A 71,457-nucleotide genomic window follows, 5' to 3' on the forward strand; every position below is an offset into this window, starting at 1 on the left:
ATATGAATTTTATTTTCTCGTGTTAAAAGATATTTTCCGAACGAGCGCAGCGCGTGAGTAAAATATTCACCGTGTTTTACCACTCGAAAATAAAATTCATATCTTCGCGCCGCCATGTAATATCCTGACCTCTATACATTTCTCACGGTTGCTGGTATTCTAAAGAGTAGTAAGCGAAACTGTCTTCTACGCCTGAACGAGTTCTGATAGAAAACTTATGTTTGACTATCGAATGCTTATTTTTTTCTATGCTAAAAAAAGAAATAACAGTTGAATGAACATTCGCATCAACATGCATAAAGTGTTTTATTTCAGTGTATTTTTTTTACTAACCCGTTAAATGGCACTCGGTAATTGGAAGTTTCATTATCATTCGTTTGAATTTTTTGTGTAAAACTTCTTTCGCTTATATTTATCATTAGATGTAATCTTATTCGAATAGCAAGACGAAAGAAATAGATCGGCTCACATCAACATACCCTAATAGAACGGAGTGTAAAGTATTAATGAGTCAAATGAGTCAATGAGTCATGAGTCATTAGTCATGAGTCAATGAGTCAGGTCTAAAAAAAATTCTGTAGAAACAATAAAATTATGCGTTACGTTTACTTATTTGGCTAGTTGTTTTATCAGCTGCCTGCACAAGGCTGCTAGTTTCCTTTTAAATCTCGACCCGGGCTGTTTGTTTGCAGTTCCCAGGCCCAGTCGCGTAGCACCCGATCAGAAGCGAAAAATATGGCGGCCAAATTATAAATGTTGTGGCTGCTACGGAAGAAAGTCTTTAATTCCCTTTGAACACAGCACTTAAAGTAAATTAAGTTATAATAATAATAATAATAATAATAATAATAATAATAATAATAATAATAATAATAATAATAATAATAATAATAATAATAATAATAATGTGCCAAGGAAAGTTCTTTTACATATCTATCGGTAAGTTACTGGCTAGTTTGTCACGCTGGTGTAAATTGGAAAGGGGAAACCCTAACCGTAAATCACTCTTTTTCACCCTTCCCACTTGTCCCCTACGCCACTGTTTTGTCGTATCCAGTCTTAGCAGTTTTATCTACTTTTGACCTCCATTGACCGAGATTTCACATTATCTGGAAGAAAAATGACTTAGTATTCATTATCCATTTGTTTTTTTATGAAAAACCGCTGATCCGACCCTCATGACTCATTGACTCATTTGACTCATAAAACATCCGTTCTCAATAGAACGGGGATGTTCTTATATAATGACGAATTTCAGCCTGGAGGTTCTTAATCCACTTTATTTATGCGGGTGTTTACTGTATTGAAGAAAATCTTTAATTAAAGACCAGAAAATGTTTGTATCCGCATTCTTCAAGTAGTACGAGTCGGAGTGACGCGTAAGAGGCCGTTGCAAATGGGTGTTTCCCGTGTGTTACAGCAAAAGAACCCAGAGGGGTCGAATTCGGAAACCAATACTTCTGCGGATTCTGTTACATGGGGTCATCTCCTTTTTTATTTTCTATGCCATGGCAGAAAAAAGAGGAAATCCAACGCTCCGTCATGGTAGATGGGAGAGTGAAAATAATTGACGTCTTCAGTAAATTCCCAACGAAAGCAATAACGGTAAATGGAAAAATTTAATTAACCTCTCTCTTGAGAAACTGTGGTCCAAATCAGAACAAACAAGACAGATGGAAATTAGCAATACTTTTCTGGGAGAACTTCAGATCCAAATAAAGGACTCAGAGTCTTCCTTACCAGATTTCAGGTTATGGCTCGCTGGAACAACTCCTTTGGTACGTGCACATAATGTACCTATGCATTATAAGCACTGGAGCTGGGCCGGTTTTGATGCAAACTGTCAGAGCTCGGGTCCGGGCCCGGGACTACAATTTTTTTTCCGCCCACTTGACTTTTGTACAGCAACTCGTATGACTCTTATGAATGTTGAAACAAAAAAAAAACGATTTTAAAACATACTTTCAAACTCGTGAATAAGAAAGAAGCAGCAAGAATAAATCTCGTTAAAGCACCCGCACTGTTGTGATGAAATTTTGGTAGCGCTCTGGCGAGCGATCGTCGCCTAGCCGGGCCCTCGCAGAGGCTCTTTTGGCTTGTCACGCAATCTTTCCTCCCTGGGGAAAGATTGCGTGATGAGCCAAAAGAGGGGGAGGTTCAGTATCGAATATGGCATCTGAAAGGTACAAAAGGCGAAGGATTGAAAGTTTCTTCCAGAAAAAAAAGGTATGTGTTAGGTTCTTTAGAAAGATAAATGAGAGCTGTAAGTGCTCAAACTAAGTGTTGCGGTTTTCGTTAATTAATTTCTCCGTTTCTCTTTCTTTGCTATTTAAAATTGTATCCAGTTGGGGACGCACTTTAGTGGCCGTTGCCGTTGAGGAGGGGTGGCCGTTGAAGAGAGGTTTAAACAAGAGCTTATGTATGGACTGTCCGCCGGGACAAAAAAATGTGGCCGTTGTAGAGAGGTGGCCGTTGTGGAGAGGTGGCCGTTAGTGGAGGTTCAACTGTATTGTTGACCTCAAGGGGCGCGACCCCTGTGGTCAACAATGAAAGAAGATCGCCTGAGTGGACTTGCACTTATGCATATCCATAAACATGGTGTGTCACTGAATGCCAAAGACATCATTGATGACTTTGCAGTTTCTGGAAACAGGAGGGTTGAGCTCCTTTTTTAGCTGTTAGCTAGCTTACTTAGAGTGATACGTGAACACGTAATAGGTTGACATGTAACGTGTTTTGTTGAGTTCAATAATAGCTCAAGATAAACTGTACAGTCTATTAATTCGACGAACTATGCATACAATCAACAGACCAAAAAAATATTTTTGGAGGGTCTGTGTAAAAGAAAAATGCCAACACAGCATATAACCAGGTCTCCGCAGACGTGGGCTGGCCTTTAGGGACCAGGCCTACAACAAGTAGAAAAGCTGGGTATGTTGTACGTTAAAATGAATCCAGGTTAAAATGATTTCAACCTAGGTTGATTTGTATTTTCCTTTGTTAAGGTTGGGTAATTTACATCTGAAACAAAGGAAAATACAAATCAACCTACAGGGTCGAAATCATTTTAACCTGGGATTTATTTTAACCTACAGCAGCTAACCCCAGAATGATATGGTTCTAAGTGATTGTATGTGTGCGGGACATTTTGGACGGGTGTTTCTAAGGCTGCATTCACACTTGGTGCCCAAGTACTAGTGCCTAGGCAACGGCACAAAATGGTGCTGTGTCCAGACACTGGGTACCCGATATGTAGATATGTTCACATTTAATAAACCGAGCATGTACTCACTACATTTAAACTGCACAAATCACATCATGCATTTGTTGCGTGTTCAATATATCTGCTTGATTGCTAGTTTCTATGGCATTTTTACTTTCTTAATGCTGTGTCTCTATACAAGACACTTAAGAGGCGCTGTGGACTACGACGACAGGCGACAATTAGTGCAGATTGACATGGAAACCTGTGCGTCGCTGTAGGCATTGCCCATTTCAGTGCAGTGCACTGAAATAAGACACTTAAGACACTTAATAAGACACTTAATAATATAAGACATTTAAGAGGCGCCTTGGACTACGACAACAGGTGACGATTAGTGCAGATTGACATGGAAACCTGTGCATCGCTGTAGGCAGTGCCCATTTCAGTGCCCGAGTACAAAGTCGAGCCTGTGCCCAAATTAATTTCATCCTTAATACTCCATATTGCTCTGCCGGCTGCCATTTTGAAACCTCGGCCAATCTTGAGTGTAGCAAGGAATTGTTGGTACACAAAGCAGTGGTTTGTGGGTAAATTGCCAGGGAACTAACGAAAAACGTGTGCACACAGGGAATCAGTGCCCATTTCAGTGCCCGGGTACAAGGTCGAGCCCGTGCCCGAATTCTGGCGTGGATACTTGAAAAAAAGGTGCGTTCACATTAGTGCCCAGCAAGGATTGTACTCGGAACCCACTTTGAACCCAAAAGGGAAGACCATCCCTTAAACATGTATTTTGAAGCATACTGGTGTATTAGCATCACTTACAATCATTACATTGATTGGATCATTGGAACAAAAAATATCAACAAAAATAAAATAAAAAACATTTCACTTTTTTCACCTTATAAGTTTTGATTTCTTTTCCTGGGTGATGAACCATAACTAATTTGTCCTGTTTCCTGTTTTCATGTACAGTAAAATGCACAGATCAAAGTTTGTCCGAATCATCAAGAAAATACGAGGCCAATCTTTTGGTTTGTGTTCTGCGAGTTTCTACTGTCGTCATTTTGTATGGCTGTACTGTACGTCACACGGTGACTTGCCCACACAAACAGCAAATATCTCTTATTTCACAAGGCTTCCAACAGAGGATCTTGCCCTTGGTTACAAACCACAAATCGCAGGGCGAAAGTACCTCCCTGGGTCCACTTCAGAAGGATTTCCTGAATTCCTTCATGGTCCAGAAGATGGTCATACATTCCCTATGGCTTACAAGGTAACCAAACCTCAAGAGTTTGACGTCAAGGCCTGGTCACACAAATGCCGGGAACTGATTGATGCAAAGCTTGCAGTCTTTGGTGCGATACTTATCAGGTAGTTCTCTTCTTTCACAAGCCTCCTGGTAAACCCTGGGGAACAAATTGCTGGGGTCCACTTTGTTAATATATATCACATAAGTGGACAATCATGAGCATGTATAGAGCAGACTTAACTATGGCGAGTCTCATGTAACAAAATGAAACATTTTTGTTAAAATTTTACGCATTTAAAAGGGTTTTAACTCCACTGACCTTCCAACAACTCTAGTTCTTTTAGATAAAATCTATCCTAGGAAATGTACTGAAGTAAATATTTTAGTTACTGTTATGAGAAAACAATGGAACTAGTGTCTAATTACATAATTTATTCAGGGAACTTTAGATTTGAGTGAAAGTATGAGATTGAGTATGACTATGACTTTTGAATCCAGTTTGCATGCTTTTAGAATCACTTTCCAGACCATTTTTGCTTATTAGCAGGTAAGCAACAGAAAAGAGGGGTAGTTCTGGCCTACTACTGAAATTTGAAAGTCATTACTTTACTCAATCGTGTACTCCTACTCAAAAAATTTTTTATAGTTCTCTGTTGATAATTATAATTGTCCGACATATTCTATTTTACAGGCACCAGTTGTTCAAAGGGCGGATAACTTTATCCAGTGGATAAGTCACTATCCAGCGGTGCAAATGTACTCCAAACAACGCTTCTGGCAAGTTTTCCACACAATCCCATACCTAAATTAGACATACGCTTCTACTCTATACACAAATTATAGAACTATAAGGAAATTCTTGCACACATTTATTTGCCGCATAGCGACCTATCCAGTGGATAAAATTATCCGCTCTTTGAACAACCGTCGCCAGAACTGTAATTCTGTAAAGCTACCATTTGATAACAACTTACAAACTGTTTTACTTTTAGTGATATTATATTTTACAGGAATCTACCACTCCAGAACATGGAGGATTTCAGAAGTTTTATTCAAGGACTTGAGTATAAGTTTTTTGAGCATGGAGTTACAGGTTATAGGACCCCCCTGGGGGCAAATGTTTATACAGCCTCAGATGACCCCCCTGAGGTTACTATGGAACCACATAATGAGGTGTCATACTCCCCAGTGTTTCCCAAAAAGGTACTAAAAGGTTTACACTCCATATAATGTACTCAAACTGTCCTCACTTTGAAAAAGACTGGCTATGTAAAGGCAATTAATTATTTGAAAATTTATGTTCATTTCGTGGAGAACTGCTGACAAAAAAAAAGCCATGTAAGAAATAAAATTCAGGGACTGAGTCTGCAATAGTTAAATATACAGTATACAGTCATCTCTCTCTTAATGGAAACCTCTATAAGATGGACACCTGGTGCTGGTCCCGGCCATTTCTCGGTCATTTTACTTTTACCAAACTCTCTATAAGATGGACACCTCCATAAGACAGACAATGGACACTTTGAAATCATAAACGGACAATTGTGAGGTGCTGAATGTGACAGCAAATTACGATTTAGGGAAGAAAAATTCTTGTACACGACTCTTTTTAACACCAGACATTTAATTGACAGCTCTTATCTTGTCGGCGGAATACATACAGTACAAGTTAAAATTAAATCAGTCATTGGCCCATTCAAAAACTAACTTGGAGGTGACAACCGAATTGTATTGTAATCTAAAACAGTTATTTTCTTGGTTTCTTAGCTGAACTGCAGCTTTCCCCACTGTTATTCCCTTGCTGCTTCCTCTTACTGCCAGTTTTTCTTTCTTGATTCCTTGCCAAAGCGTCCTCAACTATCTTTCTTTCTTTGCGCAATGCATTATTACCTTAAAATTCCTGGGGTCATGTTACGTCGACTCTCTATAAGCCGAACACCTCTCTAAGACAGACAGCTGAGGCCGGTCCCGATGGTGTCCATCTTAGAGAGAGTTGACTGTATCAATCTTGATCAACTGGGGACCCATTTTGTGAAAATCCTGATAACCTACTGTGCCAAATACCAGTAACTGTTTTTCAAATCAGTTTTTTGGGTTGCATTGCTGCACACTTTTTAGTAAACTTTCCCAAGGTTCATCAAATATTTACAAAGACTTCAAAATTAACTTTCAAAGGGAACGATAATAATGTTATCACATGGTTTCTGTTGTGCATAAAATACTTTTTTGGTCAATTAAGTTACAGGGACCTTTGGGAAACAGTTCCCTGTCTAGGTAAGACTAGATAAGACTATAAATATACACACAGATAATGGATTCTGATTGTGCCCTGTCTGCTGTAGACAACTGGAACTACAATAGAAGACAAAAATATTCCTTCTATAGGAGATGAGAGTGTTATTCAGGTTTAATGAATACAGTATTGAGTAATGAAAAGAAACTACAATTTGTGACTACGATGAAGAAAACAACAACAACAAAATACCCAACTGAAACCTTGATGCGGTCTGTTCCAGGGCCCACGTAATTAAAATTTATTAAAAGAAGTTACAATTTGTGACTATGATGAAGAAAAAAAGATATGCAACCGAAACATCAAATGCAGTCTGCCTGTAGCAAGAACAATGCATATACTGGTAGGGAAAATGCAGTTCATTGCTGATTGTTCTATATTTTTTCAGGTTATCATGTTCTGTGTGAAAGAACCAGATCCATTCTGTGGAGGAGAAACTGTTCTACTCAAAAACAGAGATCTGACTACCCTCCTGAATCCAGAGCTAACACGAAAATTGGAGGAAAAGAAAATTCGCTATCAGGCCTTTCTCCCAAACAAAGATGAAAAAAGTGAACTGCAGAAAAGCTGGCAAGATAGATTTTGGGTGGATGATCCTCAGGTCTGCGTGGCAAAACTTAATTTACTTAATTTGTTCATGTGATCAGCATTAGCCACACACACATGCATCCCAAACTCGCTCAGTTTTGCATACACTGTCTGTAGATTTTTTTTAATTATGCTTTAAAGCTGAGAAATGAATGAGCAAATCAAACTCTCACATCAATAACATTGATGCTGTAATTTACATTCATTTGGAAGCACACCACAATCACATACTTCTGTTTTACATTCATACACTTAGGTTGAATTACTGCAAATGTTTCTAGATAGTAGTCAATTTTTTAACACAGTTTCCAACCCATTGTGGTTTGTACATGGTTAAAGCTAGAAAATGCTGATACATCGTAAACACATGAAAATAAGTTAGTTCTTTTTTTTGCACTATAATAAACAAACATTTCAAGAACAAACAGCACTTAATTTCATATCCAAGTAGCAAAAGCTAACACTATAACTGATCGGGAGGCAGATAAATAATGCAAAAGAAAGGTATTATGGCTTACCAAGCAAAACCAATGGCCACTCCCATAGATATATTTTTAAGAAGAGAATGCAAACAGTCAGCAATTAGACTATTTTTTTTGGCCAAGAAAGAAATAATTTTGTTTCTAAGAGGCCTTCTTGCACAGGGGAAATGCACTGAAGGTATTCATTTATGTTATCCAATCAATTAGAGCAATCAGATGTTCTTTAGAGAAATAATTCTCATCTATGATGTAACACTTTCTACAGGTGGGAAACCTTCACATGATAACAGAAGGAATTAAGTGATGAATTTAAACAAAATCAATGTATCTGAATTTCAATAATTGTGTTCCTTTGAGTTCCTTTAAATCATTTGATATTACAGGAAGTGGAGAAGATTCTAAAAACGAATGGATGGAGCTTCTCTTGGGATAAAGACAAAAACCTGCGATACTGGTACATTCACTCACCTGTCATGCTTCACCCAGTGACTGGGGAGAAGATATGGTTTAATCAAGTCACCAGCTATCATGCAAGCTACTTCAGAGCTCTCCCTCAATATGAGAATGTCAACATTCCAGACGACCATTTCCCGTTTCATTCCTACTATGGTGATGGGTCAGATATTGAGCCTGAAGTCCTGCAGCACATTCGAGCAGCTATGTGGTCATGTGCTATGGGGTTTCGCTGGAGGACGCATGATGTGGCAGTGATAGACAATTCACAGGTTTTACATGGACGGATGGGGTGGACTGGTGAGAGAACACTTGTGACTACATTGACTGATGAGTGATGTAGCTTCCCTATGAAACAGTACTTGATGTTGTAACCCAAAGGATGCATTCACTAAACTCCTAAAGTGTTCAGTCAAGTTTAGAGGCGAGATCATTTTTCAAACATTTTTAAAGGAGTTTGCTGGCACCGAGGGAAAGTTAAGGGATGCTTCAATCAAAACATACTAATAGTTGAAAAGTAACATGATGGTCATTATCACATTGATCAGATTTTCTTGTAAATATATATCAAAAACGAGGGCGACTGCTTCATTTGGGTATCCCGACACCGAGAAATAGATGAAAGCACAGGTCCATGGGCTGAGTGCTTTTATTGTTTTGAGGTGTCTGGATACCCCGATGAAGCACAAAGCAATAGTTTTTAATATGTCTTCTCACTGAAACAATACTAAATTATGCATTGTTACATTTTTGTTTAAAGTCACGCATGTATGATTTGTCGTATTCACCCCACATTCAGTATTACCATGTGCAAATCAGAAGTGTCTAGGTTTAGAGAACCAAAAACAGTAGAAGAAGTAATTCTACTCCATAAAATTGTTCCCCCATCAACGAAATATAAAAACAAATGGGCAACTTCTTTTTTCTACAAATGGCAAACTGGTCGGACAGTTCAAGTTCCCGTTCTAGATTCGGGAGAAGTGTTTCTGTTGTTCAACGAGTCAGGTATTGCCCAGAATGTAGATGTAGTGGGGGTATCGAGTAGTTGTTCTTTTGCAAATTGTTCTTTAAAAGTTAAGGTGAATTATCTAAAATAGAATTATGTACTATCGGCAGAATGTTAGTCTGCTAATGTGTTAAAATAGTACTACAGAATAAAATGTATATTGTGCAAAACTCATTAAAATGCAGGTGTTTGATTTGTTTTGTTCTTATGCATGAATCTTGAGGCCCACATTTGTTTTCTGAAAAAACCCAAGAGAATAAGCTAGTACTGGAAATGAGCCCTACTATAAACCTTGTCATGATTAATATTGTTTTATTTAATATATTTACTGCCACACTAAAATAAATCATCTTTGTATATACATGTTACAATAAATTATTGTTACTATTGGAAATAAAGTACTCTTTAATAATAATTTTAATATGGTTTGTTCCTAGTGACAATAATCAGAACCATTATAACAATTGCAATTATTAAAAAGTTATGATCTGCCTAATAAATCTGACATGTTAAAGTTCAACTGCACAAGTTTCCATCACTTGCAGTAGCATTGTATGACAAGCTAATAATTTCAGCTAACTTGACACTGGACTTATGACTGCACAAAGATTTCACTGAGGCAAAGTACAGGAAAGCATACCCAAGGACATCACTTTTCTAGTAGGTGTGTTTTTTGAAAGCAGGTTGCCACAGCCACTGCTGTCTTTTCTAGATTTACGTCTTGTAGGTTAGCCAGTATTGCTACTACCACTCCTTTTGGAGGCTGTCTTCCAACTGTAGGTCTTATCAGAATAATGCTGCTAGCTCCAATTGCTCCCCCTGCAGGAGAACAACAATTGACCTCTTGTAAGATTAGCCCATTCTGTCAGACAAATTTGGTAATTAATTTTGGTTTGTTGGGTCTAGTGCACATGCGCTCTAGACTATCTGGTAATGCGTGTTCACTGTCCATACTTCGGAAGATGTGCGTTTGAATACAAATCAACTTTTACCGATCGATTAGAAAATGAAGATATGCAATAGAAAATATAATGTGCTTATTTGCGAGTAAGGGTAACGAAGAAAGTTTTATCCCTTGCTTGATTAAACGTGAATGCATCATATCCAATGAAAATTATTCCTTCTGGGACACCCAGAAGCTAGTATCTGCAAAAAATCACATGGGGGTTTGCATGCACACAATAAAATCACAAGTTTTTTTTACTTCTTAAAGCATATATGAATTGTTTATTTGAATAAAATTTTTGGCTGGAGAAGGTTTTATTGATTACTGTTTTTGGTACTTCATATTTGCAAATTTTGAGAAAGCAGCATGTACATAGGCATACCTACATAATTTTTATTTAAACACGTTGGTTTTCAAAGCTGTAAGCTTGTGGTACATGTGTATAAGCCTAATCTACATTAGAATATTTCAGGTATAGCAAATGCAATGGTTAATGGTAGACAAAATTCCGTTGACTGTAACATGTGGTAGATGCAGACGTACAGCCATACTTAAAATCTTTCAAATAACCTTCAGCACTAATCCGCTTTCTGGGATTGTTAAAGTTCGGGGACGCTGCTGCCTCCTTGTCATTGTAATTTACAATTCCACGATAATGAGCCTCAATATGAGAGAGAATCTTTCATATATCTTGACTCACACCTTGGTACAAGGAGACAGTTCTGCTCTCAAGTAAAATAGGTATTAACACAGTTTTGACATAAAGTCTCCGACCGCGTATCAGGTAAAGACCGTAAGAAAGTCTGAGAACGTCTTTAGAACTTGTAGTAAAGAAAAAGCATATTAGACAATTCTCATATTAAAGCTACTTGAAATTTGATATAAGCTTGTGTGGCTAATTTTAGCAATAATTGGTAAAATTATTGATGTTATGTCCTGAAATAGAGAGAGGAAAAAAACTATTTCTACGTGGTGATCTGAGCCATGTGAAGGTCTAACCACTTCCAAGCAAAGGCAACACCTTGTTAATTACTTTAAGACTTTGCATGTTAATCAAACCAAGGGTAAGAAACTGAGCCAATCTGGTGGCTAAGATTCACTCAATGAAAAACAAAAGGTTATTTTGTCATAAACAAGCATAATTATACTTGACGTTGTTAGACTGACAGTCATCCTATTTGTTTTGGAAAGGTTAAAAAAAATTATTTGTCAGAGAACAATAAGTTTTTGCTAGGATGGCAAACTTGCCCATTATTCATGGAGATAAAATCATGACCTCAAACATGCGACATGAGAAATGCTTTGAGTCCATCCAGCATGATGCTGTGCAACTACGCCAAAAACTTTGACTGATTTTTAGCTTGTCCTCAGTGCATGTATTTAAGTTTTTTGAAATGCTGCTCCCAACAAACATTAATTTTATAACAAAAAGACACACCTTTGAAGATTGATCAATTTTATTTTCATTGCAAGCATGGCATAAACCTGAGTTAATTATCAATATCTTTTTTGTGGGCATGGTAATCTGTTCTTTTTACTTCACATTTTAAAATAATGCATCTTAATGAACAATCTGTAAAAGTGTGAAAATAATTACACATCAACTTTAATTTTGAGGGAATCATCTTGACCAAACATGCATCCCATCAAAGCATGGTTAACTCAGGCTGACATATGATGCCTTGACTTTGCACGGAGGGCTTTCTAGCACTGTTTATTAAGGGATGGGTTTATCCTTACCTGAATGAAGAACAGTTTCTGACTGATGATGACAGGCCCCAAATTCCTGTTTTTCTGGAATGACTGCCCAGCCCAATCCATAGCCACCATCCTTGCGACCTTGGCCTTCTGTGTTTGCTACAATTTTCCACTGCTCAGTTACAGTTTCAGGCCGAAGAAATCCAGGAAGACTACCTACAGCAAAAGACACTACAAATTCAGTTGGTATTAATAAACATTGATATACAAAATTAATGTGAGCTAGTAGTCAAGAGTGAACTTGAAATGGTTGGGGTATGGTTAAACATCTTTGGATCTAACTCTGAAATCTTTGTTTAAGTCATTAGCAATCTTCAGGAAAGAATGTTCAGACCATTAGTCTTTGGAAGATTTTTTGAAAATCTTCATAGATAGCAAGTATTTGGGAGATTTTTGGAATCGTTAGAAAATTGAAAAACTTATAATTCCAAACATTCAAAGTACCCAGAGACATACATGGAAATTTTCAACGCTTTCTCAGCAAGTGCAACACATAGAAAAAATTTAATAGAAGAAAGATCCTTGCAGTTATTTACACAACCCAAAAAGTTGCAAAAAGAAAGCCTGGTCAGTATTCAAACCCATGACCTCTGCAATGCCAGTGCAGTGCTCTAGCAACTGAGCTATCAAGCCAACTGGGAGATGGTCATATTGTGAGTTCATAATAAATATACCCGTGAAGGATGAATAAATGAATTTGAAAACATGAAACATATATTTGATCTGCCGGTGAAAGATTAAATAGAAGAAAGATCCTTAGAATAGAAACTTACTGGGTTATGTGGTTTACGCTTCCTCAACACAATTATTATAATAAATAAATTGAAAATAACAATGGAAGTGGCACAAGAGGATCAATTATGTCAAATTAAGGTGGCTTACTTCAGTTTTTTCGAGGAACAATAAATTTCTTTGCGTGTGGGTGTCGCAAGCAATTACGCTTAAGCAAATATCCTGTGAGTGATCAAGAAAACAAGCAAGTAGTTCATAATGCACGCGCACACAAGTGTACGTGAAGGGTTCAATAATATGCTCAAAATGTCCGCGAGGTTGTATGAAAGGTTTTCCGATTATAAATTTCTCCAAATCCAGCCACATAACCTATATTTTGTATGCTCATTTTTTCATTTTGTTTTTAAAAATGCCAACATCAATCTTCCAACAATTTTTTTTTTCAAAATTCCCATTTTTGACATTTTTATTGATATGCAAAAGTCTCTCTTACAGATTTTTGCTTTAACTTGTAAGAACGTTTATTTTGAACCAAAGTTTAATTTAAATGGTAAGATTTTGAGGCAAGGTCATAATGAAGGCTTTTGAGTAAAACGTTTTCGAAGAATTAGAGCCCAGTCCTCTGATGGCCTGTCAGCCACTTGTTTTGAGCCACTTCCAGCAATAACATGGTAAAATAACAGACCCATTGCTTTGTATGATGGTTTTTGACTTAACATTTGCTGTTTGTTCCCTCACAATGAGCATATTATTAAAAGCATCTGGCGAACCCCATAAACTGTAGTAAGCCACCTCAAATTAGTAAAAGGCAAATTTTGATGGCCTCAATGATGAGAGAGTATTTTAACTATCAGAAAAGAAGAAGCAGGTCTAGAAGCATTGAAAATGTCTGACCTCAATAATTATTTACATGTACCATGCATTACTGAGGCATATTTTATCATGAATATCGCACCTGTGACTAATGCCTTAAGATCTATGTGTTAGTTAAAAAAAACATTAATCCACCTGTGGGAAATTTCACAGTACAGCCCTGGAAAGCATGATTGCATAATAATTATTAGTATACAACTACCAGAATCAATCATTAGAATTTGACACACAAAATTATTTGTACGGACTGTACGCTGTCAACCAAACAGACCTGTTGAGTTGTTTGTATCACGCTGTATCTGCTTGGCATATAGCAGGCAATTTCCAAACTGCACCAAATCTTCCACTGTTGATAGGAATCCCCCTCCACCCCACTTCCAGGAGTTGTCCACATATGGTGCATTTATCAGTTGACCCTTCTTGTTTCGCTGATAAAATCTACAGAACAAGAAAAGTTAGCTTTTGGTCAGTGTATGAAACAGAAAGGGCTAGGGAGGGAGCGGATATGATGCCAACCCACTCTTTGGGGCATTTTATTTTGGGAGGTCCAAGCTTTCAGCAGCTGTGCACTTTTTCTGACCTTGGATACATTTTTACTTAAAAATTCTTTTGTATCATGACATTGCAATGGCAAGTTTTGATGAGTAAATCAACCAAAATAAGATTAAATTTAGAGATACAGTTGACTATAAAAATAAGCAAAAAAACAGAACAACGTTTTGGTGTCATCCTGGCACCATTATCAAGTGAAGAATGCAACAGAAAAAATAATAATTTATACATAAAGTAAAGGAGTAGCCCTAAATAGAGAGAACTGGCTCATTTTTAAAAATCCTAACTCTTACACTCAATTCAGCATAAAACCAAAAAAACCACCTGAAAAATTAAAAAATAAAAAAAAAATACCTAAGAGTAGTAGTACTTTTTTCAAAAAATTCCAAAAAATGGACCACTTTTTCAAAAAAAAGTGTCTAAAAAAGTGGAACTACTCATTCTTAAAAATTTATCCACATTTTCGAATAAAAAATCCTAAGGTTATGAAAAATTTCAAAAGACTTCAAAAAAAATTTTTTTTATAAATTATTTTTCAAAAAAAAATTTTTTTTTTTATAAATTATATAAAATGGACAAACTGAAAGTTCCAGAATTAAAAGCTGAAGCAAAAAGGCTTGGACTGAGAAGATTCAGTCGCTTGAGAAAAGCAGAATTAATTGATGTTATCAATCAAGGTCATGAAAGAGAACGAGAAAGATCTCGAAACCTCACACCCATTTTCGATGAACCAGTTCCAGAAATAAATTCACAAATTCTCCAACCAACAAGAGCAGTGAAAAAAAATCAAGAACAAAGTCAAAGAAGAAAAGTTGAAGAAGAAAAAAATCGCCAAGAAATCAGAGAACTCGAGGAAATGCTTGGATTGAGAAGGTCAACGAGAAGTAATCCTCCAAAAATCAAAATATCATCACCCGAAGAAATCGAGAAAGACAAAAAAATCTCAAAAATAAAAGAAATAAATAGGAAAAGAACAAGAGTCATAGAAACAGCAACCGCATTGAGTGGTTTTGCAAGGCAATTTCGAATTAAAACAGAAGGTAATTTTGACGAAAGTGAATTTTTGCAATTTGTCAAACCAGATGTTTTGCGATTGATGAGAGAAAATCGACAAACAAGGGTGAGACTCATTCTCAATTGCGAGATGACAAGAATTGATTTGACCAACGGAAATGTTTTAACTGCGTATCCATATTTTCATTCCCAAACAATTGAAAATCTTGAAGGGACGAATGAATCAGAAATCTTTGACTCCATGATTGAAACAATCGAAGAAAGATTTCAAAATTTCACTAATCAAGGCTCAAACTGGGTTCTTGAAAGAGTTATTTCACTTGACGTTCAAATTACACAATTCATTCCCCTCAGAGGGAGATCATATATCCCATTGCCAAAAGTTCTCGCAAACAAAAAAGCAATTATCAATATGAAAAATGATGATAATGAATGTTTTAAATGGTGTGTAACAAGAGCTCTTTTTCCTGTCAATAAAAATCCTGAAAGAATTGACAAAAATCTCAGAGAAAATTCAAAAAGAATCAATTGGAATGGTCTCAAATTTCCAATTGATTTGAAACAAATAGCACATTTTGAAAATTTGAACCAAAACATTTCAATAAATGTCTTTGGATTTGACGGAATTGTTTATACTCTCAGGCTTTTCAAAGGTGAAGAATACTCCCCAAGGGGGAGTCGGAGCGAAGCTCCAGAAAGGCAACACCAAATCAATCTTCTTTTGATTGCTGATGATGTAAAAAAGCATTATTGTCTTATCAAAGACATGAGCCGTCTTTTGTCAAGTCAAATCACAAAACACAATGGATCAGTTCACATTTGTTTCAGATGCTTGAACGCTTTTCAGACAAGAGAAAAACTCGAAATTCACAAAGAAATTTGCAAAAGCAATGAATACATCGAAATGCCAGAAGAGGGAACTTTTGTCGAATTCGAGAATCACATTCGCTCACAAAAAATGCCATTTGTCATCTTTGCTGATTTTGAGTCTCTTGTTGAACCAATCAGCGGATGTCAACCAAATCCAAAAAACTGTTTCACAAACCAGTTCCAAAAACACAAACCTTGTGGGTTTTGTTATCACATCAAATGCTCTTTTGATGAAAAGCTTTCAAAAACAGTAACTTATCGAATTAAAAAAAATGAGGAAGAGGATATTTCTCAAATCTTTGTTGAAATGATTGAAGATGATATCACAAGGATTCAAAATATTCCAAAAAAGCCACTGATTATGACACAAAATGATTGGAAAGATTTCAACGAATCAACAAAATGTTGGATATGTCAAGAAGAATTTGAAAAAGACGAAAAAAAAGTCAGAGATCACTGTCACTTCACTGGAAAATTCCGAGGAGCAGCTCACAACTCATGCAATCTCAGATACAGAAAGCCATGGTTCACTCCAGTGATTTTTCACAATCTTCAAAATTATGACGCTCATCTTTTCGTCAAAAATCTTGGAAAAACTGAAGGTGACATCAGATGCATTCCAAACAATGAGGAAAAATACATTTCATTCACAAAAAAGATAGCTGTTGGTTGTTACATCGACAAAGAAGGAAAAGAACATGAAATAAAACACGACATCAGATTCGTTGACAGCTTCAAATTCATGGCATCTTCTCTTGATGCATTAGTCAAGAATCTGGAAAGAGACAAAAAGATTGAAACAAAAAAAAGTCTCCTCAAAGAAAAAATCAAGGAAAGACAAAAAACCTTGGAAAAAGAAAAACTGACTCAAGAAGAAAAAGAAGAACTTGGAGAAAAACTCAACCTTCTTTCAAAAAAGGGAGTTTATCCTTATGACTTCATGGACAACTTCAACAAATTTTAAGAAACAAATCTTCCCCCAAAAGAAAAATTTTATTCAAAACTCAACGATGAACACATCACACAGCAAGACTTTGAGCATGCTCAAAAAGTTTGGAAAACTTTCAACTGCAAAAACATGGGAGATTATCACGACCTTTATCTCAAAACAGATGTTCTTCTTCTTGCTGATGTTTTCGAGGAATTCAGGAATGTTTGCCTTGAAAACTATGAACTTGATCCAGCATGGTATTTCACATCCCCTGGCCTTGCATGGGATGCATCTTTGAAGAAAACACAAGTCAAACTCGAACTTCTCACAGACATTGACATGCTTCAAATGATTGAAAAAGGCACCAGAGGCGGCGTTTCAGTGATTTCAAACAGACTTGGAAAAGCAAACAACAAATACATGGGAAAAGATTTCAACCCAGAAAAACCTTCAACATTTATCCCTTATCTTGACGCAAACAACCTTTATGGCTGGGCAATGTGTGAGCCTTTGCCTGTTGGAGGATTTGAATGGGTTGATGAAAAAGAATTTGAAAATTGGCAAAATTTCCCCTGCATTCTTGAAGTTGACCTTGATTACCCAAAAGAACTTCATGACCTCCACAATGATCTTCCACTTGCTCCTGAGAGAATAATTGTTAATGGAGTTGAAAAACTAATTCCAACTCTAAACAACAAAGAAAAGTATGTGATTCATCACAGAAATCTCAAGCAATATCTCAAAATGGGACTCAAACTCAAAAAGATTCACAGAATCATCAAATTCAAAGAAGAACCTTGGTTGAAATCTTATATTGAACTCAACACAAAACTCCGGGCAAATGGAAAAAATGATTTCGAAAAAGATTTTTTCAAACTCATGAACAATTCTGTTTTTGGAAAAACCATGGAAAACATCAGGAAGAGGGTGGATATCAAATTGATCAACAACAGAAAGTCAGCATTGCGATTTGCAGCAAAACCAAACTTTGAAAGTTGCACAATCTTTCATGAAAATCTGATTGCAATTCACATGAAAAGAGTGAAACTTCTTTTCAACAAACCAGTTTATTGTGGAATGTCGATTCTTGACGTCTCAAAAACTCTTGTTTTTGACTTTCATTATGATTACATCAAACCAAAGTTCAAAGAAAAAGCAAAACTCCTTTTCACCGACACTGATTCTCTTTGTTATGAAATTGAAACAGAGGACTTTTTCAAGGATATTTCTCAGGATGTTTTTGAAAAGTTTGACACATCAAATTTTCCAAAGATTCACCCATCAGGAATCAAAACTGGAGTCAACAAAAAAGTCATTGGAATGATGAAAGACGAAGCTGGAGGAAAAATCATTGAAGAGTTTGTTGGACTCAGAGCAAAACTTTATTCTGTGAAAATGTATGAATCACCAAGATTACAAAGATTGTCTCATTTCAGGAAAAAAACAAATGAGATCAATGAATATCATCAGATCACATAAACACGAAATTTTCACAGAAACAGTCAACAAGATTGCTCTTTCTGCAAATGATGACAAGAGAGTCATCAGAGAGGATGGAATTCACACGTTTGCACATGGGTATTATAAAATAACAAAATGAATCCAGAAAACATTCCATTCAATGCTTTGATTGTTGGTCCAACAAATTCAGGAAAAACAACTTTTATTGTGAATCTTCTCAAAGAAACATTCAATAAAAAATTTGATTTCATTTTCCTCCTTTGTCCAACATTCGTCAACAACAAAACCTGGGATAATTTTGCTGAGAATGACAAAGATTTTTTCATTATCATCCCAGAACACCATCAAATCAATGACTGGCTTAAAATAATCTCTTTTGCCTTTGAAGGAACAAACACATTGATCATTCTCGATGATTGCGCTTCATCAAAAGACGTGAAAAAAAGGACAAATGAACTTGTGAAACTTGCTTTTTCTGCAAGACATTCAGGAATCAGCGTTTGGGTTCTCAATCAACAAATGTCAAGCATAGCAAAACCTTTCAGAGAAAACATTGCTTCTTTGATTCTTTTTTTCACTCCATCAGCAAAAGACATGAAAACAGTCTTCGAAGAATTCGCAGGAGATTTGACAAAAGATGAAAAGGAAAAATACATGAAAGAGTTGAAAGAAGTCAAATTTTCTCATCTTGATTTTTCCCTCAGGCATCCTTTTGAAATTTCTTTGAACTGAAAAAAATTTCCACTTCATTTAAAATGGAAATCCAAGCGAACGAATCAATTAATGAAGTCATGGCGCTTCTTGAAACTGAACCCCAACCCACTGAAACAGATCACAGAGAAAATCTTGCCATTTTGGCAGCAAGTGGTCAATGCAAGGAAATGCTTGGAGTTGAACTCACTCAAGATCAAATCAAAAGACTTTCAAAGAAAGATGTTGAAAAATATTTCAAAAGATACGAAGCTTCTTTGTCTTCAAAAACTTGCGGTGCAATTGTTGAAACATTTTTGCAAGCCAGTGCAAAAGCACTTTGTTTTTTTCTTCCTCTTGATGAAAAAAAGTTTTTGAATGGATTGAAAAATGATTTTATTGTGAACAGAGAACTCAATTTGATTGCTGGAAGTCTTTATTTGAAATACGGAAAATACATGGCTGCCGCGAGTGCAAGTCTTTCGGCAGCAAACAGTTTGAAACTTGAAGAAGGAGCGAAGAGAAGCGAAGAACCTGTGAAAGAACCTGTGAAAGAAATTGAAGAAGAACTTGAAAAAGAACTTGAAAAGAACCTGTGAAAGAAATTGAAGAAGAACTTGATAAGAACCTGAGAAATAACTTGAAAAAAAATTTTAAAAAAAATCAAAAAAAATTTTTTTTTATTTTTAAATAAAATGGAAAGTCTTCAATCATTATCAGCCAGAGTTCTTGCAAAAAATGATTTCAACGAGAATTTTTTTCATAAAAAACTCATGTGTCATTGGGAAATCAGAAATGCAAAAAAACAAGAAATTTTCGATCAATTCAGTGTTTATGAAAATTTATGTCTTGAAATTGAAAAAATCCTTGATAACACTTATGAAATTTCCGTAAAATATTATAGCTTTATTATTTCAGCAACAAATGGACAATATAATGATTTGTTTGATGAAATTGAAGAAATTTTAGAACCAAATTATGAAAAAAATTATCAAGATCCTGATGAAATCAGAGAATTTTTAAATGAGTCAATTGAAATTCTTGATTGGATAAGAGAAAACGAAAAATCAATTCAAAAAAAAGTTCAAGAAAAAGAATTAAAAGAAAAAAAAATTGAAGAAAGAATTTTGAAATTTGATGAAGTTCATAATGATTATCAAGATTTGGATGAAGATGGGTATAACGAAAATATTGCAGCAAAAGAATCTATTGAAATTGAAGAAATTGAAATAATCAAAGATTCATTGGGTGATTATATTGGAAAAGATTATTTGGATGGAATTGAAATGATAAAAGAATTTTTGGAAAAAAAATTGTTTTTTATTTGATTTTTCCAAAAAAACTGATTTCATTTGGAAACCAAATGAAATTAATCTTCAAGATCAAAAAATGACTCGATCTCTTCATTCGTCAAATCATTAATCAAAAATTCATTTACTTTGACTTGCTTTGCATAAAGGTTGAGAAGCACACCGTTCTTTGAAAATGATGAAAAACACGCCAGAACACAACCACGCATCTTGATTTCTCTGTTTTCATTGAAACATTTGCTTTGATCCATTCTTTTGTTGAACTCATCAAAAAATGGAGTATTTTTGTTCATCGAAATTCCAATACCACCAACACAAGTAACATTTTCTTTGCCAGCCAAACGATGGATCCGATCAAAAATCTCGTAATCGACAGGTTTCAGACAAAGTTGCAGCCTTTGACCATATTTTGTGATGACAAAATCACCCTTGAGTTTTTGGAGAAGATCTTTGCCATCGTATTGAATTTTTTCGAAATTGTTGCCTTTGTAACTTGATGGTATCAATTTGAATTTTTCAGGTTCAAGAGTCATATTTTAAATAAAAAAATTAAAAAAATAAAAAAATTAAAAAAAATTATTTCATTATTATTTGCATTGATTTTAACAAAAGAAAAAGGGAAACGGAATAACCAATAAACTTGTGAAAGAAAGGAGTTTTTTTCTCATTTTTAACAAGTTCTTTAACATCCTTCAAGATATCCTTTTTCAACCTCATCTCGTGTTTGAGTCTGTCATTGAAGACTTGCATGAGTCTTGTTTTTGTTTCACCCGTTTGGTTTCGAAAGAAATGAAATGTTGACTCATGATTTTCTTGAAGATCGTCTTTTTCAAGATATTGCTGATGCCTTTGTCTGTTTTCTTCTGATTCATTTTTGAAATATTCCAAAAGCACTTCAAGTTCTTCTTTGTTTAATTTTTCCATTTTAAATTAAATGACAAGAAATTGAAAAATCATTTAAAATGGAAACTCAAGAAGTTAAAGAACCTGAAAAAATTAAAGAACCTCAAACAAGTTCTGAAAAGAAAGAAGCTGATTCTGAACAAATCACAACAACAACAAAACAAACAGTTCCAAAAAATCCAGGAAGAATTGCGGCTGGAAAAAAACTTGCTGAACACAACAAAAAAGCACGTGAAGCAAAGAAAAAAGCAAAAGAAGTCACGCGAACAGACACTAAAAGAGGAGAACAAAAAGAAAACCCTCCAACTGAAAACGAAAGCGAACAAAAAAGCTCATTTTCATTGACTCAAGTGCTTTCTGTTGCCAGCATTGTTGTTTCACTTGCTGGATTGTATTACAAGAGGGAAGAATTGAAACATCTTTTCAAAAATAAAAGCAACGTGGGAAGTGAAAAAGCACAAAAACAATTGATTGATCACATGACGCCGCAGGCGTCGGTGCGAAGCACCATGGTAGAAGTTGAGAGGCAAAACGTGACTGAAGCTGCAACAAAAAAATCTCCAAAATTAAAACAAATGGATTAATTTGTTTTCTGAAATAAAATGTCAGACAATAAACTCGTGAAAACAATGACTGATGCTGCAACAATCACTGGATTGGCTGCAGGATTTGGATGGATTGCAAAGAAAGTAATCAAAGAACCCATGACTTCTGATCCTTCCTCAAATCTCATGAATTATGTGAAATTCACTGTCATCATTGCTGCCTCATTAGCAACAAAAGATTATCTTGAAAAACAAAAAATATTGCCAAGTTAAAATGGCAAGCATCGCAATCATGATTGGAGGAGCAATAATCAATGCAACCGCCTTTGTTGGTGGATCATATCTCGCAAAATTTATTTCTGGAGATTCAGAATCAGCCTCACTCGAGGAAAAAAAGAGACACAACCTGGCAGTTGAAAAATATCAAAAAGAACTCGAAAAATACGAAGAAAATCGTGCAAAATTGAATGATTGGATTCAAACAAATGACAGAATCAAAGATGAAGCAAAACAAAATTTCACAAACACTGATTATGCTTTGAAGCTTTATAACAAGGTTCATCAACAAAAAATTGAGCATCTCAAGGAACCCCAATTTTCAGACTTTTACCAACCAAGCGAATCTCAAAAACAGGGAGAGTTGATCTTTGTTGGAACATCAGCTTTGGCTATTGGATTTGCAGCAAGTCATTTCCTTTAAAAATGTCAAACAAAAAATTGTCAAAAATTTATTATTCCCCAAAAGGATATTGGAAGGGCTTTCAAGCAGCGAAAAAACTTTCTCAAGAAGCCAATGTTCCAGAAGATGAAGCAAAACTTTGGTTGATGAAACAAGCAATTTGGCAAATCTATCTGCCTGTTCCAAAAAACATCCAAAGACCAACATTTGATGTTGAACTTCCCAATGCAGTTCATCAAGCTGATCTTCTCTTTCTTCCTCATGACAAACTCCCAAGAGGGAGAAAGATTTTCAAATATGCCTTGACTGTTGTTGATGTTGCAAGCAGATTCAAAGCCGCTGAACCTCTCACTTCAAAAGATTCCTCTGAAGTTTCAAAGGCTTTTCAGAAAATTTACAAAGGACCTTTGAAATGGCCAAAAATTCTTCAAGTTGATCCAGGAAGAGAATTCATGGGTGATGTCACAAAGGAAATGTCAAAACATGAAACAAGAATCAGAAGAGGAAATCCAAATGTTCACTGTGATCAAGGAATTGTTGAGAGATTCAATCGAACTTTGGGTGAAAGACTTTTCAGTTTTCAATATTCCCAAGAAATGAACTTAAAATCAGGTGAAAGATCCACGGAATGGGTGAAAAGACTTCCAGAAGTTGTGAAAGCATTGAACAATGAAACAACTCGACTTACAGGAAAGAAACCAATTGACGCAATCAGAGAAAAGGTGGTTGATTCAAAGAAACCAAATTATTCAAGACCTGTTGGAAAAAATGAAAAGAGACTCGATTCTTCAGTGAATGTGAGGTTTCTTTTTGCTCCTGGTGAACTTGAAGGAGGTCAAAGAAGAGCAACTGATCCGAATTGGTCTCTGAAAGTTTTTTCAATTGACAGAGCAATTGTGAATGAAAAAGAACCGGTTCTTTATTATTTGAAAGATGGTCCAAAAAGAGGATTCGTCAGAGAAGAGTTAATGATTGTTCCTCCTGGAACTGAATTGCCTCCGGTTTGAAAGCAAGCGGAGCGAGCATGAGCGGAGCGAAAAATTTCTTTTTGATTGATCAAAAAGAAATTAATATGCCACACTCTCAAGCTCTTTGTTCAAAATGCTGAATTGTGCATCAGCCAAGATGAAGATGTGGCATTTGACATTTCCTGAACCACTTGCTTTTCTTTTGATTGACAAATAAACTCCATCTTTTGTGTTCACCAATCTCATTCCACTTCCATGAAGATCATTGTCTTTCATGCTCCTGAGATCGATGAACAATGCAAACTTGTCTCCAGCAAAGAATTCAGTTGCGTTCATTGACGAGTTTTCCTTTCCAAATCTTCTGAAAACTTCATCAAACGTGTCTCTCGTTTTCATTCCTTGACTGAAAATCTTGTTTGGAACTCCATTCACGTCAACTTTCACCTCTGTGATGTCAGGATTGAATGTTTTTTCTGAATCTCTTGCACCTGCAGTGTAAGGTTCGAAGAAAAGGAGGAGGATTCCCTTCATTGATCTTCTCGGAACATTGATTGATTCGTTGATGATTGAGTCTGTTCCCTTTGCAATTGTGATTGTCTTGTGATGAGTGACATGCTCAAACATGAAACGATCTCCGTTGAGAAGATTTGAATTGACTTCATCTGAAAGCTTTTTGCTTTGAATAACCTCATATTCAAGCTGAATGTTTGTCAATTCATATGCAAGTTTTGTTGCGTCAGATCCCTTCACAACACCGCTTGCAGGAGCAAGGGTCAATTCAAAAACCAGTTCATCAGACAAGGCTCTTGGATAAAAAACTCCATGATCTTTCAAAATTTCGTGATCAAGTCTGATTCTGTATTTGCTTTTGAAGATATCATTGAGCTTGTTTTCCTTCACAACTGAAGAAGTTGGTTTGTCTCCAGCATTGGATCTGATTTTTGAGAGAGCCTCAGATTGAATTCCCTCACTAAACATGTTTTCTCGTTCGTGTTTTGTCAAAAAGAGATCTTCCCAGAGCTTAAAAAGATCCCAACCGTCTGTGTCAACGAGAATTTCTCCAGCAAACTTGATTTTCAATCTGGAAACCAATGCTCTTGAAACATTGTTCACCAGAAAATTGTTTGCATGACCACTAACATTCAAATCAAAAATCAACGCGAGTGAATCTGGAACCAAGACTGTTCCCTCGTGAAGCTTTGGGACTGGAATCCTGAGTGTTTCACCTGGGGAAGCCTTGTTTGGGTTGAATGTGACTCTGTGAACAGTTCTGTCTGCCTTGAGTGCGTTTGATGTTTTTTTCTCAAAATTCGGATTGATTTTTTCACTGACTTCCATTTTAATATATTATTTTTAAAATGGCAGAATACATTCCTTTAGAAGATCTTGATCCTGATGAAGAAGATAAAAATGAAGATAAAGATGATCATGATGATGAAGATTCTGATCAAGAAATAAACAATCCCAGTGAAAGTACTCCAAATACAACAATGAACAGAGATTATGGGAAAGAAGGAGCAAGACCAAAAACTGCAGAAACATCTTTCATTGAAGGTGAAACTCAAGGTCGACAAACGTGGGGAGAAGCGCAATCCCTCACAAAAGATGCATGGGATGATCTCAGTATATTATACCCAAATGCAGAAGATGATAAACTTGAAGCTTCGTTTTTCAAAGATAAGATAGAAGTCAGGATGAAAAAAAGTGGGAAAAAATTCTACCCATTGATGACCAAAGAGCAAACAACAGGAAAAGAAAGATTAAACCCACAATTGCCAAAAGAAATATTATCTGCTTTGGGAACTGATGCTGAATCTTTGATCGCTAAAGATAATTCTGAAATAAGAGAAAACCGGCAGAGACTGAGAGAAGCAGAAAAACAATTGAAACAAGCAGAAAAGAATGCTGAAGAACTCCACAAAAATGCTCAAGAAATCAGAGATTATAGAAACAAACTCGAAAAAACGCAAGCAAAAATTGATGCACTGGAAGAAGAACATGGTTCGAGTCTTGAAAATCAAACAGAATTGCAAAGACTGAAGCAAATGAAAAAGAATTTGCAAAAAGATTTTGAAAATGCAAAAAAAGAAAATTTGGATTTGCAGAAACAAGTGAAAGCGAAAGAAAAAGAACAAGCAAAGGTTGACAAACTCAAATCTGATCTTGCAAAAAAACAAAAAGAAAGAAACACTCTTGAAGAAAGGCTCAACACAACAAAAACCATTGATGAACTGAATGAAAGAGAGGCTGAACTAAGAAAACAAATTGAAAATGATAAAGTAATCCTAGAAGATGAAAACACTTCTTCCCAACTGAGAGCAGAAGTTGAGGCAAGAGTTGCAGAAAATGAAGAGGAGCTTGCCAGGCTGGGAACACAAATTGAAGAAATAGAAAGAGAAATGCCTCTTCGAGAGAAAATAAAAAACATTTTCAAGAAATATGGATTCACAGTTTTTGCTGTTTTCCTTGCTGTTGGCACAACAATCGGTGTGATTGTGAATGCGCTCTCAAAAGGACTCAAATCTGTTGCCAAAGGAGTTGGAAATGCTTTGAAAGATCTTGGAAAAAAGCTTGGTCAACTTCTTCCTGGATTGATTGGTTCAATCGTCAGTTTCATCTTCAAAACTGCAGGACAAGTTGTTGGATTCCTTGGAAAAAACGCTTGGCTGTTGATTCTTGCTGTTGCAGTTTTCATGGTTGAAAAGATTCAAAAGAAAGCGAGCGGAGCGAGCGCGCGATAGCGAGTTAAAAATTGAGTTTAATCCATTGGATTGGACTCAACGAAAAATCCGATAAATGGCAAATGCTCCGAGTGATGCTGCAATGATGACGCCAGATTTGAAAGTTTCGTGTTGACTTGATTCTTCTTTTTCTTTTTTTTTTGTATTTTATTGATTTTTTTTTTATTAATTAAAGTTGTTTACAAGAATTGATTCAGACAAAGCGGTTGTATATAGCTAATTACAAAGGTTTTATAATTAAAATACAAACAGTAGGAAATTAATAGATGAGACAATAAATACCAAAAAAATAATAATAATAATAATTAAATAAATAAACTACAAGCTACCAGATGAACTACAATTATTTGAGTAGAAACTTTTTCCACTTAGCGTCGTGAAAAGCACGTTTACCATTTGATTCAGCAATCGTCGTTTCAATTTGATATATTAGGGATACTTTTGCAAGATAGGTTCTTAGTGAAGGCGGGTAGCCTTTATTTCGACAAGAGTAAATATGCTGTTTCGCCAGAATCAAGAAATGATTAAGAAGATGAAAGTCTACTTGCCTTTTCCAGATTCCAAAAATTTTGTCAATCTCTGATAACGCTTCCACTTTGATATCTATCATATTGAGCCATTTAATTAAATCCTGCCAAAACTTGTTCGAGTAATCACATTCTATTAAGAGGTGTTCAATGGTTTCACTTTCTCTTTTGCAAAATGTACATAGACACGAAGATACCAGGCCGATTTTATGGAGAAATTCATTCGTCGCTAAATACCTATGTAACACCTTAAACTGGAATTCACGTGATTTGGAGTCTACAGTCACTCTAAAGGGAATACAATATATCTCTTGCCAATCTAGTTGATAATTATATTTTTCCGAGTATTTTGACTGCGCGGTTGGTATAATCTCGACCTTTGAGCGGGCTTCTTTGTTAATATTTTTCGAGATAGCTTTATCGAGACGAATATTGTGACCATTCAAATGTAACTGAGCAATATTGGGAACCGAAGAATTGGATTCATAGTTATTGCATATTTTTAAATGATGTCGCCACTGTGTTGGTATTGCGTCTATAATCGCCATAAGCTGAAACTTTTCTTTAGGTGTAAATGACGCACTAGCCATAATTTGAAAGCCTGTGATAACATCATTCCCATCAGTCTTAAGATCCTCCGGTGTAATTATTCCTTTTTCAAACAATGCCTCGCAGAAAACAGACTTGCCTTGTATACAGATAAACTTATTATTCCAAATAACTGTGTTGTGTATCTCTTGGCACAATGCTTGTTCTGTTAACTTATTTGCGACTGAATATTCTGCGAAACATCGGAAACACTCTTCATAATATTTGGGTAATTGAATACATAATTTCTTTAGATCAAATGCACAACGCAAAATCAATTTCGATCCCACATTCTTCATATAATGGGATAGGATAATCTTCCAATTACTTTGTTGATTCTCAGCAAATTTCTTACAACACATGATCCTTTGACTCTTTATTATTGATTCTAGATGGGGCGCTTTCAGTCCACCTTTATCCAAGTCAGATATGAGAGATAAACGTTTGACTTTGTCTTTCCCTTTCCAAATAAATTTAAAAAGTAATTTGTTGACCTCTGTCACGATATCTTTTTGCACGCAAATTAAACCGGCACGATACATGAATATCGGTATCACAAATGTCTTTACAATCTGAATCCTCCCTAAAATAGTTAGATCTCTCCACTTCCACATTTGTAACTTCTCTTTGATTGATCTTAAAATCTCATCAAAATTTAACTTTTTCCTCTGACTATCATTATATGTAAAATACACACCTAAAATTTTAATCGTGTGCTTCACGCATATGTTTTTGGAGGAAATGACGGTTGCGGCCATAGAGGAGACATGATTACCTAAAAACATACATTCAGTTTTCTCGAAATTTATTTCGAGTCCAGAAAACTTATTGAACAGATCAGCAGTATGAAGAAGAACTTCAAGAGATCTGATATTTCTCAGAAAAGCTGTGACGTCATCAGCAAACATTTCTAATTTAATTTCTTCCTTGCCTACTAGAATTCCTTGAATGTTTTTATTTCCACGCACGGTGATGGCAAGGGTTTCCAAACAGATAATGAACAAATATGGTGATAGAGGATCGCCCTGTCTAATACCTCTACGTATGTTGAAAGGGCCTGTCGAAAAACCATTATTCATGACCGAACTAGTTATATTTTGATAGAAGGTCCTAATCCACCGCATGAAAGTAGGACCAAAGTTAAAAGCGGATAGCGTCTCTAACATAAAATTCCTATTAATCGAGTCAAAAGCTTTTTTAAAATCTATTGCTACCATTAAGCCTTGGATCTTTTCTCTTTCTGTAAATTCTAAAATATCATCTATTGCTCTTACTGCATCAAATATAGACTTTCCTTTTACATATGCATTTTGATTGTAGTGTACTATATCGGGTATCACCTTTTGAAGTCTCCTTGCAATTGCTTTCGATCCGATCTTTGTGTCTAAGTTTATAAGTGAAATCGGTCTCCAATTTGAAATTTGTCTCCTGTCTTTTCCTTTCTTTTCTATAAGTGTTATAATCGCTTGCTTTTGTGAATTCGATAACTCGCCATAGTCAAAGGCACAATTTAGACTTTCTACTAATAACTTACCTAAGATACCCCAAAATGTTTTATAAAATTCTACAGTAAGTCCATCATTGCCTGGTGATTTATTTTCTTTGAAAGACTGAAGACTTTGAAGACATTCTTCCACTGTTAGGTTGCCCTCACACGTAGCTGCTTTCTCTGACGATAGTTTAGGGATTTCAGGATGTCGGAGGAATAAATTTGCACAGTCTGGCACGTTACCCTCACTATCGTACAAAACAGTGTAAAAATCTTCGAGTTCGTTCATAATTATCTTAGGATCTGAGCTTAAAGTTCCGTTTTTAGTAAATATTTTGCGAACACAGCTTTTAGCTTTTTTGTGAGATTCTAGACTTAAGAAGTACTTAGTGTTTTTTTCCCCCTTCTCATACCAAGACGCTCTAGATCGAATGATAGCACCCTTTGAGAGATAATCAAAATGCGCGTCGTACTTACTTTTGAGAATTTCAAGCTGCTCAAAATTTTCTGTTGACGGATCGGCAGCGCACTTTTTCTGATAAAATGTAAGAGACGTTTCAATTTCAAGTATTTTTGCTTTTCTTAACCGTGCTTTTTCTTTACTGTATTTCAAAGATACTTGTCTAATTCTATATTTTATTAGATCCCAAAGCACTCTTTTATCATTTACATCTTTGAACTCCTCAATCCAAGCTGGGACGCTGTCCGTAATAAGTTTTATGTACTCTTCGTCCTTAGTTAAGTTAGAATTAAATTTCCAGTGGGACGGACCGTGTCTCTGTTCTTCAATTCCATTGAAAAGTAGTGTAATTGCTGAATGATCTGATTTTATAGAGGGTATAATTTTAACTTGTTCAACTTCATCTTGACAGATGTCACTAATCAGCCAAAAATCAAGTCTTCTTTGGATCAAAGGTCTTGTTTGCTTCCAAGTAAATAGTCTTCCATCCGGATTTCTTATTCTCCAAATATCAACGAGGTCCATATCAAAACAAATTTCTTCAAGTACCTTAACCGACTCTTTTTGGGCTGGCGACCCACCCAGACAATCCAAATTAGAATCAAAAGTGACATTGAAATCGCCTCCAATGACAACTTTTTGCTCAGGGCTTGAGATTATACCATCCAACCTCTCCTGTAAATCTTTAAAATATGTGCACTGATCACGCACTTTATTTGGTGCATAAATATTGGCAAAAATATATTTAACTCCTTGCACAGTCGCATTTAAAATAATAAATCTCCCAGCTGGATCACATAGGCACGATTCATCTTCAAAATCTAAATCTTTCCTTATGAGTGTCATCACACCACAGCTGTGGTTTGTTCCGTGCGCGAAAAACATTTTCCCACTCCACTGAGTTCTCCATATATTCTCAATGTCTTTCGAGCTATATGTTTCTTGAAGGAAAATTATATCCGCTTTTTGTTTTTTTAACCAGACAAACAAAGCTCTCCTTTTTTCCGGCGATCGAATTCCACGAACGTTAAGTGAAAGAAGTTTAAAATTTACATTCTCCTTGCTGCTTGCAAATATATAATCAATGTGTCATAAAAACAAATTATTTTCAAAACGGTAGCTTCATGATAACCGCCTTTACACCAAACACGGAAACAATAGGACACATACATACAAAACCAATACACACTCACACCCACACAAAAGAATAATAATGAGGTTCTAAAAGGGTCTTGAGATTTAAACCTAAATAAGACCCTTGAGACTTTGGACTTATAACAATACCAGGTACGAAAAGAAACCGTGGCGAACTTAACTGTTTGAATATGCTAAATACGTGTTTAAATGGTATGCAAATTTTATCACAACTCTGATTTTCACCGAGCACAAGCGCCGTACTGATAAAGTAAATAAAGGTACACAAAATATTGCATCGGTAGAACATTCTTAAAACTGATTAGAAAGGTAGAAAAAAAAAACAACAAAAAAACTTTCAGTAAATTTAGTGGTGTTTGAGAAAGCTTAATCGATATTTAGCTTTACAAAGACAAAATATAGCTAGTTGCCACGACGATTTTTTTACCATAACAAAAAAGAAAGTGGCTGATCAGTTGTTACTACCATCTTGATGTGCTACAAGATATTCCGGCAAAGTGTTCACCGAGTATTTACTACTGTTAATAATCAGATTTTTACCTTTAATAAACACTTTTTCAATGTTCAACTCCTTTGCTTTCCTGTAGGCAACTCGAAGTTTGGCTCGTTCTCTTGCCGATTCAGGTGAGAGATCTTTATCAATTGACACGGTGGCGAAGCGCGAACTTTTGCGAAGCTCTTTCCTCTTTAACCAAATTGACTCGGAATCCATGCGAGAGACAAAACGTGCCAATATCGGTCTCGGGCGAGGCTCTCCTTCTGATGTCGAGGAAGCTCCAGAGTTAGTATTGGGCTTTCCTGTACGGTGGATGGCATGAAATTTGATGTCCGAAGGTGCACCTAGATCGGATAAGACTTGCTTCACCTTTTGAATGCATTCCTCGTTCGTCTCCTGAGCGCTTTCTGGGATATTGTAGAAGCGCAAATTTTCTCTTCTGGAGTAGTCTTCTTGCTTCACCATTCGAACTCTTACGGCTTCCAAATCCTCCTTTAACTTCGCATTCTCTTCTGTGGTACTGTCGAGTTGCTGTTGTAGGGTTTTATTCTTTTCTTTCTTTCTTTCTTCTTTTTCTTGGTTTTCACTCGCTTCCTGAAGTTGTTTTGTGACTTGTTGTGAATCCAAAGACGGTGGTTTTGTATTTTTGTTTTCATTTTCTGGATTTGAAGAATGCGAAGTTGATCTGTTGTTTTTTGATTGTCCTCCATCCATATTCCTGGCTCCAACTTTTTTTAAGTCAACATTGACATCAGAGTTGACTCCGAGTTTCATGTTTCCAGTTGCTTTTTTCAGATTGTTGTTGTATTTGACTGTGCTTTGAGTGTTAAGAACAAGATTTGAAGGCATCAACCATGTTCCTGGCGAGATGGCAAGATCAAGCCTGACTTTTGCCTCATCAATCGCAAGTTGAAATCGTTGGATGCTTTTTGACAAGTCAGGCTGTCTGATTGCATCTTCCATGAGGACGAGAAATTCTCTTTGAGCTTCCTTTGCGCCTCCAAATTCACCAAGGATTGATGATCTGACGTTGACTTGTGCTCCAAGAATGCAATAAACGAATGCTTCAATTGATTGATTGAGTCTTGCCATTCCTGCTTGAGAAAGTCCATTGAGAGGTCCGTTTGACATGAAAAATTCGAATTGTTTGTCAGCTCCTTGATCGTTTCTGATGAAATCAATTCTGTTTCCTTTTGCGTCAGTTCCGCCTTCATCGGAGAATCTTTGACTTGATGGGTTTTCAAGGGTTGCTGGAGGATAAGTCCAATGCTTTTGTGCAAAGTCTCCTTCTCCTGGATAAAATATGTTAACATATCCAAGTCCAAAATTTTGACCAAAGGTGAATCTGAAATCTGCGTTTGGCGAGATTTGAAATTCTGCACAGATTCTCTTGTATGAGGGAATGTCGTATTTGTTTTCAGTTTGACTGAATGTGGAATCACCTGGGAGAGCAGATTCACTTTGAATTCCTCCCATTTCGAAGAGAATCCTTCTTGTTGTGAAATAAATGTGGAAAAGAAGAAAGGATTTGATTTGAGGTGGGAGTGAATTGACGAGATGTCTTGAGATTCCAGAAGCTGTTGTTGCGCACCAAAAGGCAAAGTTGAGTTGTTGCGGCCAATGGTCCATGTTTGGTTGATTCAGCCATTTTCTTGATTCTTTTCCTGTTTTGTGAGAGATCTTTGTTTTCGTAAAAATTTCTCGGAATTTTGTTGTGAAGCTTTCGTTGGGTTTTACAAAAATTTTGATTGGTTGGTTAAGGATTTCCCCAAAAGATTCGGGGATTTTGTCTGAAAATGGAACAGCTGGAACTGGATTTGAAGGATTTGAATTGAGAATTAGCTCGATTGGAAAGCCTCCAAATCCAAGAGCTTTCTTCATTTCAACAGACCAATCTTTGGGGTTGGGTGAAACAATTTGCCAATGTTGACCGGGAACAATAACCAAATTTATTTCAGCTGTTGCATGTGTTTTGTCGGTCATATCAACTTGTGCAACGAATTTGCTGAGGTCAGCGTTGGGAAATTTGGCTTTGAAGTTTCGCCATGCTTTTTCTTCTGCTTGTTCGGAAAGTCTTTTTGCTTCTTTTGGGTGGGAATCTATCCATTTTAACAAGTTTTCCATTTTTTATGTTTTGAAAATAAAATGGTTGTTTTGACTGTTTTGACAAATTCAAATGATCACACGGTTTACTTTGATGAACCAATTGAAAAATTTGGGTACATCAGATTGATCAGTTGCTCTTTTTATAATTCTTGGTTTAATTTGAAAGAAAGAGGAGAAATCAGCATATTTGATGACAAAAACGTTAGTGCTGTCAATAGAATTTATCCTGGAAATTACACTCTTTACACAATCGGTAAAGATATAAAGAAAATACTTGAAAAACAAAACATCAAAGTAAAACTTGATGACCAAAAAGGTCCAATTGTGATTGAAAATCCTCTTGGAAGAAAAGTTATTTTTGATCGTGACCTGACTCATCTTCTTGGTCTGATTGATATCAGTCAGGACATTTCGCCAAAAGCCCAACGACGGCACACTCTGAAAAGTGGAGATACCATCATCAATCGTCTGGCTTCATTCAACAACCTCGGGTGTCAGTAAAACGCGGGGTCGGGGTCATTTTTTTTTCTTTTTTTTTTTTCTTTTTTTTTCTTTGTTTTTTATTTTTCAACATCACAGGTCATTTGTGGGTCAAATAAAGATTAAAGGCAATAGAAAAAAGGTAAGTCTCTAAAGCTTACTAGCTTAGGATAGGTCATCGGTGACAACACTCGATACTGTTCCGTATTCTGGCGGACTTTGGTTCCGTGAATTGACTACCTTTTATTCTTCCAAGAAACGAAATGAGGCAAAAAATACAAGGTACGAGACATATATTTACTTGAACTAACTAAATAATTCGTGAACTAGAATGTGCATGAACTTACTATGAACACCCCCGCCGCCTTCCATGATCGTGCTCGTTTATTTCCGAGAATGAAATAAACATGCGTTCGAATTCCTTTGTGAAGCTCGGCATTTGAATATAATGTAGAACATTTCTCTGGAAATCTTTCCCAAAAAAGACGCATTGACTGACAAAAAAAAAAGATTCAAAATACTTTAGAGACAATTGTTATTCTTGAAATACTTGTGCGGTAATATAACGAAAAATTGATAGTTTTATGCCGTCAATAAACTAGGGAAATTTCTGCGAGAGCTCTGAAATCTCATTGCCGACATCAAAACTGACATGTATAAAATAGGCCTTATCACGGTTTTCGACGCCATTTTGACGAGTAGGCAAACAGGCTTGAAATAAAAGTGTTTGTATGGAAATCCAATGTCAAATAATCTTCATAAAACATCGCTGCTGAAAAATTCATGAATTGTCTTTTTCGGAAAGATTTCCAGAGAAATGTTCTACATTCCATTCAAATGCCGAGATTCGAACGCATGTTTATTTCATTCTCGGAAATAATAGTCACGCGTAACATGGATTGAATGTAACAAACGAGCACGATCATGGAAGGCGGCGGGGGTGTTCATGAGTTCATGCACATTCTAGTTCAAGAATTTGTTAGTTCAAGGAAATATATTGTCTCGTAGAAGAATAAAAGGTAGTCAATTCACGGAACCAATGTCCGCCAGAATACGGAACTGCATCGAGTGTTGTCACCGATGACCTATCCTAAGCTAGTGAGCTTTAGAGACCTACCTTTTTTCTATTGGCTTTAATCGTTATTTGACCCACAAATGACCTGTGATGTTGAAAAAAAAAACAACAACAACAAAGAAAAAAAAGAGAAAAAAAAAATATAAAGGAAAAAAATAAAGAAAAAAAAAAAAGAAAAAAAAATGACCCCGACCCCGACCCCGACCCCGACCCCGGCCCCGGCCCCGACCCCGACCCCGCGTTTTACTGACACCCAACAACCTCTTCATCAACTGCGATCTCGTTGATAAAAACGAAAATTTTTTCAATGAAAAACCTTCAAATGTTTTGGCGTGTTTTGACATCAAAGGAAGTCCTTTCGAAAGAGTTGAATATTCATCAAAACATAGCCCGTTTCGGAAAATGTCGAAAATAGCAGGTGGGAAAAAAATAATCGATTCTTTGCGGATCACAGTGACAGAAGAAAATGGTGAGGTCATCGATTTTAATGGGCTTCCGTTGAGATTTGAATTTGATATTATTTGAGATCTTTTAATAAAATATGAGTGAACAAAATATTATTCCAGGCCCCACGGAGTGGGACCGGGGTGTAGCCCCAAGTGCGCCACAACTTTATCCTTCTCTCGAAGCGAACGAAGTGAGCGAGCGAAGCGACGTTGCGCAATTCAGATTAAAAAAGATTTGTGATTGTCAAAAACAACTCGAGGATGAAATTTCTCATTACAAACGAGTCAGCAAGAAGTACAAGAGAGCAAAATCAATCGCTTCGAAAATAACATCCGTTTCAGTTTTTTTGACAACCGTGTTGGCATCAAGCAGTGTTGGAACTTCGTTGAGTGGAATCGGGATTGCCGTCGGAGTTCCTTTGAGTTTGACGGCATTGATTACGACACTCGTTTCATCGGCTTCAATGGCCGGGAGTCAAAATTTTGAGAATAAAGTGCGAAAACATGAAAAGACTATTTCTCTCGCTGAATCGTCGCATTTGTCAGTGAGTCGTTTGATTTCGAAAGCTTTGAAGGATGGATTCATTTCTGATGGTGAGTTTGACTCGATTTTGCGAGAGATTGAAAAATATTTTTCGATGAAAGAGCGTCTTCGAAATAAACAAAGAAAGGATTCGACAGTCGAAAGCGAACCGACGAAGGCAGTTGATATTGATGCCTTGAAAGAGGAGATTAAAAAAATATATCAAAAAAAACTCGGATCCCTTCTCGACGTAGCGAGTTAAGAGTTGAATTTGAGAAGAGATCGGGTGGTTTTTCGTTGTTTATTTCAAGAGATAAAACAATTCTGTGAAATGTATTCACTTTCTAGGAAATGATTATGCAACCGGGGCTTTCCCGTTTAGAACTTCCTGTTTGTCAAAATCAAGGTGGTTGCCATGGACATTGGACTTTGGTGCTATTTTCGAAAATGACCTAGCTGTCACATGACTTTTTTCAGCCAATAATAAATCATACACGTGTATGATATAAATCATACACGTAAGTGATTCTTGCCAAGCTAAAAAAGTATGGACAACAGTCAGATGCTTCAAGACGTTTCAAAGCTTTATCAATCTTGGGGAGAAATATCCGAGAAATCGAATCTGTAAAAATGCAAGATCAAGCAAAATGTTATGAAGCAATCTATTCCAAAGAAAGAGGAAAGAAAAAAGAAGCTTTACCAAGTTCATGGGCATGAAACATTTGGCGATGTCTTACGAAGGATTGATTGAAGAAACGGCAAACAACGGAGAAGAACTTTTGATAAAACGACCCGAAGCGACTGAACGAACTCTTTGAGGAATATTCAAGACTTTGTTTTGCAGTTCCAATCGGTTTTATGTCAAGCATGAAGAAGATGCAACCTTTTGGGAAACGGCGTTTCCCGACATCAAACAAGCATATTAATTATGTTAGCGAAATTTGCATTTTGGGAAACGGCGTTTCCCGACAAGCATATTAATTATGTTAGCGAAATTTGCATTTTGGGAAACGGCGTTTCCCGACAAGCATATTAATTATGTTAGCGAAATTTGCATTTTGGGAAACGGCGTTTCCCGACAAGCATATTAATAAGATAAGTGAAATTTACATTTTGGGAAACGCTGTTTCCAAACACATATTTTTGTAATGACCGAGCAGCAATGACAAATAAACATCAGCCATAAATGTTGACAATAAAACATTGTACCATTTTTTATTAATAAAGTGGGAAAGTCCCTTCGTGTTCGTGTGACAAACATTGTTCCTTCATTGGTTGAAAAAACAAAGACCTGTCAAAAAAATTTAAAAAATATTTATTTAAAATGGAAAACGATTTTATTGATTTGAAACTGAAATTGAGAGGAAAAGGTCTTTTCGATTTGTTTCTCTCCAGAAAGACAAAGAATGATTTAATTGAATTAATCAAACAAAGCGATGAAATCAGTGTGCAACCTTCTCGTTCTTCACTTGCTGAAATGGCAAAAAAGAAGCAGATAAAAAACAACGTAATTTTCACGAAGAATGAGTTGGAACAAGCACTTGGTCTTTCTTCAAAAAAAGACAAAATGAAGTCCCTTCGGGACGGAGCGAAGCTCCAAAAGCCTTATGTTTTTTCAAACGCCGGAAGTCGATTTGAATTCGCCACAAGAAAGGAAGCGATGAATGGAATGAATCTTTGCGCGGTTGGAATTGCAAATGCTTGCAAAAATGGAAAAATCTTGATTGGCGACATTAAGTATGATTTCAAAAGAAAATGAATTATTTTTACAGAATTTCTGTGAAAATAATTCGGCTTGCCGAGGGAAAGTCCCTTTGATTTTTTTCTCATTAACCGGCCTCCGCGTAAGCAGATTAAAAGTCCCTTTGAATTTTTTTGAAATTTTTCATAACCTTAGGATTTTTTATTCGAAAATGTGGATAAATTTTTAAGAATGAGTAGTTCCACTTTTTTAGACACTTTTTTTTGAAAATGTGGTCCATTTTTTGGAATTTTTTGAAAAAAGTATTACTACTCTTAGGTATTTTTTTTTTTTTTTTTTAATTTTTCAGGTTTTATGCTGAATTTAGTGTAAGAGTTAGGATTTTTAAAAGTGAGCCAGTTCTCTCTATTTACATCTACTAAAGGTTACTTTTAGTCTTAATTTAATTTATTCTATTTCACACCTTTACTTTATGTATAAATTATTATTTTGTCTGTTGCATTCTTCACTTGATAATGGTGCCAGGATGACACCGAAACGTCGTTCCGTTTTTTTCGCTCATTTTTATAGTCAACTAAATCAACCAAATTATTGATATTTTTAGCAAATGTAAAATTCTGTGTTGTAAGTACCCTTTGGTATTTTTAATTCCTTTTTCTTCTGTTTTAGCAAATAACATTTTATTTAGCTGATCAGTGTTTACTAATAAATTAAATTTGATTCACCAAAAGTGCTTTGCTGGAAATAAAAAAAAAAAATCAAAGATGGCAGATCAAATATGGGGGCCATACAAACACCATAAAAGTGCCTGAGTGTGGCCAATGTGTGAGCCAGCGAGCCAGTAAGCCAAACGTGCGAGCCATGCAAGCCATGCGAGCCAACCGTGCGAGGCCTGAACAAAACATGCGAGGCTTGCGAGGTATAAACAACCCACAACATAAATGCTAACCATTAAGCTAACCGGGGAGCTATTTAAGCTAACCTGAGTGCTATTTAGGCTAACCGGAGTGTTTTTTAGGCTAACCTGAATGCCTCGCACGTCTGCCTCGCATGGCTCGCTGGCTCGCAGATTGTCAAGACCCAAAGTGCCTTCACTTTTAATCAATTCATACACTTCTGTGGTATGGATAATTGCATCAGAATTTCACTAGGCTTTGAGCAGATATTAATATTTTTTGCTGCTATCTTCAAATCATGATCACATGAAAGCAGCCAAATTATTGGCCAATAATACGGTCACACTTTTGCACATGAAAAAACTCATATAATAAAAAAAATTAATCATGATACCTTGCCCTATTATGAACAATCTTATCATGGAAATCTGCGCAAGTGTTTTCCATCCCAAGATCTTTAAATAGTTTCTTCATGACAAGAAGAAAGTCCTGATTGGCTGCACGCTCAATTACAGCACTGATTAATGTCCATCCATGGGTAGTGTATAAATAATTTGTACCAGGAATTGATAGAAGGGGGTCATCTTTAAACAAGGAAAGGGCATCTGTTACTGTCTTGTAATGATCCTGGGTAAGGAGAAAAGTGAACATACTAAGCATTCCACTAAGTATTATTACTAAGTATTATTAAGCATTCCAGCTTGGGTTGGAAAGTAACAATTTGAGTCCCTGACATGCAATCAAACCCCAAACCTCCTCTACACTGAGCTATATGAATCTTGTGGCCTGCTAGGTCATGGTGTTTAAAAAATATGCATGCACGTGCAGAAGCAGTAATTAATGTCACATGAAACTGTCACCATCACAAATCCTGGCAGCAATGCTGGAAGTGTGTCAAGCTCACCTTGAGTCTCCCTCAGTATTTAGAGCATGGGACGGGACGGTGGAGGTCATGAATTCAACTCTCCACATAAAATCAAAATTTAACTTTGCCTGCTACATTGCTGAATACACTTCACTGAAACATTTGTCAATTGCTTAAACTAGTGTGCATTGAATCTAATTAAGCTATGCAGTCCCATTCAAAAGGCTATCCATTATTAGTATATGCCACACACGTGAATAGTATTTTCGCGCTCACTGATTGGCTAGCTCGGAGGTGATTAGCCAAGTATTATTCACCTCCGAGCAGTCAAAGAGAAGCAAGATAGCTTCCCGTTTCACCACGGTTACTTAAGGGGAAATTATTTCAATAACAAGGCGGCTGTTAAAAAAATACACAAATGGCAACAAGGTTTGGTTTTACAGCATTAAATGGAATATTTAATATTCTCAACCTCATATTCTAAGGCGAAAAATGAAAATGTAATGGGCGATTCCAGAAAATATCCATACCATACCACGGACGGCTTTTAGGATTTCCGAAGGGGAGGGGGGGTTCACGATTATGGAATTCTGAGGGCATGGGGGGGTATTTACGATTGGATATCCGAAGGCACTGGTGGATTTCACAGGTGGGATTTCTGGAGTAGAAAGTGTAGAGTGAGGCTCTTGAAAACGCTATTGTAGTGGACTTTTGTAGCTCGTAAATAAAATTATCCACGAACGTATGACCGCGGAAGCAGAAGACAAACATCGATAGATCATGATACATTTCATGTACACTACATGACGCATATGGGTTGAGAACACTTTTTGTGCACACTACATGACGTATAAAAGGACGCAACGACGGCTTCGATGACCGCTGAAAGATTATAACTGTCTGAATTTGAGCTATTCTGCCTTGTAAACGTCAAAACAGCACAAGAAAACAAAGAGGAGTAAAACTGCCGTAAATGGTGTTTATTATTATTGCCAAATTCGGACTTAAAAAGAAGTTTTCACAGCCTGGCCACTAGCGGTAGGTTTTTCTTGTCGCTGAAGAGTAAAGTTTGTCGCCTAGCGCCGCTAGATCACAGCCCTGAGGAGGCATAAATTCATGTTCGTTTGTTCATATAGGCGTTGCTTAAGTCTAAAAACTGGAAATTCTGAAGGGGAGGGGGGGTTCACGATTATGGAATTCTGAGGGCATGGGGGGGTAACGCATTTTGGAATTTCCGAAGGCAAGGGGGGGTTAAAACATGGAAGCCGTCCGTGGTTGGGTATGGATATTTTCTGGAATTGCCCAATCCTTTGTTTACTAAAACTGCCAAGCACTAAAATTACAATAAAAACAATGAAACATCTAATATTCATCAGTATGGTTTCAACAATGAGACAAATTTCACAGACAAATTGAAGAAATGACACTGTAGGAACCAACAAGTATCTCCAAAGGTTTTATTTGTCTGCAAGAAAGCAAGACGGAACTTTCTACAATAAGAAATCCCCTACCGCATGGCATGCGAGATTTTAAAATTGCAAACCTTTTTGTCGATATATTGTCAGAAATAAAATGACTTTTTGGTCCACTAGTTGTTCAGCCTGTGTGGTATATACTAAAACAATATTATTATTCACCCCAGTGTCGGTGAATGAGATGGATATTTGCCTCGCCACTTCGGTAAATATCCATCACCATTCACCTCCATTTCAGTGAATAATGATTATTTAACAATTATTCCACGAGTGCACGTTGGAAATGAGATGATTAAGAAAGCTAACGAGGCACGTAGCCCCGAGTTAGCTATAATCATCTCATATCCAACAAGCGCAAGTGGAATAATTGTTTTATTAAAAACAATCAAGAAATATCAGATCTTATTCTTGCTGTGCAAGAATAACCAGCAGACAGAAGAGAGTACATATTACCTCCAGAAAAATCTGATAAAATTGTTTATAGTTGTCACAAATACAAAAAGACAGAAAATTGATCTCTGTTATCCCAACAGTTTTGAATTTTAACCAACGTGACTCTACAGTTTGAAATACACTTTTTGACAACAAGTATACTATCCAAGGCATCTTAATTCAAGATTGCTGTTATGAAGAAATGACTTGAATGTATAAGCATAAGTCAAATCAGCAAAGTATTCCAACTTGGATATTGTATTTATTATGATTACCCCTCAGCAAATGGATCATAAACTTAACACCTACCATAATGAAGTATTCTTTACTTGTAAATTCACTCTGTCTTTCATCGCTATAAGTTAATGGATCTGCAATAACAGATCAGGTAAAAAAATAGTAAGTCAAAGTTGGCAAAAAATTAAAAATAATTATGTTCAATTCCATAATTCCATAATATAAGTCAGTATAAGGAAAAGTCCCAAGCCATCCAGTAATATAGGGCAAGTTGCTACAGTTGGTCAAACAAATTTTGGCAATAATTTTTTCCCAATGGGCAAGTTGGCTGTTGACTAAAGAAACAGTAACCCTATCTAGCTTTTTTTGTCTTCTGGATTTTGGATATCCCAAAAACTTCAGGAAATGCCAAAATTGAATGAAAGGTAATCAAAGCTACTAAATGAACACTAATATGAGCACTTATATAAACACATAAAAGTTGAAACTGTAAGAAAAATTTATGCAAAGAACATAAAAATGAGCAGGGAACACCCTCAGACGTTCCTCCATCATATTTTCTCCCTCCATTTTGCAAGAAATCCCTGTTGACTTGGACGACGACAACCAAGGCCTTGAGTGGCTTTCTCACCAAAACAAAAATTTCTGAATACTATATGTATAGGTCAAGTGTTCTTTAGCCTTATTCTTTCAATTTGGAATTCCAGAAAACATGAATTTTTGTAACGAGAAGGAGGAATGAACTTAAAGCCAGCCTTGAGAGTACGCCACATTTGAAAGTTTATTACCAGCGACCAAGTGACATTTCCCCCATATTACGATAACTCGTTCATAATTTGCACATAAATGAAAGTTTATTAAAGACCAATCGACCAAGTGACATTTCCCCCACATTATGATAACTTGTTCATTGTGCATTCATGAGTTAGAGGGTGTAGAATGGAACACAGAAGGAAGGTGTAGGACTATGAAATACTGAGCTTTCCAGTAGATTCTCAGATACTTCAAAAATTATCCTAGTATGACATGATCAATGTAAGAGTTGCCGATAATTATAGTATATAATGAGGTGAAGTCACAGTGCAACAACAGACATCCCACAAGGCCAGTACTATGTAACTCCAATTATGTAGGATAAATGAATATGAGGATGAAACAAATATTCATTTCATGGCTTTATTAGGAACTCACAATATGACCAGCTCCCAGTTGGCTTGATAGTTCGGTTGGTAGAGCACTGCACCGGCATCACAGAGGTCATGGGTTTGAATCCTGTTCAAACCTGAATTTTTTCAGGCTTTCTTTTTGCAACTGCTTAGGTTGTGCAAATAACTGCGAAAATCTTTCTTCTATTTGATCTTTCACCCACAGTTCAAATACACGTTTCATACATTCATATTCATTTATTCATCCTTCACAGGTTTATTACAAACTCACAACTTGACCAGCTCCCAGTTGGCTTGATAACTCAGTTGGTAGAGCACTGCACCGGCATCACAGAGGTCATGGGTTCGAATCCCGTTCAAGCCTGAATTTTTTTGTCAGGCTTTCTGTTCAACAGTAAGTTTCTATTCTAAGGATCTTTCTTCTATTTAATCTTTCACCTACAGTTCAAATATATGTTTCATATATTCAAATTCAAATAAATTTCAGTGGTTTCAATTCAAGCTTTGAAAAGCATTGCAATGTCATATAAAAATTATTGTAGTTTAATTTGCTTTTTGTTTTATTTTCCTTTGTAGCAGAGTGATGTATCTAAGTCAAATGAAAATGAAAATTAAATTTTAAATTAATTTAAACCACAACATATACATAGGAAGTAGGCCATATTAGTACAATGTATTCATATACAGTACATGTTTATTGCTGCCGATAGGCAGCCTTCATATTCTTGAAGCCATCGAGAAATTTTGGTTTGACAGTTTGGTTCGACGGTTCGACCCATCGTTCGCATTAAGAAACAGCCAATCAGAAATCCTGTTTTATGGCGCAGCCAATTCTAGCCAATCAGCAGCTGTCTTATAAGAAAAATTGACATGTGCTTGCTCAGCGGAAAATCATGCTCGCTCAGCGGAACATTGCATGTGCTCGCAGCAAGATTTAAATACAGTTGATCAGAGTGAAGGTTTCGCTGTTTACGGGTGAGTTTTGGCACTTTTTGCTGATCTATTAAGATTACTTCTATTCGAGGAAGCATTCATCAAGGTCATGAAGCTTTCAGTGAGCATCCTAGAAGCCGACAGTGTGTATTTATGTCACTTGCAGCTTTGCTTTTCAATCGATGGAATTCGGTCTATTTATGGACATAAACAAATATCGATCACATCTTATCTCATGGAGATCGCCAAGTATTTAGTTTATTTCCACGTTGCACTAGATAGACAACAGAAAGTGTCACTAATCGTTCTAAGAATCATGCAGTTAAAAAGCCCTTATTATTACATGTTGCGTTAGACAGTGTTATTCGTTTAATACACCTTCCGTTTTAGTTAACAATATATTTCTTTTCCACTTTTAGCAATTGCTACAAGCATAATCCCAACAAAAGCCTTAGGAACACCAATAGTTACTTGTTAATGTTATACTCTAAGAACATACATGTAACCATGTTATTTTGCAAATTAAATAAGTAATATTTTTTTTGAAATTCTCATTGTCGTATTTGCATTCAAAAACACCTTAAACGACAGCACTCACTTCTCAATGAGAACCGCTAGACAGTTTTAAGTGTACAACAGGAACATAAATAAACAGAAACTCACCTAACTGCTCTGTGACTTGCTCTTTAGATGTACTGTTCTTGCCACTCTGTTAAAACAAAATCAGAATGACAACAAGCAACAAGAAATTTGTAATATCTAATGAAGATGATGTTGATCATCATGGTAGTGATAAAGATGATGATGATGATGATGATGATCGCGGTGGTGACAAATTATGACAATGGTTACAATGCTGAAGATGATTAATAACTTCTGTTCAAAAAATGATTCAGGTTGGTCCACTTAGGCTGTTACTTTAAAATGTTTCATTTCCCACTACTGACCAATCATTTTCTTTTTTTTTAAAAAGTAGATAAGAAAAAAAAAAGGTTTGGATTCATTCCCTACTCCCTCTATTTAGGTGTTTCCAAGTTCAAATGCACTTTGCATACATCTTGATATGGTGCAGGGAAGTGAACCTGTACTCATTATAATGATGTCTTTGCATACTTTTAAAGCAGTCATGAGTCACTTGTTGCAAAATCCCAGTCATGGAGAAGATATAAGCAATGAGCTCACTTGGAAATACTTAAAACTGATTTCTGTGACAGTACATCCTTTGCCGGCTTTTCCTTTACACAGAGCAACTGATCTGATGCAAGAGAGGGTGACAAAGAAATGAACTATTTGATAAGGGTGGCCTTACAAAAATTACAGGTCTGAGAAAAAGAAGAAACTTTCCAAGAAACTGTGTTTTGTAGTATTTGTTTTTTCAGCATGTCCCTTCCACCTCAAAACACATACCACATTTTCCTTATCATCCTTGTTCACTTCATTAGCTGCCGTCTTTTTGTAATGCCTTATGCCACCAAGGTGTGAGAGGAGATGCCTTGTTGTAAGTGTCGCTGAAGCCCCATTGAAGGTCTTTTCAGGAAATGATGCAACATATGTTTGAATTGGTGCATCAAGGTCCAGCTTGCCTTGTTCCCACAATTTGGCTGATGAAACAGAAATACAACAATAATTTGATCAAATGTTGTCAGTACAATAATAGTTATATGTTTAATAATGAATAATTTATTTTGGTGAGACATCTGCACGTAACTGAAATTAATTTCAAAGTAAACCTTCTTCTGATTATTTAACAGAGTGACTTTCACAGGATCACAGCGTTAATCACCCAGAATGTGGAAATGACGTGACCAACACAAGTAGCATGTTAACAAAATATTCTCACTTCCGAAATAAAATAAAAATATACTGGCACAAAACGTTTTTTGTTCAGCACTGAAAAAACACCCTCTGCCAAGCAAAAAAATAAATAAAATATGATAAAAGTAATAAAACAAACCTGCCGCTGTAGCAGTTAGAGGTTTACTGATGCTTGCAATTCTCATGACAGTTTTTGAAGAACATAACACTCTGTTTTCTATATCTGCAAATCCAAACCCCTCACGCCACACTGTTTCTCCATTAACACTCACAGCAACACAAACCCCAGGACAGCCAAACTCTTCTTTCATACACTGAACAATGGATCTTGATTCATCTATGGCAGACTGTAGGCTCCAAGGAGAAGACTGACATCTGCTTACCTCTTTTTCCTTCTGATTTCAAAGCTAAGGAATTTCTTTTAGAATGAACTTTAGTAATACATGCCTTAACCCAGATATTTTTATAAAACATCTTCTCTCACTAACTCTTACCATGATTTGACCATGCTAATGGTCATGAATTGCTAATGATGCTAATGATGAGTCCAAATCCATGATTTGGCCACCAAGTATTACAGTGAACTGCAAAAAATAGACAGCTAATAAACCTAGTCAACTCTCAGTATAATGGCCATGTCTAAGAAGTTTAATGCCATTAATATAGTTTCGGACCACTGCAGCTACTATATCAGTCTCCAAGATGTTTGTCGTGTTGTTTGAATATGCCATTAATGTGAACAGACATTACATTCAAACAAACGTTTCTTGGTCTCGGGCATTTTTGATACAGGCCTTGACCAGTGTGCAACAGATGAAGACTGCAGACTTGCAGACTCAACATACTGGCCTTTCCCAATTCATTTTAAAAATAACATTGTGCAACCTCCACCATTCCATATCACGTACTGTCCACTTGGTACGCTTTAAGGATACATCCTACTCTCACGGTTGTCCTTCAGGAATAAAATTCATATGTGCACCAGTTTTGAGAAAACGTTGTTGGTCGGTATTAAATGCGCAATTGTAATTAAACCGTTGTGACATTCACATGAAGAATCCATGTTTATATATTGAAACAATCACATAATATGTGAAAGTATGTACACCCATCAAGTAAACTCGCCAACGACCGAGGCCTGCTGGATTGAATTTATCGGGTATCGAACGCCTGACAAGAACAAAATAGCTGCACAGCGTTATTCACAAGACATTAATCAGGCTTAAGCGATATTTCGATTGGTTATTGAGATATCCCAGTTCAAAGTTAAAATAGCAAAAAAATTATGTAGACGTGTTGGTCAAGTGGTTGCCATGAAAAAGTTAGTTTGAATTTCAAAATTCCTGTGGGAGATTTTAGCTCGTAAGATTTCATAAACAACACATGCCTCTACAGGGGATTATATCACCTTGTAATGCCGCTAGCCAGTGAATCAGCAACACTGCATGGAATCAACAACATTAGATGTAGCACATAATTCTCGTTAAATTCCAAAGTCGCAAAAATACAGAAGTCTGCAGGTCTGCAAGTCTGCAAGTCTGCAGTCTACATTTGTCTCACACTGGAACTGAACTAGATGTTTAGAATGCATGCCGACGAATTTTGTAAAAAAAAACAAAAAAAACTTTCATTACTTTTGATTGATGGGCTATTGACCGATCAAAATTCTCCACTGTTTCCTGTTCCATAGGAGTAAGCTTTGGTCAAAATATCTGCACTCAGTTCCAGGTATTTTCTTTCCTTCCCTTCCTCCTCCATTTTTTTTTTCTTTTGCTCCTCTCCCCAGATTTCTAAAGGTTATTAAAGATAATTTTAATCAGGGCTGCCACAACTTGTAACACTTCTCTATTTTTTATGGGCCTGTTTTGTCAAAAGGAATCAAATTCATCTGCTGTTCAGTTATGGAATTATAACGTGGTCTGGATAATTTGTGAGTCAGGCATGAGATTCCAGCATAAGAGTTGGCAGACATAAGTCTTCTATTAAGTTCTTATATAGTTTTAATATATCTGCCAACTCTAACGCATTATACGTGAGTCTCACACCTGGGGACTAAAGACATTGATCTCATGCATCGAGGACAATTTCTCATGCCAGACTCACAAATCGGGACAAGTTGTTCTTTTTAATTAATAACAAAAATTCAATTCCTAACTGTATTACAACACGTCATTCTGATTTTGTTTTAACAGAGTGGCAGGAACAGTACATCTAAAGAGCAAGTCACAGAGCAGTTAGGTGAATTTCTTTTATGTCCCTGTTGTACACTCAAAATAAACATTTACTGTATAAATACATTGTCCTATAGGGCCTTCCTATGTATATGTTGTGGTTTACATTAATTTATTTTTGGTTTGAAAATTTTGGTTAAAAAAAATTTAATTTTCATTTTCATTTGTCTTAGACACATCACTCTGCTACAAAGGAAAATAAAACAAAAAGCAAATTAAAACTACAATAATTTTTATATGACATTGCAATGCTTTTCAAAGCTTGAATTGAAACCACTGAAACATAAAGCTAAGTACGACGCGTACTAAGCAAAATAAATCAAGAAAAATTTGTCCATAACAAAATCGGTTCACTCATAACATAGAATTTTTAACATACTGACAGACAGAAAAGAAATAAAAAGATACCGGGATTGGCAAATTTTTCTGTTCATCGCTTTCCTCTTCTTCGCTTTTTGCCTTCAACTGCTGAAAGTAAATACCTGAAAATCCCACTAAACCAACACATCCAAGTAGGAAGGCAGCGAGAGATGCTTTCTCTCTTTTGCAAGTATGCGGCGAGTTAGTGTAGGCACTTATGTTCCGTATTTTAAAAAAGTTACTGTGTTTTGTAAAGGACTGGAAGTGCCGCACAAATCTCGCCGACATCGCCGCCATGTTTTGTTGTCACCAGGGTAGGTACTTCATATATGGTAATTGTTATGTCCTCGATTTTTATTTTTGGTTACAATTACAGCTACCGTCGAACCTCCCACCCGCGTAAGCGACCACCTCTCGTAAGCGACCACCTCTCATTAGCGACCACCTTTCCAAAATACCAAAATTTTTCAAGTCAAATCACTATAAATGGAACCTCTCGTAGGTGACCACCTCCCGTAAGCGACTACCTCTCGTAAGCGACCACTTTTAGGGATGATTGTTAAAAATTTTCAATTCTTTTTAACCTCCCCTAAGCGACCACTTGACACACAATCTGCTGTTTCTCTTTGCCGCTGTAAGATATTGACCCACATCATTGCAGCGGACGTTGTATTAAAATCTTACACCGGAGCTACCGGAAGTGTCTCCCGAAATAACCTACATTGAAACAATTAATAACATACACATACACTATAGTGCACATTGAAGTGAACTTCAAACAGACACTCTCTTATCTTGTAAATAGCATGAATGTACATGTATGACCGGTGATGACTCTCTCAACCTTGTATAATTCAACAGAAAAATTGTGGCGAAAAAGAACGTCAACTGGACTATGTAACAAGCAAACAAACAAACAAACGCGAAAGTTGTAGATGTTTAACGCATGAAATGTAACATTGCAAAAATTCCGTTTACTGCTTGCTCCTAAATAAGGCGGGCTAAAGAAAAGTTATTACTTTGGGTTTCGATAAGCACTGGCAAAAAGGGTTAGGTCTCCGCAATTACCATTTGTAAATTACCTGAAATATAGACCTTCTGTGGTCTGACCTCTGGTAAGCGACCACCTCCCGTAAGCGACCACGCATCCTTGACAATATGGGTGGTCGCTTACGGGAGGTTCGACTGTACCAGAATCTTTCTGGTTTTTGTTTTCTCATGCTAATTAGAGCTATTCATTTCTTTGCTCTCCACTGGGATTACAAAATTTAAATTTGAAAAGAAAAACGAAGTGAATTCTGGCAGTTGTAGTCAAATGACGCCATCATGAAAATGGCCTATTGTGTCCCCAACCCCAACTTTTATTTTTCGTTTTGTGTCCCCCTTGTCACTCTGTTGCTCGGTTACGTTGTTACACTGTCACCCCGTTCAGTACTCTGTTACCCTGTTACCCTGTTACTCTGTTACCCTGTTACTCTGTTACTCTGTTACCCTGTTACCCTGTTACTCTGTTACCCTGTTACTCTGTTACTCTGTTACCTTGTTACTCTGCTAATCTGACGGTCATCTGTTACTCTGTTACCCTGTTACTCTGTTACTCTGTTACCCTGTTACCCTGTTACCCTGTTACCCTGTTACCCTGTTACTCTGTTACCCTGTTACTCTGTTACTCTGTTACCTTGTTACTCTGCTAATCTGACGGTCATCTGTTACTCTGTTACCCTGTTACAGACCTGCCAACTCTCCCGGTTTTCCCGGGAGTCTCCAAGTTTTTCATCAAATCTCCCCGGTCTCCCGGATAGAGCATGAAATCTCCCGGGAAATACCTACCGTGGCCTTTTTCAAATTTTTTCATTGAATTCGTCATTTTCGAGATGTGAAAAAGGAAAAGAAGAAGTGGATTAAGTGGATTAAGTGTTCTTATTTGAGCTGTTCTTCGTTGCTCTTCTCGCCCCCCCCCCCCCCCTCACCCCGCCCCCACTGAAGCCCAAAATATAGCCTTGATGCCACGTCCCTCGGAGGCTACTTGACTCGCAACAGATTTCTCACGCGCGTTTGATATGAACTTCACATTGGATATGGGCCTGAAGTTGCCAAACTCGTCATGGTCTAAACCGGGCTTTTTCAGTCGATGATCTAAAACAGCGACCTTTAGACAAGGAGGCACAGTGCAACTGACGAACGATAAGTTGACAATCTTAGTAGTAACGGAAAACAACAAGTCAAAACAGTTCTTAAGTATCAGTACAGCAGGAACAGGGTCTAGCGCAGGATTTGGACGCAAGGCAGTTGTAGACGTTAGTTTCAGCAGTTGTTGCTCAGTGACTGGGGTAAATTCAGAAAACTCCTTTTATTAGTTCATACTGTGTGTAAATTAGAATCAGACACTGTACCTGCCATCAGTTCGGACCGAATCTTCGTGATCTTCCGTGATCATGTAAAGAAATCAGCAAAGTCATCACGGCCAGTTTTTTTTTTAGAGTCGCAAGTCGGATACGTGTTGTTGCATTTTGTCTATGATGTTAAATAGCACTTTTTGATCTCCTTTATGTTTATTAATAACGTCAGAGTAGAACCTCATTTTTAATCAAAAATGGCCACTGATGGCAGTGTTATATTTTGAGCAATTCTGTGCATACAACATCCTATCAACTGTTAGTTGTCTTTCAATATGCAAATAAGCTCTCGTCATTGTGATGGTCGCGTAAGTTTCGCGACATTTTTCTGAAATATCATTTGATTTATGGAAGTTCAAAATAGTATACTGGCCTGTTTCGTTTTTCTTAAAAATTGAAAGCCTTAAATTACCGAAAATGTCTTTGCATTATTTTAAAGTTCGACCGTGCCAAGATGACACCGAAACGTCGTTCCGTTTTTTCGTTATTTTTTATAGTCAACTGTATTTCTACATTTAATCTTATTAGATAAGAATAAAATAAATAAAATTTACACAGACATTACTATCACAATGATATAAGATAAAAGGATAAAATAGCTACATTACTATACATAAAATTATTATTTAAAAAGGTTATAATTGGATATTAACAAAATACTACGATAAAAGCTGCACTTTCTTTTTAAACAATAAAATCGATTTAGTTCACTGAATTTCTGGATTCAGTAAGATTGTTAAAATCTTTCAAAGCCTGCTATGTTAGTTTTTGGTTTCCCCAGTTTGTTTTGGGAGCTGGAAGATGCAGTTTGTTACACTGGCGTGTATTGTAATCATGAAAGGCAGTGTTATGCTTAAAATTAAAATCAAAGTCAATTATGTCATTCAAGCACCAAAAAATAAAAACACATCGATGCATGTGTCGTCTTTGATCTAAACGCTTCCATTTTAAGATCTCAAGAGCTTTTGTCGCGGAAGAATCTTTAGCCTTGCCAAGAATGATTTTAGCTGCCTTGTTTTGTTGGATTTGAAGATATTGTTCATTAACGTAGCATTGTTTTTGTCACCCCAAATAATGTCACCGAAGTCAAAAAGAGGAACCATTAGAGAATGATAAAGTGTCAACCAAGCGTGTAATGGTAGAAAATGCTTGATTCTTCTGACAAGTCCAAGTCGCTGGTTTGTTTTGCTCATGATATTTATAACGTAATCACCCCAGGACAGATCTTCACTCAGTATTACACCCAAGTACTTGAGGGAGATAGCTTCTTCGAGCGGACTGTCGTTGATAACTTGTCGCGCAACAATATTGCAGTTGCAAGTTGCCATTGTTTGTCGCCCGTATTACGACCTTCGCACGCAAATTTTCGTGTTGCAAAAAGTAAAAAGAACGTCTGCTTTCTGCGACATGAAAATTTGTTGCGCGCGGAGGTGGTAATACGGGCCACAGACAATCGCAACTTGCACTGCAACATTGTTACGCGACAAGTTGCAAGAAAATCAGTGTTCTGAGTCTTGCCCGTATTACCTGGTCTTTAAGTTCACGGCAAAACGACGAGTAAAGGAGCGTTACAAAAAACTAAGATGAAAAGCGACAACTTATAAAGTGGAAAGACGTGACAAAAATTCTTCAATAATTTAAAGATAGACTGAAAAAGAACGAAAGGACGAAAAGACTACGTAAAAACAATGTCACGCAGCAGGCCTTCAACCTCGGAACTTGGGGCTGCAAAGGACGACGGAACGTAATCCCTACTATTTTGTTACATTTCTCTCCATTTGGTCAACAATTCCAAAGAAATTGGAAGAAGCAATTTTCCGATCACGATGAGCTTGGGTTCACTGTAGTGGTCCGGAAATGAAGTTATTAATTTGAAAAGAAAACTGCAAATATTGTGCTACTAATTTTACTAATTGCTGCCGCAGCGAGGGAGCCTGAAGCGACCGAGCAAGGCAGCAACTCTAATCGGCACAGAAATATACTTATGGGGCCTTGCGAGAGCTTTCTTGCAAAATGCAAAGGATTGTGGTCGCGCAAAGATCAAAGGAAAAAGGAATTGTGGTTAATTTTGTGAGCATCACAATGCAACGCGCTGCTTTGCTTTTTCCAGTTTCGGACAGAGCAAGGGAGAGAAATCAAGGTGAGTATTTTTCGTCGTTTTGAATGCCCCTGATTTTGCGGAATGTTTCTACTTCGTTTATATTTTCTAAACTGAATCTCTTTTAATTTCAGAACGCAATATATTTGCAATTTCAGCGTCAGGTATATCCTCCAGAACCCTCGAGGTAAAAGTGAAGGCAAATTCTTGAAAGTTGTGTTGTTGATTACGTAAGCTTATCTGCGTTGATTATTTCCAACTTTGTTCATTTTTAAATACAAAACGTAGGCACTCAAGCTACGTACTTACACTATAATTTCAACACTACCTCATGCGAAAAGCAAATAATGCATACAAGTACTGTATTTGTAGAAGAATCATTCATGTTTAGCCATGTTTTAGAACTCTCGAAGCCGGCCGCGCCGAAATCGCTGAGACAGCGTATTTAATTCCAATCGTGCAATCTTCTGATTACATTTTTTTCAGCAGGGCAAAACTGCATTTTAGCTCAGCCTAAGTCATGAATATGTGAATAACATACGCATTTCAAATGTTTTACTGGATGTTAGTCGTTTTCAATGACATGCTTGACATGTAAACAACATTTTATTTTCTATCAGATTTTTATTTACGCGAATCATTGTATTCACTGCAAGGTCATTAAACTTTAGTTTTCCATTGCTTCGTTTAGTGTGAATTTTCACACTTCGTTCTAAACTTGATCACTTGGTGCATGTTTATACGCCTCGTTCCAAACTTGATCTTCTTGGTGTTTGTTTATACGCCCCGTAAAACAAAAGTTAGATTCATTATCTTACCATATAAACAAGTGCAACAGGAAACAACATTTCAAATGTCCGATATTTTTAGCCTTGTATGTCACGCTGTTTCACGGGTTTTATGTAATCACTCTAATAGAGGGCGTGTTAGAAACGCTCACTACTTAGTAACAGTAAGTATAACTCAGAAGTCTGTTCCACCGTTAAGTAAAATCACACTACAATTTATTGTATATTTAACAGTTTCAAACAAATACAATTGTAAGTTCTGTTTCCTTTGTACTTTCAACATGTCATTAAATACACATTTCCGTTGTTTTACACGTTTCTTGTCATCACTGTGTTTTCCGGTTTCAAATGAGCACCATGGGTCATTTTCAACTCTTTCAACCTCCCCTTCTTATTCTCATCATAACAGCAGTCACCTGCCTCCCCAAGGCAGCATTCACTGCCGTTCCGGTATACTAGTTTTTAGCAATATTCAGAAAAGCCAGATAAAAAATTAACTACAGCAATTCAAATATTCAAATTGAAACGATCATCAAAGCCAAAGGTGCTCAATGTAGCCAAATTTGTTCAATTTAAGGTGTCGAACGCACTCCTATAATATTTGATTACTGCTAGTATTAGTCCGTTTCTATACCATGCTATCCTATACCATTTTATCGCTGCTGATTTGGGAGGGGGCGCTTTTGTAAAACAAAAAGTCACTTTTATTGGATTTGACGTGCATTCTTTGCAACCTGTATTACAGGGTCACTTAGCCATTCTCTGTACATGTATTATGATTTTGCAGTTTTGGCGCGCAAACTGCGCACGCGCGAGTCATAGCTTTCATGTAATCTACAAGTTGTTGCGTGACGCAAAGCGCGAACAATCTTACAGGCTGCTTCAGTTTGTTTATACGAACCAAAATGTACTCTAATCGTCAAAATACGCCAAATTCTCGGCAAAGTTGAAGCTGCTGTGAATGTCTGCAGTTTTCTTAAGGTTGTCGTTTGATGGATTTTCTTTCTTGCGTAAACATCGAGTTGGTGGAAGACTTTCACGTCGCTTTTTCCAGACCCGGATGCTCTTGAGTGAGAATGATCGAGTGAAACTTTTTGATTTCATCACGGAGTTATACTGGTTCCTAGAATCCTTTTCATCAATACTGTTCGTGTTATAGTCCATTCCATCAATGATATCTGCACGATTTAAAGCATTTGGCGGCGGTTCTCGGGGTCGGCCATTCACAACCAAGTCTATCATGTACATCCATCGGTATCGTTGTAAAATCGACTCGCATTTGAGCGTGTAATGTCCTTGTGCCGTGATCAATTTAAAACGAAAGCTGTACATTCGTCTTTTGGCCAGCACACATCTTGATCCTGGAGTGAGCTCGATGAACTGTTGAAAATTATCGTTCTGCTCGGGCGCGGTTTTCTCCTGGCGGAAATATATTCCCTTGGCATTCAACGAAGCCCAGTATAAACGCCATTTCCCAGACAGATCTTCTTTCTTCAAGAAATCTGCATAGTAGGTTCCTGTTTCATCCATCACATTGGCAAAAATACTAGTTTTCACGCTAGACAGATTCGATATAACACACGAGCAGTTAGTAACTGATTGATTTCAGTGCCTCCCCAATCGTTCATGGCAGATGTTTTCAATCGGCATTACCATTTTGAGTAGTAACTCGAATAACTTGAATTCCGAGTGATAGGATGTGTCATTTGAAAAAATAAAACCCAATGCGGCCATGTCATATTTGCCATAGTTTGTTGACAATCAAAGTAAAACGAGGAGTTTGCTTCGGATGATTCGAGAAGGAATGGTTGGAAGTGTTAACAAAGAAATGAAATACATTCAACAAACATCGGCAGAGAAAGCGAAAACAATCCCAGGAGACGATCAAAATGAAACTTATTCACTTTATTGTGAATGACCGAATTGTATTGAATTGACCGTGATTGTGTAAATTATTCATATTTCAGTTTCTGAATTTACGTAAGCTTGATTATTGCCAAGACACACGTCGGGCTGCTGGAAGTCTGGACTGGACTGAGAGTCACACATATATAATCTTAAGAATCTAACTGGACATATTCTTGGGTCATTCTTTGAAACTTGCTTTCCTATCTTGGTAACTTGAGATGATACAAATAAGTTTGAAAAAAAACGTTGAATTATTTTTCAAAAGCCCAACAAAATTTTTATCCAGAAGTTCACACGGGGCCTTTGGTTCATCTCAGGTAAAGTGCATCAAAAAACATGCCTAGTGATAGTGCAAGTTCCAGTTCAATAGATGTTTTCACTGAATGTGCTTGTAAACCCTACAGACAGATGACATGCTCTGTGTTTTGCCTACTAGTTTGCTATTGGTACCCTTGTTCTTTTAATCGCTCCGTTTCGCTCTGAGCCATATAGTTCCCTCTGAGCCAAATAGCCTATGTTGCCTAAATCAAATTCAAATATTGGATTGGGCAAACATTGAAAAACGATGTCAAAACACCAACCAAAAACTTGGAGTAAAAGTACTGCCAAAGAACGTCGTGAGTGTTTTTGATAAAAAAATAAGAAAATAAGAAAACCACGTGGAAAACATCCTTAATCCCCGTGTCCACAGAGTCCGCTCCAACATTTTCCTCATACAAATGATTGCCGACACAAGACACCTGGCAAAACATCATTCTGTAAAAATAATGTAAAACTGCGGAGGAAGCATTTAAATTGCAGTCATTATCTTTCTTCTTATCAACAGAGTTTTGATTACAATAAAAATAAATTTGAATGCAACCACCATTCTGGCAACACTTTTTTTTGTAAAGGGGGTGGGGGAGGGGCATGAATATTATACTCATGACCCCAACTCCTTTCAGAAATCTGAACGGAAGGTAAAAAATTGCAATTGCAATAGAACAATTTCTATATACTAAAATTCTAGCTTGGCTGCGAGGTTTTGGGGAATAAAACAAATTAATTAATTATTCATCTCTGAAACTCAATGTAATTTATGTTGTTTTATTTCCCTGTGCTTCTTAGCCAAGTACGAATTTTAATATATTGAAATTGGTCCACTGTCAATGAATCAGTGGCTTTAGTAGAATATGATCTAGAGATTATTATAGCCTTTCTATTGATACAAATATCTTTTAGCTAGTTCTCGGAGCTATTTTGTCTTAACGAGTTCCAGAATTCTGATCATGGCAGCCTTGCCACAGCCGCGCGACTGCGTCGGTCAGTTTATATCATTTTCGTTGCTCAGTCATGGAGACGTACTGACCGAACAAGGGAAAATTGGTTATCTTATTTTTTAATACCCGACGGTCTTGGATTTTCTGCCAGGCGCTACGGTGTTTTTTAAAATACACTTGCAATCGCCGTGACAAATTTATATTGGTAAACTGGAAGTACAGTCGAACCTCTTTAAATATTACGGACACCAAAGGGACAAGAATAAGTGTCCGTACTATAGGTGTCCGTTAGAGAAGTACTCTAGGCTTTATATGGATTTTGGTCACTCAGGGACCAAGTGAACTGTCCGTAATAGAGAAGTATCCTTATGGAGAGGTTACCCTGTATTGTATTTTTCAACACATATATGGATTTTCCATTCAAGTTAAATTTCCTTAAATTTCCCATATCACGAACGTTCGAGGTGAAAATCCCCTTAATAAAATTGTAGGGGATTAAGGGCCTTCCGAACAGGTAATTTACCGAAACAATCCGTTGGGTGCCCCTGAACAATATACACATTAAACTTGAAAAACTATCTCAGTAAGGCGGATAAACTTTTTTGGAATTTTGGACAGAAAGGAGGATTTTCTCTTACTTAACCATCTATTAATCATTGCCAGGCAAAATATTTACGATTGCAGAAGCAAACTTATTCACCCGTCGTTGAGGCTATTTATCTCTAAAGTTTATAATATTTATCAAATAGAATTAAGATCAACAAATTCACCAAACATGAATTCAGTCATTTAACCTCAAATGGAAAAATATCACCAGTTTAAGTGCTTCATAGCGGCGCCCATGTCTCTATTTTGTCTGTCTTTATTTTTTGTAAGTAAAGGTTTAGATATACATAGGCAAGTGAAAGTAAACGATAAACGTTGTTCGTTTCTATCTTTTATTTTCACTTGTCTTTATTTTTTTGCCATTTATTTACTTTTGTTATCAATTCTATTGCTACTATTTTGTTTCGCTGCCATGTAACCTTTTATAATGTAAGTAGGTGTAGCGTTTTTTATGTTGTACGATATTTTTATTAAATACATTTTGCATGTGCCACAGTTTGTTACGTAGACGACAGTTTTGTCATAATAAAGAGACACTCTGTTAGCAAGTTCCACGATACTCTTAATGCAGTTGACCTGAAAATATCTCTCACCCTCGAAACTGAGAGCAATGGCCAAATTTCCTTTCTAGACACCTTGATAACCAGGAAGAATGGGGCAATTACTATCGGCGTCTATCGAAAGCCCACACACACTGACAGATACCTGGACTTTAGCTCTCATCACGAATTAAAACGCAAATTAAGTACTGCCTCTACCCTTGTAAATCGGGCAATCAACCTTCCGAGCACCTCTGAAGGAGTAAAGAAAGAGCTGGCCCACGTCTCCGATGCGTTGAAATCAAATGGCTATCCATCAGCAACTATATCGAACATCCTAAAGAAGACTTCGACCCCTGAAATCATCCCTTCCCCTGAAGAGTTAGTGGGAATGTTCTTTAGGTTGATAGACCCACCAGATTCCCAAAATGGCTTTGCAGTTTAACCATACATCAAAGGCGTCACTGAACCACTTACAAGAATTCTTAACAAGACCGGTATCCGAGCCACCACCAGACCGGTCAAGACCCTGCAACAGGAATTTGTGTCTCCTAAATCTAGACCCCCATCAAATCGGCAAACGAACGTTGTCTATAAAATCCCCTGTGCGGACTGCACATGGAGTTACATTGGAGAAACGAGCAGATGTTTACACACCAGAAAAAAGGAACATATTCGTAACACCAAAGTTTTTAAAAGTGGTTCAAACGTTGCCAGCCATGCGTGGCTCGAAGGCCATACTATTGATTTTGAGAATGCACCTGTCATCAACAGAGGCAATTCACGCGTAAGAAAAACGCTGGAATCTTGGCACACTGCGATAACTAGCCAGGCAGACAATAATGCTAAATATCTGCCAAGACAATACTCAATTTTATTATAACTTTATTCATGTCATCAATATTTTTTCTTCACACTAGTATTTCCTTTGTATTATTGTATTTATTCAAATTTGTACGTCATTTTTTCTCACCTCTTTGTATATATATTTCTGCCTTCGCTTTTTACATCTCACTTTTTAAAGATTGCAGACTGGCAATCGAAAGCTCAGTGTTTTTAAACTTTTAACCAGAGAACGTTTTTAGAAATTTTTTTCTGATTATGCCTGGTTACTCATCGATTTAAAAAAAAAAACTGTTAAAGAGTACTCTTGGCCTTGGAAAGGTTCCCCCCCCATAGGAGTGTGTCTGGCATGCAGTCAGATCGTGAAAAGAGTTTTTTAGTGTTTGCCAAGCGGAATAAGTTGATGCGTAAACCTCTTTCCTTTGTTGCTGTATTGTCACGTATTTAACCTTTGTGTCTGTTTCCAAGGTCAGTTTGAAAAAAAAAAAACTCTCAAAGCTCACGGCTGACTGGGCTTGTTAAAGTTTCTGCGGAGTAATCGACGGTTCATCTAATCTGCCACAGTTTACAGAACATATTGCGTAGAATTGAAAGCGTGTCAGGATTACAGCTATTCGAGAAATGAAGAGGAAAAAAATAGCGAGACCTTCGAGTGCTTTGATCCATATCCGGGCGTGCTAGCCGAGATTTGGACCCCTATTCAATCATTCTTACAGTGCTGGTGAATATATAGCCCGTGAAAAGGTGCTCTTATTTATTTCGGCGTGGCAAATCCAGCGAGTGAAGCGAAACAATCAAGAACACCAGCTCGTAGACAGTGAATCCAGGGAGTGAATATACATCCCGGATGCACAAGTGTATTCTAGCTTTGGTTTCGGTCTCCTTGAAAATTCAACGTTCAGGATTAACTAAATTTCTGTTTGTCGGAATGTGTTATTTATGCCCTCCCTCATCTATGCCCGCTTGTGATACCCAGTTTGTCCAATTCCAAGGGGGGAGGGGGGGAGATTCGGAGTCCAGATGCGCTGTGACCAGAGGGCCCATAGGACGAAGTTGAACAAAATGGTAGGTCATCATGTGGTTTAGATCACCTGCTACCGGCCATCATTAAGGATTATACCTCGGCTTGACGTATATGTTGTATCAGGTTGTATCGGCTAGGGTTATCGTTATCCTTCAGCTGGAGATCGCGGTAGAGACGTTTGGCGCAGATTTTGACATCCCGGATATACATCCCAGATGCACAAGTGTATTCTAGCTTTGGTTTCGGTCTCCTTGAAAATTCAACGTTCAGGATTAACTAAATTTCTGTTTGTCGGAATGTGTTATTTATGCCCTCCCTCATCTATGCCCGCTTGTGATACCCAGTTTGTCCAATTCCAAGGGGGGGGGGGGGGGGGAGATTCGGAGTCCAGATGCGCTGTGACCAGAGGGCCCAGAGGACGAAGTTGAACAAAATGGTAGGTCATCATGTGGTTTAGATCACCTGCTACCGGCCATCATTAAGGATTATACCTCGGCTTGACGTATATGTTGTATCAGGTTGTATCGGCTAGGGTTATCGTTATCCTTCAGCTGGAGATCGCGGTAGAGACGTTTGGCGCAGATTTTGACTTTCTCGATGTCCGGGTGGGGAGAGGAGGGGGTTTCTCGTTATTGATACTATGCAGTAGGGTTGACATCTTCATTGACAAAAGATCTTAAGATAAAATAGATCCAAGAGGAGATAAAGCCACATCTCTACTCAAGCTTTTAGTATGCCCGGCCTCGGAGTATGGATGGATGCCGCAATTTTTTTTGTAAAGGAGATTCTGCTCCAGTCCACTCTGGTACTTTTTGATGCACTAGTAGTTCAGTTCATAACAGTGTTTCATTTTTCTATGGATATGCATTACGAGATAAATTAACTGGACGCTTTCGACAAAGGTCTAAAATAACCACAGAATGAAACAAAAGACAAAACCTTTGTATTTCCGACATCTGTTCATTAAGCAAGGATGCAATTACGCACCAATTGTCACTTTTAGCTGTCATTTAACTCAGAAAGTATTTTCAGTATACATCGGGGAAAGTCTGGCTAGAAGAGCCTAATTTTGGATTTTGTTTTCTTCAGCAGACAGTCTCGAGTGAGCATCCTTGGAAGTTAACAGTTGCCCTATCTGATTACGGTAATTTATTACACGTTCATCAACTGTTCAAATTAGCGTCCATCTTGTTAACAGTTTCGTTCGTGATGTGATCGATGATCAATATAGACGGACTGGTATCCCGCGTGGTTTAGTTATAACAGTAATGAATGGGTTTCGGCCGGGCGGGGGGCCGCTTGATCTATCTTTGTCAAGGTTGGTCATTCCAATGCTCTCATCAAGTTCGTATGAGACTGATGTGATAAATTATTGAAAAAAAAATCTTCAGGTCTGCTGAGGCCAAGTCTCGTCGCAGGTTATCACCATCGCGTTTGGATTTTCACTTCATTTCTTTCGCAAAGACGAGGACAGGTGATCGGTGACTTGTCAAAATACATATTAACCGCTTGAGTGAGCAGTTGGCCAAAAACCTGTATTTTTTTTGCTTTGTGAGATTCAATTTGGTGGTATCAATCTGTGTGTGCATGTTATTTTATTGAAAGTCATGGAGCAAGGAACTCCGACGACTGCCTCGTTCAACATCACACCTACCAGTGTACCTACCAGTGTAAGGAGAGCAAGCAGTTATGTCCCTGAACCATTTGGAATGACTGTCATAAGGCTTATCCTTTTTGGCGTGATATTTCTCGCTGCTGTAATTGGTAACTTTTTGGTATTCACTGCTTCGCTTCGAAATCGTCGACTTCGTACTTATAGCTGCTGCCTTATCATGAATCTCGCATTAAGTGACTTTATAAGCATTCTGGGAGTTCCATTCCTGCTTGTCAACGAACAACTACAGCCTACTTGGATATATGGCTCATTTCTGTGCAAGTTTATCAACCCAACTCAAGTAGCCTGTGGATTGGTGACCACGAACGTCCATGTCGCTATAGCAATTGATCGATATTTTTCTATCGTTCGACCATTTCGCTATAGCTCTTCTCGATGCCATTCTCATAAAGGATTTGTAGTAGTGTCAGCTATTTGGCTTGTGGCGGTGGCCTGTTCTCTTCCTGTGTACATCTTTAGGGAGCTGTTCACTTTCGTCACCAAGTCAGGGGTTAAAATGGAGTTTTGTATAGAAAGGTTTCCCTCCATGGGGGAAATAAAATACGGCTGGCGTCACGTCTACTCCGTATCTCTTTTTTTCATTAACTACTTGCTCCCTATTTCAGTTTCAACGGTGCTCTATGGTTACATTTTTCTTTCCTTGAAGAAAAATAAACTGGAGCGGAAAACATTTGTACGGAAGATAAGTCAAAGCAACGGCAATGAAGAAAAAGACTCAAAAGATGACAACAACAGCACTTATCTTGAAAGGCGCTTTATCTTCTTGGCTATTATCATAGTTGTGATATTCATATTTTGCTATTTGCCTTACCAAGTTGTTTTTCTTCTTAGCGAGTTTAACTATGGGGTGAAATGGCCATACTTCCGGATTCTCTTAAAAATTGTCTATTTTTTAACATGGCTACCAAATGCCTTGAACCCAGTTTGTTATGGCGCAATGGACGAACGCTACGCTAGAGCACTCAGAAAGATTTGTTTATCATGCCGCCGAGAAAACTCGAGCAAGGCCAGTCAAACAGGGTCTCTATCCCGGGGACAATCACGCCGACTAACAGAAGAAACGGGTTTTTGAATAACGTATTTATTTTGCACTAAAAAAAAATAAGACTAAACATCATCAGAGGGCACCCAAGATGAATATTTTTTTATTCTTCAAATCGGTATTCCCTTCTCTTTAGATTTTTCGCCCTGTCCTGAAAAAGGTTTGCTTCAAATCCTCATATCAGTTTATATCAATTTATATCATTTCGTTAAAAGGCGTAAATAGCCTGCGGGATTTTATGTCAACCGGTACATACATCTGTATACCTGTCTGTCTTTCTGAACTTTGCCAAGCAAAAGTTACTCTTTTTATTCTACCTTTCGGTTCAAGTAACTATATGTCTATTATTTATTTAGCTGCATGAAGACTTAATTCTTTCGTGATGAATTCACATTGCGTGATCTAAATAAGTTGAATGAATCAAACAAAAGATACAATCGGCTCTGTTTGTAATAAAAATAGCCGATTAAAACCCCGCGGGTTTATTGTGTCAGTCCCCTTATCTATTTATTCTTTATCATTCAAAACCCCCAACATTATTTTTAACTCCGAGCATCATCTTCCAAGTGTGCCAAGCAAAGTTGCAACAAATAACTGGAAGAGCTCTAACTCTACTAGCTCTTAAAATTTGTGGGTAGAATAAGAAAAGTAATGTAAAGCTAATGGAAGTGGAATTTCTTCAGTGGTAAAGATACGAAGTGCTGAATGTTTTTTGTAATTATTACTGTTTCGGCTGTAGATAATCCCGACGTTTACGTGCACATTCAAATCACTGAATTCGAAAGTACTTTTTGTGGTGCTGTTTGCTTTTTTACATCTTTTCCACGTTACACTGTTTCGCAAACTCAATGATCATTCTGCCGACAATCGCAGGTCTTTTTCACTGAGATAGTTGGTTACCAAAGATTAGAAAGCATAAGTGATACGAGAACTTATCACCAAAAATATCTCGGTTGTCTTTGTTTTTTCGCCAAGGAACTATGTGTCTAAAAAATGCGTCATTAACACGGTATCTACACCCTCTTTATAAAACTAAGATAACATTATTCATTTTGAATTACTTTTTAATCTTTCGTTTATGAGAATGAAGATGAGTTTTCCTCGTCTGCCTGCATCAAAGACAGCACGTTTTTCCGTGCTAATTAAAGGAACAGAATTTTTAAAATTCTCACTTCTGACTGAACCAATGCCTCGAGTGTAGCACTGAGATGGACCCTTCACGCCGCTGAGTCAATGATCTCCAACAATTAAAGGAGGCTTATCATAAATCTTTCTATTTATGGGCACAGTGGTTACTGATAAAACTTAATGAATCTGTTTCCTCAAACACAAATGTCGCTTAGGCTTTTCGCAGCTGAACCTTCGAGAAGAAACTTTTAAGAGCGGCCGTGATACTGGTTTCAGCTATCATTTTCATTTTCGCCCTCATTTTCATTGCTCAGCAGCAGAGAACAAAAAGCACCGCTAATCGATTGTTAATAGCTGTTGTTATGAAATTGGTTTACAGTAGAACCGTAGTTTTCAGTTTGAGTATGAGGAATTTGAACTTTAATGATTTTCAGCTGGTTAAACTGACCTGTGTCAGCAGTGGGTGCTTGCACATGGAATAGCATCAAAGGAAGTGAACCTTTCAGGTATCTTATTACACAAAGCAGTGGTTTTGCTATTCTAAACGTTCCGTGAAACTTTCATCATGACTTGTTTTTGATCTTGACAAAAGTAACTGACTATGGAAATAGAAAAGACGAAAGCAACAAAAAGAAAGCGGAGAATATAGGAAGGAAAAGAAGCCGCCATGAGGAACAGTGGTTTGCAGTTTGTGTGGTCTACCGGTCATGTCTTCCTACAAAGGTTATGGTTTTGTTTTTTTTTTTTAATTTCTGAGAAGTTCATTAAAGTAAGGATCGATTGCCGTTAAACCCACCGAGTATTTAATACCAAGTTCGATTGGTATAATGTTTTGGTGTTTCCGGCCATATTGAAGATGATTTAAATCTCGGTGAAAACTACAACAAATATTAGGTTATTTTCAAAAAGTACGAGTAGATTAAAAACATTTACAGATCCAATTTCTGCAAAAGACACATTTTAAATAACGTTTCCTGGTGAGTCTCAAAGATAAAGAGTGCCAAAGAATAAAACACAATGAAAATGTTGTGTTAATTTTAGAAACTTGTAAAAAAAAAGGTGACTATCAGTCGAGTGTTGCGGCTGCCGAGGGCAAGTTCACTTGTGTCTTGAGGTGATAATTCATCACGGAGAGGTTTTAAAGTTATGACGGAATAGGATTTTATAGCCGTTCAATATCTTCTTTTCAAAGATATTTCCGAAAGCTACTTGTGTATCTAATCACAAAAGTAGCCTTCTTGCAGAAGCCTTTAACAAATAATTGAATTAAACCATTATCGTTACGCCTATTAATTAGGGAAGCTTACGATCCAGATTTTTGGACAGATAAGTAAGATCTGGATTCCTGAGAGCCTACGATTAGCACTAACTCTAGTTGACTCGTTGACCTTTTTAAAACCACACTAAAACTGATGAGCTAAACCTTGCTTTCTGTGTCAGTGTTACAGTTAGCTGTCTTTTATCATGTCGGCTGACCCTGTAAAGCGATATTATGCTAAAGGTAGTTATGTAAAGAATCTGCTGATTACATAAGAACATTGAAGACGATTTCTCGACAAAGCCGATTGACGCCACAGGTGGATCCGCATGGCCGCATGCGACCAATATCACGGCCGGACTGATCAAGGGAAAAAAGCGTACATATCAAAGATGTGTGACACTTTCAATTTGCATACGTGGGTTTTTTTCTATCAACCGGTGGAAATGAAAAAGATGGCATTGTTAGGCGCACGATTCCACGAATAACTATCATGCGTACTATATCAGCTGTCGGTAGTTGCTACTCGCTGGGTAATATTTGGCTGTGCGCATGTCTAAGGTTCTGGCCAAACGCGAAAGAATTCTGAAATGTGCTTTTGTTTCTCTTTGCGTTTCTTTAAATGTGTTTTAACTTTATAACACGAATAGTTAATCCTTTCAAACAGAAGGTTAGGAATCCGACTTCAGCACAAGAAGAAAAAGAAGAGCAGCAAAGTCGGGCGACTTTCTCAAAGTGTGTTTTCGTGGTCGTTTTCGTGTAGAAAAATACATTAGTTTTACTGAGAGAAGCAGAGAAGCAAGTTGAACGTTCGAGAGATATCTGGGCGGAATAGAGGTTGACGAGGCATAGGGGTGGCAATACCAAGTAGATGTCATCTGTAAAAAGGTATCTGCAGGCCTCGGGGCCTTAGAAAGTATTCATCCCCTATTGCCTCGCCAAACCCTACTGCAAATGTGTGAGGCTTTAGTCCTTTCCTGCCTGGATTATTGCTCTAAGGTCTGGGGATGCATGGGGAAAAGCCAATGTTACAGACTCCAGACTGGGGTGGGACTGAGGGAGTGTCGATAGTACTTATTTAGCTATAGCTTTGGTTGATTTTTGTGCAATTAACTGTAGAATAGTTCCTTTTAGTATTTGCTGCTTGAATCATGTTCTTATAACTTTAGTATCTTTTTAGCATCTTAGTTTTGTAATTTGTTATGTAAAAGGCTCCCTGGAAGAGCATTTTTAATGAAACAATACCGTAAATAAAGCTTTACATCTAATACATTTATCAAGACTGTTAATTCCTGTTGTGCATTTTCATGTCATAGCATGTACATGCCCAAAATGCCGACCAAGAAACTACCATTCAGGAAGGTGCTTGACATGTGATTATTTACCTAACATTAATATTGCCACTTTCCACTGAATTCTGTCTACTATAACTTGCAGTTCGCCTGCTTAAACAAAAAAGATTTTACCCAGATGATAAAAGTTATAAACTTTATAATAAACCAGTAGTATTCTTTTTTTAAATATTCCTAAATTAATCTGTTTTTCCAGTTTTACTTAAATGTCTTACTACATCTACCCAGTTCCAGCCTCTTTCTCTCTCCCCTTTGTAGTTTGTTCTGTCAGCAAGTCGTCGCTTTTGGCTTTTTGTCAAAATATCTTTCTTCTCTTTCTTCTTTGTTGAGTGAGATTCTCCTTCTTGGTAAGGGGTTTGCTCCTCTTTAATTTCCTGTTCCTGTGCAAAGAAGGCAAAACCAGTTAAGTACTCAAGTTTTGACAACTGCAAATACCCTCCTCTCCCCTCCCTCTCCTCTCCCACCATGGACACAGATGGCCTCTGTACAGCACATCATTCTGGTAATCACTGTGCAGTCGAACCTCGATTATCCGGACTATTTGATTATCCGGACTATTCGATTATCCAGACTTTTTTCTCTGGTCCCAATTTTTTCATGAATATTAATTAGTTGTGATCTTGAAAACTCAAAGCCCAATAATCCTTTCAAAAGACTGTTGAAACAGCGAATTATCCTTTGCGCTTTTCAAAATTCGCAAGTGCAACGAGACAAAGAAATATCCTGATGCGTTCAGCTGATATCCGATTGGCTCATTTGTTACAGGCTGTGTAGATTTCACAATGAAAATGATGTTTTCTTTGCTGTAACCTTCTGTTTACATTTCTATCTCATTAATATTCATATTTTCGATTATCCGGACTCTCGATTATCCGGACTAATTACCGAGGTCCCGACGAGTCCGGATAATCGAGGTTCGACTGTACTGGGGAAAAGAAGTCATCTCTTAAAGTCATTATGGGACGTTCTTAAATGGCTAAGCATACACATCTGCTCTTGCCAGTCAGGATGATTTATTTTAATCCTTTCAGAAGCAGCTACCCAAAGCAAAGGATAGGATATTGTAGCATTCACCAAAATTAATACCTACAGCCAAGCAAACTCAGTTTTCAAATAATGTTTGAGTATCTTCATTATCCTACGCTGGCACAATCCTTCTATTTAATGAAAAGTAATGGACCAACAATACTGATCACAGAAATTGTGAAAATATCCATAACTCCTTGATTATCACTTGGTTGGATTCAAGTATTCTTATTCATCAGAAAAGCACTGTCTTTTATACCTTGATACAATGTATAATAAACTAAATACACAATGTCCAAAGAAAATAGTTGGGGACATAGTCTGTGACATGTAGAGTTTAGATGGGTGGGTTGAGAGTGCCAGCCAAAGACATACTGTATTTACACATTGAAGGTCATCTTGCCTCCCAGCTGCAGTGAAAGCACATTTAAGCATGGTAGATGCTTTAGTTAGATACTTTAATAGTAACTCATCTAAGGGCTTTTCAGTAACTATTTTCATCATTAGTGAACTAAATAAAGTAAAATGTAAAAATGATCTAATATAAAAACAGAAAACTATATGGCTAAAAGCTCAAATGTCACAGCGGGACGAGTAAATGTTCCTTCATTGATTTAAAGAGGAACATCATTTTAACTTGTTGTCTAAATTGTTCCAGATGTTAACTGCTCTGTAAGCAAATGTTTGCTGACCAGCAGCCAATTTATACAGTGGTATTTGTACAGTGTCACGCTTGCGAATAGAAAGGCTATAGATAGGGGACCATTTGTGAAGTTTATTGCAAAGATACATGTAGCTAGGATCAAGATTATTTGCGTACTTATATGCCATAGACTCTAAGGTATAAAAGCTGTTTGACAGGCAACCAATTGAGCTGGCGCAGGAGCAGAGTGTAAGTGCAATAGAGGAGTAAAGTTGCACTATGAGGCTAAGTTAGTGGCCCACATGGTTGGAGTTCAACCTGTCTTCCGTAGCATTATTACCCCCTCCCCCTCCCCCCTGGATGGGATGCTAGTCAACCAGGGTTACCTCCTGTAGTAGGATGCCATTCGTCATTTATACACCTGGGTGAAGAGAGACAACGTGGAGCAAAGTTTCTTCTCTAAGCCTCAAACCACTGACTGTCCTATCTTCCGACCGTCCGACATGCTGACCAATACACCACCATGCCTCCACACATTTGAGCAAAGGTATTTGTTATACCTCCCAACTCAAAGACATTTTCCGATTGGAGGAGAACGTGTCACATGTCATGGGTCAAAACTCACTTACTCCCTAAGGTGAACAAAACTCACTAACTCCCTAGGGAAACAACAACTTGAACTTTTGAGTTGCACATGATCCACATGATCAGGTTGTGCACCTTGAAACCGCAGCTTTGTAACATTTTGTAATAAAGTCGTAAGGTGACACCTGTATATAATTTGTTCTATTTTTGAATTGGGAGGTAGAACAAAACACTTAATGACTTAATGAGTTTTGTTTCCCCTTGAACCTCAATGTCTCAGGGAAACAACATTCACCATTTCCCTTGGGGCCAGTCATTAAGTGCTTAATGATACCATTATAATTTCCTTAACCCAACCCCACCCCTCCCTACTTACTTGCTCCTGTTGCTCTGCCATTAATTCTTCCTCATGTTCCTTCGTCCAATCAAATATTGAATATGTCATGGCACTGCCAAGGCACATTTCACACTGTTCTTTAATCCGACATGATATACTCTCCTTCACGTTACAGCTAATGTGCTTGTTATAAAACGCATCTAAACTGATGTTTGGAAGGCACGTGGGGTAATCCTGGGGCCAAGAAATTTCCAACAGAAACGATTTATAGTGTCCATCTTCACCAAACTTATATTGAAACGTCGTGGGGTTAATTTCGATGAAATTTTCGTCCGATTCGTAAATGGAACGGAGTACTTCTCGCTCTTCTTCTTGATCCTCCTCACAGCTCATTCTAAACGGCAGAGAAATGTTTTCCAAGTACAAAAAGTGCCAAGTGCATATGAAACCCTCATTCACTTCTCCTACATACAGGTAGCAAAATCAATGATAGGAACTGCTGACCGCTTTTTGCTCGGGCGCACTTCAGGGAAACATGTGAGCCGAGTGAGCCAGGAAATTCAACATGGCTTCTCGCCATGTAGATGTGAACGAACGCCGGCTTCGGCCTGTTTATGGTATCGTTTTAACCTTCTTTCATCTGAAAATTCCGAAATTTCAAAGGAGAATGATTACCTGACTATATGCATTTTATTGACAGATGCTTTAGACAGCATGAACAACAAGCAGGCCATACAACTTGCAGACAAAATTCTGAAGAAACAGAAAGATTTGCACTGTGCGAAGGTAACGGTCACTTTAATCTTTAAGCAACAGACGCTAATACCTGCGATAGCCTTGTAATTGTGGATAGAAAATATTAAAAACTGTTAAATGAGTATCAGGATCCGTTTAAGAGAAAGCGTTTGTTGGAAAGAAGCATTTTAGTTTCCTCTTTATAGGATCAAATATACACTCCCCCACCCCTCCCTCTAGAGGGGATATTTTCTGAATTATGTGATCAGCCCTGTTAGAATCACCTGTCATGTGATCAGAGGGAGTTTGTTGGGATCAGCTTGTTATGTTTGAATTCAGCCATAACTATTGTCATCGACAGTAACCTAATAATTTAAGCACAGTATGAGGCCTGGTTCACACTAGCAATGGGTGATGGAAGCGCAATCGAGGTAGAATCAGGAGAATCTTCTGACCTAGTGTGAATCAATGCAACTGAAGCAGAAATGGAAGTCTGGCTTTCGTGCAAAATGGTAGAAGGCCGCCATGTTTTCCATTATAGATTGATCTTGTGTAAAGGGCTTGGGAATGAGCGAAGTGATTGGTTGATTCTTCCTCTTGCATTTCCAATTCCGCTCAACCAGTTCACATTGATCACAAGTGATGGAATCAGAAGTCAAATCGGAAGAAAAAGGAAACATTCTGATCCTTGTGATTCCGATTCCGTCAAGCTCTAGGATTCTGATTCCATCTCCATTATTTGATTCACACTGGAATGGAAGATTCCTTACACTTCCGATTCTGACTCCACTTCTGATTCCATTGCCAGTATGAACAAGCCCTAATTATTTAATTAACAGATGATGTAGTTAATTGGCCTGTAATCTCAATGTGTTGATGGTTTCTCCAGTTGCATTCCTCTCCATCTGGCACTCTCCCAGGTATGGCATTTGTCTGTCAAGAGAACTGGAAAAAAAAAATGCCCTTACTCCAGTGGTGATGTCAGTTCAAGTTTGCCCTGTTTCCATGAGTTGAAAAGGGGAGATTGTAAATGTATTGTACAAAAATGTGATTCTTTTACCGGAATAAATACAGCTGATCAAAATTTCATTTTTTTGTCGAGTAACTGAAGCTTCAAATGTGTGATTCCAGAAAATATCAATACCTCCCCACAAAAGGGCACTGGAAATTCTGAGCTTGAGGTGTGGGGGGTGTCAAAAACCAAAGTTTTTGAAGGAAAAGAGAGTGCTTCATTGGAATTTCCATTTTATTATCGAAACCAATTCAAATGACCTTCCAGTTGGCAGAAATGTCAATTTTTTTGTCACAGCATGATCACATTTCACGGTTATAGTTTGACTCGAGATTTGTGTTCTGTTGCAATCTGTCTTGCAGGCATTGAAAGGACTAGCTTTACTGCGATCAGGCAAAACCGCAGAGAGTGAGGCATTGATGGAAGAAATAATGGAAGCGAAACCAGCTGATGATCCTACACTACAAGCAATGACAATCTGTTACAGGGAGATGCAAAAATGTAAGAATAATTTCCTTAAAGGCAAGATTATAAGCAATCATCTTACATGTACATGTAAACGTAAATATACATGAAACATCACATGGCTTAGTTTGAAGAGCACTTCACCATTTCAAATTCCATTCAAGTCTGAACTTTTTTAGGTTTTCCTTTTTTTAGGCTACATTATAATGTTACTCTGACTGATGGTCTTTCATAAATTTAAATTTTTTCTTAGTTAGGCTCAGGAGGCCAAGGTTTTCTTGGTAAAATTTGTTGGTATATGTGTTCATACTGACAGAAAACTATTCTCTTTTTCCAGCTGAAATGATTCCTCATATTTATGAGATGGCCCTTAAACAGAACCCTCAGAATGAAGAATTGTACTCTCATCTGTTCATGGCATATGTCAGAATAGGAGACTTCAAGAAACAGCAGCAGGTGATGTGATTTTTGTGAATTTATAATGTATCTGTAATGTTAAAACTGCTCAAAGGTTTTCTTTGATGCAGATACAATCTTTATTAAGTAATGTTTAAAAAACAAGCAGGAGTGTTTTATTGGGTTTAAAACCACGAGGCGCAGCCGAGCTGTTTTAGACCTGATAAAACATGTGCTGCGAGTTTTTTAAATGGTTTCAAAAACATTCCTGGAAAAGCATGTGTCAATAGAGTTCATAACAATTATGCTTTTGTGAACGTTGGAAATTAGCACACGAGAAAAACACTGCATACTAATGAGGAGTGTTTTATCAGCTGATAAAACACCGCATACTAATGAGGAGGTTTATCGATATAAAGTCACTACATGTGATGTATTATCAACCATTTGATTGGTCAATGGGCTTATGAATAATTATTATTAATGAGTTTTTGAACGTGGGTAGAATTACAACAATGTACAAGCCTGTCGTCAGTAATATTTAGTAAATATTTACACAATAATATCAAGTTGTGGAGTTGTGTACAACTCCAATATTTATTTTTATATCATTATGAAAAAGAAAAGGATAGTTGC

The 71,457-nt window shown here is 37.1% G+C and overlaps 6 protein-coding genes across 9 annotated transcripts in view; 3 read left to right on the forward strand and 3 right to left on the reverse strand.

The window, feature by feature from the left end:
• Positions 1–2,156: 2,156 nt before the first annotated feature.
• LOC146464483 (uncharacterized) lies at positions 2,157–8,885 on the forward strand. Its single transcript, XM_085129685.1, has 5 exons — positions 2,157–2,226; positions 4,178–4,576; positions 5,465–5,657; positions 7,136–7,348; positions 8,201–8,885. Exons 2-5 carry the CDS (start codon positions 4,182–4,184, stop codon positions 8,606–8,608), a joined length of 1,209 nt encoding a protein of 402 aa, XP_084985811.1. The 5' UTR covers positions 2,157–2,226; positions 4,178–4,181; the 3' UTR covers positions 8,609–8,885.
• A 683-nt stretch (positions 8,886–9,568) lies between these two features.
• LOC146464484 (serine beta-lactamase-like protein LACTB, mitochondrial) lies at positions 9,569–48,032 on the reverse strand. 4 transcript variants are annotated; one of them, XM_085129681.1, is made up of 9 exons: positions 47,755–48,032; positions 45,255–45,507; positions 44,708–44,901; positions 43,964–44,009; positions 41,274–41,335; positions 38,587–38,819; positions 13,857–14,023; positions 11,963–12,136; positions 9,569–10,095 (listed from the first exon to the last, which is right to left on the reverse strand). In XM_085129681.1, the coding sequence occupies exons 1-9, from the start codon at positions 48,001–48,003 to the stop codon at positions 9,926–9,928; spliced, it is 1,548 nt and encodes a 515-aa protein (XP_084985807.1). In that variant the 5' UTR covers positions 48,004–48,032; the 3' UTR covers positions 9,569–9,925. The 4 variants fall into 4 exon arrangements, with proteins under 4 accessions (XP_084985807.1, XP_084985806.1, XP_084985808.1 ...); XM_085129680.1 differs by having other exon boundaries at positions 45,255–45,510; XM_085129682.1 differs by having other exon boundaries at positions 45,255–47,003; positions 47,755–47,887.
• A 5,155-nt stretch (positions 48,033–53,187) lies between these two features.
• On the reverse strand, positions 53,188–54,906 carry LOC146464485 (uncharacterized). The gene has a single exon (XM_085129690.1). It carries the CDS (start codon positions 54,516–54,518, stop codon positions 53,901–53,903), a length of 618 nt encoding a protein of 205 aa, XP_084985816.1. The 5' UTR covers positions 54,519–54,906; the 3' UTR covers positions 53,188–53,900.
• Positions 54,907–59,511: 4,605 nt separating this feature from the next.
• LOC146464486 (galanin receptor type 1-like) lies at positions 59,512–62,359 on the forward strand. The gene has a single exon (XM_085129763.1). It carries the CDS (start codon positions 60,775–60,777, stop codon positions 61,912–61,914), a length of 1,140 nt encoding a protein of 379 aa, XP_084985889.1. The 5' UTR covers positions 59,512–60,774; the 3' UTR covers positions 61,915–62,359.
• A 2,518-nt stretch (positions 62,360–64,877) lies between these two features.
• On the reverse strand, positions 64,878–68,680 carry LOC146464487 (RWD domain-containing protein 4-like). The gene is made up of 2 exons (XM_085129764.1): positions 68,253–68,680; positions 64,878–66,002 (listed from the first exon to the last, which is right to left on the reverse strand). Exons 1-2 carry the CDS (start codon positions 68,604–68,606, stop codon positions 65,802–65,804), a joined length of 555 nt encoding a protein of 184 aa, XP_084985890.1. The 5' UTR covers positions 68,607–68,680; the 3' UTR covers positions 64,878–65,801.
• Positions 68,681–68,711: 31 nt separating this feature from the next.
• The window catches only part of LOC146464488 (N-alpha-acetyltransferase 25, NatB auxiliary subunit-like), a 31,770-nt gene continuing 29,024 nt past the window's right edge, over positions 68,712–71,457 (forward strand). The window contains exons 1-4 of the mRNA XM_085129762.1: positions 68,712–68,830; positions 68,914–68,999; positions 70,323–70,461; positions 70,763–70,881. Of these exons, the coding sequence (XP_084985888.1) occupies positions 68,779–68,830; positions 68,914–68,999; positions 70,323–70,461; positions 70,763–70,881 (396 nt within the window). The 5' untranslated portion in view covers positions 68,712–68,778. The remainder of the gene's footprint in view (positions 68,831–68,913; positions 69,000–70,322; positions 70,462–70,762; positions 70,882–71,457) is intronic.

Source organism: Pavona decussata, unplaced genomic scaffold (assembly GCF_977016875.1).
Source record: "Pavona decussata unplaced genomic scaffold, jaPavDecu1.1 SCAFFOLD_163, whole genome shotgun sequence".
Taxonomy (NCBI): domain Eukaryota; kingdom Metazoa; phylum Cnidaria; class Anthozoa; order Scleractinia; family Agariciidae; genus Pavona; species Pavona decussata.

Excerpts from the sequence above, each read along its gene's own strand:
- LOC146464483 (XM_085129685.1), top strand. The coding sequence starts at position 4,182 with ATGCACAGATCAAAGTTTGTCCGAATCATCAAGAAAATACGAGGCCAA. Across the intron at positions 5,658-7,135 it reads CCCCAGTGTTTCCCAAAAAG|GTTATCATGTTCTGTGTGAA; the intron begins GTACTAAAAGGT and ends ATATTTTTTCAG. Across the intron at positions 7,349-8,200 it reads TTTGGGTGGATGATCCTCAG|GAAGTGGAGAAGATTCTAAA; the intron begins GTCTGCGTGGCA and ends TTGATATTACAG.
- LOC146464484 (XM_085129680.1), bottom strand. The coding sequence starts at position 48,003 with ATGGCGGCGATGTCGGCGAGATTTGTGCGGCACTTCCAGTCCTTTACA. Across the intron at positions 45,511-47,754 it reads AGAAAAATTTGCCAATCCCG|AAGGAAAAAGAGGTAAGCAG; the intron begins GTATCTTTTTAT and ends CTTTGAAATCAG. Across the intron at positions 41,336-43,963 it reads GCAAGTCACAGAGCAGTTAG|ATCCATTAACTTATAGCGAT; the intron begins GTGAGTTTCTGT and ends CTGTTATTGCAG.
- LOC146464485 (XM_085129690.1), bottom strand. The coding sequence starts at position 54,518 with ATGGATGAAACAGGAACCTACTATGCAGATTTCTTGAAGAAAGAAGAT.
- LOC146464486 (XM_085129763.1), top strand. The coding sequence starts at position 60,775 with ATGGAGCAAGGAACTCCGACGACTGCCTCGTTCAACATCACACCTACC.
- LOC146464487 (XM_085129764.1), bottom strand. The coding sequence starts at position 68,606 with ATGAGCTGTGAGGAGGATCAAGAAGAAGAGCGAGAAGTACTCCGTTCC. Across the intron at positions 66,003-68,252 it reads TGGCAGAGCAACAGGAGCAA|GAACAGGAAATTAAAGAGGA; the intron begins GTAAGTAGGGAG and ends TTCTTTGCACAG.